This window comes from Myotis nattereri (genome assembly GCF_964212035.1).
Source record: "Myotis nattereri genome assembly, chromosome: 7".
Classification (NCBI taxonomy): Eukaryota; Metazoa; Chordata; class Mammalia; order Chiroptera; family Vespertilionidae; genus Myotis; species Myotis nattereri.
The window spans coordinates 28,623,188-28,684,135 of record NC_138082.1 but is presented as its reverse complement, the minus strand read 5'-3'; the positions used below and the strand labels follow the sequence as shown (position 1 = coordinate 28,684,135).

The window sequence follows — 60,948 nt, the reverse complement described above, 5'->3', positions numbered from 1 at the left end:
ATCCTTTTTTCGCCAAGACCTCAAAGGAAAAATAGCCACAGTGTAATTGGAGGAAGATAGATATATCCCTTAGATAGGTTTTGCTGACTCACTGTCAGGTTTTGAATAATTTAATGGTCTTTGATTAAATTTGTTAGGAACAGTAATATTCATGTAAATCAGCATTTCTCAACCTTGACACTATTGACATTTGGGGCTGCATGATTCTTTGTTGCAGAGCATTGTCCTGCACATTGTGGGAAGTTTAGCAGCACTCCAGGTTCCTACCCACTAGATGCCAGTTACCACTCCCCCAGTTATGACAACCAAACATGTCTCCCAGCATTGCCAAAGGTCCCCTGTGGAGCAAAATTGCCACTGGTTGAGGAACACTGGTGTAAGTGATGCATTGAAGGGGCAGAGCCTGAGACTCTAGGAGGCGTTAGGGTAGAGGAGGAAGAGCCTATAGCCCCTCATCTGGGGAGTCCAAGCAAGAACCTGAAAACCAGACATTGTCTCCCCCAGCCTCCCAAGGCCCATGGACTGTGACTTTGCAATACATCAGAGGGACAGAAGAGAAAGGCATAAGACAAACAAGGAATCTCCAGACCTGCTGATAAACCCACCTAGACTCAAAGTAAACAAGAGGTACTAGTAAACTCATCAGTCTTAGATGTAAATGGATCAATGCTCTGAATTCAGGAAATAAATTATTAGAATTTATGCCATAAGTCATTGAGTATCCTGAGCACTTTATTCAATACTCAGAAGGTATGAATATGCTTCCTTAAAGACAAATCTTTGTCAGTCAGAGAGTCATGTCATATAAAAGCAAACTCTGGCCCTGACTGGTTTGGCTCAGTGGATAGAGCATCAGCCTGCGGACGCAAGGGCCCCAGGTTCGATTCCAATCAAGGGCATATACCTTGGTTGCAGGCACATCCCCAGTAGGGGGTGTGCAGGAGGCAGCTGATCGATGTTTCTCTCTCATTGATGTTTCTAACTCTCTATCCCTCTCCCTTCCTCTCTGTAAAAAAATCAATAAAATATATTTTTTTAAAAAAAGCAAACTCTGGACAGTGGCAAGGAGAGACTATTTTAAAGGATTATTACAAAAGGGGAAAAGGGACTGTTGCGATGGTGGTTGGAGCTTATACAATGATGAGGATGCTCCACTGTGAGATATGCAAGTGTCTCAAAAGGGGTTATTTTATAGAGATGAGTAAAGACTAGGAAGAACCAGTGTGCAGAGTGGGATGGACAAGATGAGCCATGGGAGGTGGCACGATGGGACAGCGCAGGCTACTATCAGGAGGGGCTCCAGGAGAGGCCCTACGCTGCATCAGGCTGAGGATAAGTCACAGGTCAGGGGTCTGGAGAATGAAGCTGTAAGTATTACACTACCTGAACTATTTTGCAAGGCTATCATAATCAAAACAGCAGGTACTGCCATAAAAATACACATAGATCAATAGAACAGAATAGAGAGCCCAAAGATAAACCCATGCCTATATACAGTCAATTAATCTATAGCAAAGGAGGCAAAATATAGAATGGGATAAAGACAGTATATTCAACAAATTGTGCTGGGAAAACTGGACAGATACATGCAAAAAAAGAAAAGAAACTAGACCACCTTCTTACATTATATACAAGAATAAATTCAAAATAGATTAAAAACAAAAAATGTATGGTCCAAAACCATAAAACTTCTAGAAGAAAACAGTGGCAGTAACTCTGAAATTGCTCTTAGTAATATTTTTTCTGATATATCTTAAGCAAGGAAAACAAAAGAAAAAATAAACAGATGGGACTACATCAAACTAAAAAGTTTTTGCACAGCAAAGGAAACCACAGACAAAATGAAAAAACAGACTGTTAAATGGAAGAAGATATTCACCAATGATACACCTGATAAGGGGTAAATATCCAAAATTTATTAATAACTCAAACATTTTAACACCAAAAACAAACATTCCCATTAAAAAATGGACAGAGGATCTGAAAAAGCATCTCTCCAAAGAGGGCATAGAGATGGCCAATACATAGATGAAAAGATGCACAACGTCACTAATCGTCAGTAAATTGCAAATTAAAGCCACAATGGCAACATTGGCAAGCACCTAGTAGGCAATGGTGAGAACAGGAGTTGAAGAGTTAACTCTACTCCAAAGAACAGAAGTGACAAGGAGCCAATACATCTTTAATATCTGAGTGTTTCCTCTCATTCCCGCCCCCTGTCTCTCGGGCTATTTTACCATCCTTGGCTAAGATTCCAGTACATTCCCTCATAAGCTTTCCTGAACTTTCTCCAGCCCTTGCTGTCGCTGCAGGTTCATTTACTTGCCCTGCATGAGCACATGGTTTGGTAACACCAGACTCACTGTTGCCTGAGGCATGGAGTCTTGTCTTTTAGAATGACAAGGTCAAAGCTGCCATCATCAGAACTCTGACTAATGAATAAATAACATTTAACAATAAATAAACGTATTCCAGGATGAAAATGAATTTTTCTGACTAAGCAAGGAGGCTTTGGCAAGCCCTTAAGTTGGAAGTTATGACACCAGCTAATGAGCATCAGAAGTCCAAGCATGTCAGACTCTGAAGATTCTGGAAACAGAGGACAGCCTTGGCACGCTGCTGCCCAATGTTTGTTAGCCAACATTTTCCTAATGGTTCTCCCTCTGTGCTCCCTGTTCAGACCCATGGAATTCATTTGAGTATGGGAAAAACTTACGGTCCAGCATTTTTAGGAAATTGAAATTCAGAAGTGTGAGAGGACCTAATCAAGGTATCAGAGTGTAATAATAATAACCACACACATATATAATGCGCTATATATGTGCACAGACACTATTTTAAGGGCTTTATGTATATTAACGTATTTAATCTCCACAACAGCCCTGTGAAGTAGGCATTATCATTACCAGTTTGTTATTGAAGAACCTGGAGCTTGATGAAAATAAGTAACTTGCTTAAGGTCACAGAACTAGAAACAGGCAGAGCAGGATTCATCCCAGTCACATTAACTCCAGAGCCCGCACTCTAAATGTCTGCTGCAAGGTTTTAAATAGGCATAAATTGGAGGCATGAGAGGTGAGGGTTGTCAAAGGATAGACAATGCAGAGGGCGAAAGAAGCGGAGTCACGAACCACAAATCACCCCTTGTCAGTTCAATCACATATTTTTTTCAGCTACCATTCCTGTGCCCAAATAAGGAGAGAAAACAATGAACAAAACTCTGTGTTACTTACTTGACATTGACAGTGGAGTTGATGACTAGAAGGTTGGCTTCACTGTTTGAGAGTACCTCCATGCAAGGAGATTATACTCCTAGGTCAAGCCCCTAAACTGCCTTCAGGTAAATACTTACTTTTAAGGCAAAGTGTACAGATGTCCTCAATCAGATGACCTGAATGAACGCAGCTTATGTTTACTTAAGCTTTAAAATTTCAATCAAACTTTCTTCTTAAATTACAAATAAAAACTTGTTTGGCTTTTAAAATCACTTTTAAGATATTATATTAACTTTTTAAAGTCATATTATGTTAAACATTCTCAGCAACAAAGCTGTGCCATTTATGTGTTCAAAATAAAAGCTAAACAGTGAACTACAGAGCAGGATGGTTCAATGGATCACAGAGGGAGTGTGTGCCAGACACATCTCCAGCATAGAAAGAATGAACATCACAGACACGCTGGGAGATGAATTTTAAATTCTGTTTTTTACAGCTTGATTCCAGAAGTCAGTAAGAGGAAAATAAAAAAGATAAACAAGAGGGTGTTTTCAAAGTAACAAAGGCCAAGGTTGGCTCATGGTAGGAGTTAGAGGTATGCTCCCCTAAGGCAGTGGTTCTCAACCTTCCTAATGCCACGACCCTTTAATACAGTTCCTCATGTTGTGGTGACCCCCAATTTTATTGTTACAAATTGAACATAATTAAAGCATAGTGATTAATCACAAAAACAATATGTAATTATATATGTGTTTTCGGATGGTCTTAGGCGACCCCTGTGAAAGGGTCATTCCACCCCCAAAGGGTCGCAACCCACAGGTTGAGAACCACTGCCCTAAGGCAACCAAAGAGGGGAAGGGTAGGGAGGATGAAGTGACATAGCACAAGGGCCTGTTGGTCAGCAATTACATGCTGGAAGTGATACCCGTCCTTTCCCAAGTCTGGGCCTGGGGGACTTCCCCTAACTGTAAGTAGTGGGGAAGATCCTTGGCATAGAGCAGTCCAAAGGAAATTGGCCAGCTACATGGGTCACTGCTAAGATGCAAATAGATGATTATCACATATGGTGTCCCCCACCCCATGTAGTGGAGAGTTTTGGTGGTCTACTCAGCAGCATCCCTTCTCCCTCTCCTCCTTACCTGATTTTATGTGGGAATCATCCTCCTCCACATAACCTATGTGATGCAGGAGAAGCTGAATCCATCCCAGGGCCCAGGATGGATGCAAGCTGGACTAAGTTCATCAGAGCCCAGCCTTCCCTTATTGGAACACTTACTGGTTCAGGAATGGACATGGAATTTAAATGGCCCAAACTGAAGGGAAAGGATTTACATAGAGGTCTGGAGAACTAACTCTCTCTCCCCCTTTCCACTCCCTTTGCATCTGGCAGCCAATGTGCAAGTGTAAATGGTTTATTAAACAATCTGAATTACATGAGGCAAACAAAAACACAATGCACTTTTAACTTTCTTTACTTGGCCAACCGTGTTTTGTCAAATTTCTTTTTGCGACTCTATTGTGAATCTAGGACAGATCTCACAGTTTCTGATCACTTTTATTACTAAGTCTTAGATCTCTAGGCAATCTAATCCAATTTATAGCCTGGCTTTTATGTACAATATAAAGGTCTGTTTCCTTCCCGCAATCTCCAGCCAGACTTTGGTCTGAGAGCTCAAACTGGGAAGAGGCACCGTGTCTGCTCTTTTTCTTCCTCCTCTTCTAGCTTCTCTGCTTCTATCTCCATGAGTGTTAGGCTCTGGGGGAGGGAAAGGAAAAGGCAAATGTTTCTGTCTTTCTCTGGAAGTGCAGTAGCAATTCTTTGCACCAAACATCTGCTCTCCCGTGGTATACATGCATGAGTGTTCTGGAGAGCCTAAAGGGTCACTGTTAACATTCCCCTGAAGTGGGAGATGCAACTCCAACTTTACCTTTACTTCTTCTTGCAGCCAATGAGCCCCTCCCCCATTTTCTACCCAATCTCTTCCTCTCTTCCCCTCACCCCATCTAAGTCTCTTGCTCTTGGTTCAAAATATCTAATAGGCAACCCACTTAGGTCGATACCAACAATAGCTCAAACACAGTCACCTATCGCAGTGTCTGCAGTAAACTTGGACACTCTCATGCTGAACAGTGATAATCTTATTTGCACCGAAGCTTTCCTCTTTCCCCATCATCTCAGCTGGGTCTTCTCTCTGGAATTTTCCTCTCCGCTCAGATATGCTTAAGTGGCTAGTGGGAAAATAATGACTTTAAGGTTCTGTGTAGTAGACAGCACCTTAAAGTGGACATATAAAGCCGAGGTCATATTTGGAAAAGCAGAAATGGAAGAAGTATAAGGAAGATAATTCTAAGCAACAGGAAGAGTGTAGGTGAAGGGATGGGGTCTCATAGCCAAGATAATATAGGACACAAATGGGAGAAATTATTTTACAAAATGTGAAATACCTTGAATGTATAACTAAGATGTGGGATCCATCCAAGCAATGCAGTGTTTTACACACATTTTTTTTGAAAGTAGGTTACTTATACTTTCTATTATTCTAACATTCTGCATATAGGCAAACTATTGCTATATTTCCAGTTACACACAGTAGCTCAAAATATAATTTAGATTCTATGATTGAAACCATACTTTAACAAGTGAGAGCTTCTAATTATGTCTATTCATGACAGGAAAAGACAACAGCCAAAGTGGTGCTGGATTTGGGATAAGGGAATCTGGTCTTGAGTCTCCTTTGACACTGACTATCTGTGTATTTTTAGAAAAATCATTAACTTTTCTGACCCTCAGTTTATTGTCTATAAAATGAGCATCAATACACCTTCATTACAGGGTTGACAGTATTAATTTTGACAACAGTCATAAACATGCTTTGTAATCAGCAAGGTAGTAGCCAAGGTACAGTGTCAATGTGATTCCAGAATCCTTGACTCTGTTTTGGAAAGGTCATCCTAATTGATGCCAGCTTGATAAATGAGGTCTGAGTCTACAGAGGCAGGGTTAAAACAGGCTGAAGTATTTATAAATCTAGTTTTCAGTTGGGCAAAGCATACTTTTGGCAGGTGATTCTCAGGGGAAGCTTTCAAGTGTCAAGTTCATGAACCCATGAACAGAACCGATAATTGAGGATAGTCAACTTTAGCTTAAAGTAGAATTGCTAAAATCCAGGAGAACATAAAAAAAGATTTTCACAAAACTTTTATGTAATACCTCTGTATTCTCTATATTTTCCCAGTCTCACAGTTCCATTAGAATACAGGTTTCTGCTTTATTTTGAAAGAGCATCAATAGTAAAACGATTATGTAGTCACCTTTCAGTGCAACATAATTATAGTCTGCTTCCTGTGGTTCTGGTGGTCACAGGTTATAGATATTATTTACTCCAGCCATAACAGTTCCTGCCATTTCCCCACAAATGATCATGAAGAACCTTACACAATCTGTTTTCTCTGCCCCAAATATATATTTCTTATCATGGGCACTTGATAAAGCCTCTTCTAGTATCTACTTGTCCCGTCCCAATGACTCCCAATGTCCATCCTTGTATCTACTTATTTACAGGAAAACTTATACCTTTCCAGCCTCCAAGGATCAGCACACATCCTAGGTTCAACCAATCACCAGTTTATATTTCATTGGCAACAGTGGTGATTTGGGGGTGGGGGGAGGGTGGCATATGACTGAGCCTAGAGAATTAAGAAAGGATTGATTGACTATTGTATTCTCATTAAGGATGAAAGGGATTATTTGTTTATTTTTATTTTCCATTCTCTATCTTGTTCACTAAGTATTTGTGGTATCACACATAGTTCTATTGAATTGAGGTTTCCTGAATGTATTTCTTCCTAAATATTGGAAAAATCATTCTGACAATCTTTTTGAACATTTTAATTCATTTTGGAGCTAAGTAGTTGAGAAATTGATTAAACATCTCTCCAAAAATTATCTAGCTATCTTTCTGTAGAATAAAATGCACTTAAGCCTGGCATTTCTCCTCTAAAACCTGATAGCCCTATAAAGCACCATGAAAATACCAAACCAACTTAAGTCATCACAATAATTCATGCCTTTAAGAGCTGCCCTTAGCTTATATAGACAGCTTTATGGTTTTGATACGTAGATTTTTAAAGAATGGCCATAGGTTGTTTAACACTAATTCAACTGAGCAGTGTCTATGTCCCCTGCACTTGAATCTGAGTGGGCCTCGGACATTTTCACACAAAAGTGTTTGGCGGAAGTGATGCTAAATGACTTCTGAAGCTAATTAAATTCCATGCATCTTCATGGTGCTCTTGGGTACTCATTATGAGGGAATCCAGCTGCTTTATAAAAACTCAGATGAGACTGAAATCATCATGCTGGAGAGACCAAGTATAAGCATTCCTGTTGACAATCACAGTGAACCTGGCCTTCAAGTTATCCAGCCCAAGCACCACATATCATGGAGCAAAGATAAACCATCCAGCTGTGTCTTATCTAAATTCCTACCCTACAGAATTTTTTTATCATAATAAAATTGCTTTGTACCTCTAAGTTGTTTGTTATATAGCCTAGTAATAGAAAATTTTGCCTTTGTTCTTCTTTAAAAATAAAATTTATGTCCCAGCCCATGTGGCTCAGTGATTGAGCATCAATCCATGAACCAGGAGGTCATAATATGATTCCCCATCAGGATACATGCCCAGATTAAAGGCTCCATCCTCAGTAGGGGCTGTGCAAGAGGCTGCCAATCAGTGATTATTTCTCATCATTGATGTTTCTATCACTCTCTTCCTCTTCCTTCCTCTGTGAAATCAATAAAAATATTTTTTTAAAAAATAGATTTTAAGATTTTTCTTAAATATGTGTGTCTAAGTAGCCCAATTAAATAGGTTAGATCTTTACACTGCATCTCCTGTTTCTTATCCACTCTTTGGGTATCTCTCTATGCTGGGTAATTTCTTCTGCCCTATCTTCAAGTTTATAAATTCTCTCTTTAGCTAAGTTATGAAACCCATCCATTGTGCTTAAATTTCTATTTGGGTTTTATTTTGTAATCTGTATATCACTTTTTATAGTTTCCTATTCCCTACAGATATTTTCAAGTTTTCTTTTTTTAATATTTATTTACACATAACAATCACAGTTGTTTTATAGTCTCTGATAATTCCTAAATCTGCAGTCACAGTAGGGCTCTTCCTATTGTCTATTATTTTGCTGCCTCTCACTCATGTCTGAGTGCACACTTGTGCATTTGGTGTCTTTGAAAACCTGCTAGACATTCTATTTTAAAACTATGACAAGTACTTCTTTTAAGGAGGAGTTTTGCTTGCTTCTGACACACCAACATCTGAGATCTGAGAAGTTTTTCAGTCTAGACTGCCTCATTCTGTGTTTTATCCAGTTCTTTTTATTTATATCATTGGAGGTTTGGTTCAAGTGACTTAGCTCACCATTACCTAAAACATAAATTCAGGAGATGGTAGACTAATAAAGACCAAAGCTTCTCAAACTTCAAGATGCATACAAATCATGGACATCTTGTTAAGTGGTGGAATTGTCAACAGAAATGCAGATTCTGATTCAGCCGGTCTAGGGTGGGAGCAAAAATTCTGCACTTTTAACAAGCTGCAAGATGATGGCAATGCTAACTTTAAATATCATGTGTAAAGCTGAATAGGAATATTGAGTGGAAGTTAGGAAAATTAAAACTCATGATAGAACACATTCTAAATGTATTTTTAAAACAATATACTACCCCAAATCAAACATATTTGAACTTTTTCTTTAGAACATTTTGGATATACAGGCATGTCTGAGAGTACCTGATGCAGTGGTAAGGTCTCAGTAGAGATGATTTACAAAGAGTGAGAGGTTTATAAGTTAAACAGAGAAAGACAACAGAGAATAGTATGATACCTGCCCCCTATATTACCTCCACAAACAGGTATCTAAGCCCTGTGGAGGGTGGGTCTGCAAATAAAAACTGTTTTCATAGGAAACAAAGTGAGACATAAGGATGTAAGTAGAAAGTCACTCAGTATCATCAGGCCTTGCAGCTCTGGAAGTTCTGGAAAACCAGCCTTTAACTCATCCCCAGTAACTGGTACCAAGTAGGCATTCAAAAATACTTACTAAATGAATGATTTGCACAGTGGGTGGTCCTGACACAGAATAAGATGAGTAAATTTTGAGCTGACAAGAAATACTTCCCAAAAATAATTAAAATAAATAAAGGTGCTTCGGGACACAAATGAAGATAAAAATGTAGTGAAATTTGAGCAATTATTAATACATATAAATATAAATATACACATCTCAAGAAAGTATATCATATATATTCTTTTGATATATATGCATATATGTATATATGTATATGTACATATATGTATATATACCACACTTTTTATCATCTAGAGGCCATAATTTGCAAAATGAAGAGGAATTCATAACTAATAAAAATAGTAAAGTATATTGGAAAGTGTACAAGATTTTAAAGCAAATCTTTAAGGTTCAAATCCCTGCTCTGTCATCACTAACTGGTTTACTTAACTTCTTAAATTCCAGGGATTTTGTGAAGTTTAAGTATGACAAACTTTACAAATCATTTGCCATGTCTAGATATCTCATGATAAATGTAAATGTATTTACTTTTCCCTTTCATCAGTACCAACAACTTTAAAAATGCATCTAAATCCCAAGTGACTGTTTTATCCAATTAAGGTGGTTATGACAGAAGATCCGGAATATTTGGACAAAAGATGCTTTCAAAACCACTATCCCATAAAAACTCAAAGCAATAGAAATGTGAATCCTCTTTTCTTTGCTCCATTTTAAGAAAACAGGTGCACCAGGCAGTGAACAGTGATTTATCTGCTCACACTGTTTCACAGTTGAGGCAAACTATGGGATAATTGACTAATAAATTTTGTTTTTATTTAATAACTGAGAGAAAAGATAATCCTTTCACATCCTCAAAGTAGGTCATTCTCAGATTCTTTTTAATACAATGTGGCAAGCATAATTGATCAAAAATTTTATTATATAGAGAAGACATAAATTCCAGAATATGAATATAATTTTCCCCTATAGTCTCTTTCTGACCAGTTCAGGCATATTTATTAATAATCACTTGTGAAAACATAATTCACAAAGCAGATCTCCCTAGAACAATTGTGCATTAATTTACCTCAGTTGTACCACATGCTGGTGCTCATCCAGCATACCCGGAAATAATTATTTAGCATCAACATGGTAACTTTAAAATCAGAATCCACTTTAAATACTAAAAAATACACTTTCAAATTAGCCTCTCAAAATGCCCTCAATTGACGAAACTCTGCACTGAAAGAATATATATATGAAATTGTTAATGTGAGCTTGAGAAAAATATATTTTATAGCACATACTCAGTTGAGTATGCAAATATTTGATAGGGGCAGAAACAGAAAGTTGTGAATCAGCTGTAATTATAAGAAATATTAATCGTGCTCTGTTAACCCTGATTGTTTTATTCTGATTAAAGAAGGCACATTCTAACCTGGCTGGCAGTTACACACAGGACCTGGGAGCTCACCTGGAAGTGCAGCCCATCCTCCCCATCAGGGAGCAGCCCATTATCATGGGAAGATTAACAACCTTGTTGCAGAAACCAGAATCACCAGCCCTTTGAAGACCCCAGCCCTTTTGCATATCACTAACCCTTTGAAGATCCCTAGCCCTTGTATCCCAGCAGGCACTGCAAAACTCCAACCCCCATTTTCTGTAAACTGCCCATTTGGCATAGTCTTTTGCCTACTTTCCCATGTAATCTTTGTTCCTCTACCCAATATAAGCAACTGGCTCATGGTGGGGTGCAGAGCAGATTTTTGTGGATGACCTGCTGCTCTCCCGTACTGCAGGCAGTATTGGAATAAACTCTATGATTCAACCCTGTCTCTGCTTAATTGGCTCAAGTAGTGACAGGCAGCATGGAGCCATTGATTGGCCAGTTACATATCGACAGGTCCAGGATGTCCATAAGGGAGGGACAGTTTAGTAGAAAAAGGTGCTTATCTTGAAGTGCAAACACTGTATAGATCTCTTAGGCTGATGTGAAGGGGCTTTTGGCAGGGATGGAGGCACTTTAGTCCTCTAAGCCCCTTAGCATTCTGGTCTGCAAATATATTTTCTTTCTATTTATCTTCTTTTTTTCTCGTTTATCATGGTCAATGATATCTTTACTTCCCTTTTACCCTGTTCAATTTTATAATTACACTAGAGGCCTGATGCACGAAATTTGTACAAGAGTAGGCCTTCCTTCCCCCAGCTGCTGGCACTGGCTTCCTTCCCTCTGGCACCCAGGATCCGGGCTTCCCTCACAACCTGGCATCGTCTAAAAGGTCGTCTGGAAGGACGTCTGGTTTAATTAGCATATTATGCTTTTATTATTATAGATAAAGTATTTGTCTGCATGTGTGTGTTACTGTGTGCATATGAGTTTGACATTTCCTATGAAGAAATGCTAACTTTTGGTGCAAAATGGTCCATGCAGAATTATGGCGGAAATATAAACAAGGGTGAATCCGTTGCTCAAACTGGAGACTTTCATCAGAAACTCCAAGCACAGGAGAACAATTTTCCACCAGGGCTCTGTCACGGACCATTGGTCACACCAGGCTGTATCTAAAAATCGTACTATTTTTCATCTTCCTTATTTTAAAACTAAAGACATCAACCCATATAAAATTATCTTTCCTGCTGGTTTGATTTCTCAATAATATACACATGTGGCTAAAGGTTTATCAAAAGAGATTGCTAAAGTAATTTAGGGCAGCTTCCTTCAAGAAATACATTTCCACATGGTAACACATTTGTCATTGTGTTTTCAATAGAGTTAATATCAAAATTGTATTTAAAATTAAAGCTTTACACTTGTCAAGCTAATTTTGAAAAGAAAACAAGACACCTCAAACTGGAAATCCCTTTGAGTTTACCTATTAAACCTATTACCTCCTTTAACCTATTTCCAAAGCAATTCAGTCACCAATGGATTCATGTAACCCACTTACATCTTCTCCTTTGACTGTAATGTATAAAACAGGGTAAAAAACTGCCATTCTCTGGAGCACTATCTCCATATGTTGAGATTCTGCTTCCTGGCAATTGTCGACAGTTTGGCTCAAATAAACTCACAAAAATTCTTTACAGGTTTTAATGCTTTTTTTTTTTACATTAACATTACAGATGCAGCTATAGATAGAGATAGACATAGACATAGACATAGATATATAGGTATATTCATATTCTCCTATTTCTATTTTTCTCCTTCAAACCAAATCTAAAAATACCTTATACATGTTTAAAAGATAGCCTGAAACAAGGTGTGTACATATAGCCAATGCATAAAAAATTTTATTAATACTAAATTAGAATTGAGCATTAGCCCAAATACTTAAAAACAAACACACAAACAAAAAACAGCTGAGGCTATTTTAAACACGGGCCACCTGCTTTTCCCAAGGGAGTCCGTAAAACCTGAGCTTGTGGCTGAAAAGCACATCTGAGAAGGGAAGGGTCAGGGCTGCAGTGCGGGCACATGGCAGCCAGAAAGACAGAGGAGCTGCCCTTGCCCATGTCAAGAAGGGCAGTTCATGCAAGATCATCTCTTCCATCACACAAGACAGCCCTGATTCCAACCTTGAAATGGCACATTCTCAGTGGAGAAAGAGAAGGTCAAGAACACCTATTAGCTGCCAACTATACCACAGGCCTTGTAAGCTGGTTTTTCTTCTCATGTATAACCGATTTCATTGTTATTGTATTTCCATTTTATAGGTATAGGAATTGTATTTCCATTTTATAGGACTACAAGTTAAGCACTGTCTTAATCCAAAGTCCGAGCTCTTTATCACATACCCTGTGAAGTGGGTTTTCTCTCCCAGGATCATATACTGACTCCAAGCTCATCAGCCTTTGTGTGGATCTTGCCATCTGCCCTCAGCAGAAGGAAGACACCAGTCTGTAGTGGGGGGAATGGGCCACCATCAGGGATTTGTTTGAAGACAAGCCCAGACAAAAAATGTCTCACCTTGCACAGTTACAGCAATATTTTAGGTTGAACCACATAAAATTAGTTTTCTTAAGATTAAAATTTGTCAAATTTAACAATTTCATATAATTCAGCCTAATTATTTGCTCAGGGTAATCCAAGAGTTAGTAACTGCACCTGCTCCTCTAGTTTCTATTGGAGATGTTCTGGCCTAGGAAAAAAGCGCACATCTCCTTTTGCCTCAGGCATACATAGAAGACAAGTTTCCTCTTGCCTGGGGAAAATACCCAGCATCACCCTCCACTACAGGAAGTGCATTCCTTCAGGAAAATAGGGAAAAACCACATCTGCATTGAGCAAAAATGCAGGCATTCCCCCTTCAAACTGCCATCTCCATAATTAAAGACAAGAGAATGTGCCTGATATAGACCTACAAATAAAGTATCTATATGAAGAAAAATACTAAACCAGGAGTCACATCTCAAAGGATTCAAGAGGATCATCATACATTTGGCATAAACCCACGCCAAAAACGATACAGGTCAACGCACTGGAAGGGCCAAGGGGAAGTGTACCTATGATTGTGTCTACAGAGGACCACTGGCTTCTTTGATTGACACTATGAATAATTAAAATTCAAATCTGAGGACATTTGTCAACTCTTCCAATATGTAAGAATCACTGAAATTTTAATAGAACCATCAGAACACCCTAGGGAATATGTCTAGCTTTCAGATATTTTTTTAAGTATTTGACAAATTCCCTTTAATTTTTCTAATTATCTTCTCAAGTACTGAAAGGGGGTTCTAGGAAGAATTTTGAAATTCCACTTAGTGATATTTGAATCTTCTTGTCAACAATGATTTTGATGGCTGTGCAGGCTTGACAGGTTTTTACTCAGAACACAGATTTGCAAAGGAGGGGAACTACTGAAAATCTGGGAAGATTCAGAGCCAAGACCACTTGTTTATTAAACTGAACCAAATTTTTATTCACATGCCTGAATCCATAAGAATTCATGCAAGATAAGATGAAAATACTGACTGCATTTATTTTACTCCCTTTCAGTTTCCTGGGAGAAGGTGAATTGGAAGGTGTTTTTTTTTATGTCTACTGTAGAGATATCCGAAGCCATCGTCATTAATGAGAAAATGTGCATTGAATGTACAAATTCTTTTTCAATTCTTAAATTCTTTAATTTCAAATCATTAAGCAGTGTCCACAAATAATATTAGCTACCCATTAATTGTGTCTGATATATCGGGCTCTTTATGTATTTCTTGAACTATTTAAAGCTACCATACTGCCCTGCTGGTGTTGCTCAGTGATTGAGCATTGACCTGTGAACCAGGAGGTCATGGTGCAATTCCCAGTCAGGGCACATGCTCAGGTTGCTGGCTTAATCCTCAGTAGGAGTTAGCTGATCAATGATTCTCTCTCATTGTTGATCTTTCTCTCCCTCTCCCCTTCTCTCTGAAATCAATAAAAATATATTTTTTTAAAAATATAAATCCCATACTATTTTTAGTCCCATTTTATAGCTGAGTCAAGGGGTGTTTGAATTATCAAGATACCACAACCAAGAAGTGATTGAGGTATTAAAACAGGTATTCCAATTCCTGAGTCTATGTTTTTAAAGACAAATTTCTGTCACGCCTGAGTGGCTATCAGGACAGGCACTCCCCCCTCAAATAAAGATCATTATGACAACTTAATGGCAACGAAGCATCCACTGACACCCTCCCTCCAATTGTTCCAGGAAATGGCTACCACAGAAAACCTCCCGCCTACACCAGTGAACAATCCTTTTTTTTTTTTTAATGTCTCAAACTGCTTGCTGCCCTCTTGCTGCCAACCAAGGGCTGCCAAATGTACCTGCAGACCAAGTAGAAAGTCGCTCAATTTCCACCTGAATAGAACACTTGGCAAGTGGAGACTATCTCAATATTGCATCTTTTTACTCTATGAAATTGACTCCCTTTAACACTTTGAACACCTGCTGCAATGAGAGTGACAGCCGATGGTCTCCCTTGACACATTTATAGATAAGTAGTCTTTAGTAGTTTGGTTCCAGATTTACTTTTTGTCTTTAATAACCAAACACAAATCAGTTTGACCCTTTTGATTTACAGTTGTTAAAATAATAAAATTTAAAGTGTCCACAATTCTTAGATTCTTAATCCACTAGAATTACAATAAACTTTATTCAAACATCAAAACAAATCCATGTCACACTCTGATCAAATATTAATATTAAAAGACATCATTAAACGTTGGATTCCAGATGGATTGAGTCATTATAAAATGACTAAGTGTAAAATGGATTTCAGCAGAGAAATCCATAGAGAGAAATAGAGCTATTTCTTCCTTACTGGTCTGTGTCCTCAGAAATAGATGGAAAATGTCTCCACAGTGCTTCAGGTATAATGAGATATGTCATTTGCCCCAGATATGGCAAGATGGTCCTAAACTTTAAGCCATACCACTGAGCATTGTTATATATCCTCACATAACCCTGACTGAAGGACATGAAGTTTACTCTTTATACCTTTCATTTGTAGCTATTAAGAAGCAAGAAAGAATGTTTCTGCCAAAAGATAAATACTGCCACCTACTGAGATAAGAGAATAAATAAGCATAAAGCCTGTGAGCTTATTTGTTTTTAAAACACAGCAACATTTTCTAGTTTTCAATGCTACTGGTAAGAGCAGTAAAAAGTGTGTTCTACATTGCTCAGAAGGAAACACAGATATCTAATGTATTGCAGTAGTTATCTGATGAAGATCCCACAGACCCAAAAAAGTAGTAGCAGAGGCAACTTTGTTTAAAGAGGTGCATCCAACATTTCCCAAAAAGTAAAATCAGCATCTGTCCTTGTCTTCATTGCACTTACAATCTATAATAAAAAAAAAGCATAATATGCTAATTAGACTGGACAACCATCCTGATGTCCATCCAGACAACCTTCCAGATGAAGCCAGGGCTGCAAGGAAAGTCCGGGTCCTGGGTGCCAGAGGGAAGCAGGTGTCAGCATCTGGGGGAAGGAAGGCCTACTCTTGCAAGAATTTTGTGCAACAGGGCCTCTAGTTTCTATATAACTGCTCTAGGGTTCCCATCTCCTGCATGCCCACAAATCATCATAAACTCATTAAGATCTAGGTAATAGAACCTGAAAATTCAAACTTAAGAGAAAATGATGGTTTGGCCTTGATGTGCAGAATTCAAAAAGTACCCCCCACACACACACAACTTTATCAACTATCCTCCATATTTTAAGCCAGCGATTTTCAACTTGCCACAGGAAGTTTTAAAACATGCAATACCTGGGAGAACCAAGATGGCGGTGTAAGGTACAGACCTGTGCGTGCTGCCTCCCACAACAACATTGAAACTACCAACTATAAGACAAACAGCTATCATTCAGAACCATGGGAAAGCTGGCCCAGTGGAAGTTCTACAACTGGAAGGAAAGAAAGAAGAGCATTGAGACTGAGTAAGATGTGCAGAGGCGCCAAGAACAGAGGTACGGAGTCACGCACCAGGTGGGCTGCAACTGGATGCGGGGTTTTTTTCAATTGGAAGGGGTTACAAACTCTCGAATCCACTGAGCTTGTTTGGGGCGGGATTCTGAGGTCCCAGACCCCTACAGGGAGAGGCGGGATGGCCTCGTTCTCTCTCAGAGCTGCTCGCCGGCACTTGGGGACGCGGAGAGGTGAGGAGTCACGGAGACACCATTGTTGTTTGCTCTGCCCTGGTGATCCCCCGAAACCCCACCCTACTCAATTTACATCCCCACCCAAGCTGTGCCAGTGGCACAAAAGGAACCACTTGCGCTTTTGCAGCTTAACCCAACAAACTGAAGATTTCAACTCCTCGCATCCACAAGGGACACACTCAAGAAGCAGAATCAGGTTCGGAGGAAGCTGTAGCTGGACCCGGCTGGGCCAGTGACATGGAACTACTGAACCAGCAAACACACAAGCAGGTCCACCAGATCCAGTCTCACATGGGATGCCAGGAGACGGCAAACAAGTAGTGTTTGCACTTAGTAGAAAACGAAATCCAAGCAAGCACACCAGATATTCAGCCAGCAAGAATGCCTGGAGATTTTGTCCAGCAAGGAGCCGCCCAACAAAAGACAGAATGCCAAACTTTGTGTTGACCAGTTAAAGTATGATGTCCAGCACCTGTAGACTGCTCTCAGAAACTTCCAGCATCGGCGATACTCAAGGGAGCAGCAGGACAGACAGCAAGAGGAGCTTCTGTCTCACACCTTCACCCCCAACATGGGATGCAGCACCCCCCGCAAGGCTGCGATGGCCCCCGCAAGGCTGAAACGGCCCCCATGAGGCTGCACCGGCCCCCGCAAGGCTGCACCAGCCCCCGCGAGGCTGAGACGGTCCCCGTGAGGCTGCGATGGCCTCGGTGAGGCTGTGCTGGCCCCTGTGAGGCTGAGACAGCCCCTGTGATGCTGAGATGGCCCCTGCAAGGCTGAGATGGCACCTGTGAGGCTTCGACGGCCCCTGTGAGGCTGTGACGGCTCCAGGGAAGCCAGCGGAACCATGCGAGCTGCCCAGACGGCTTCGTCGACGGCCTGCGAACCAGTGCACAGTCCCACACACAAGTATCACCCGGAGGGCGAGAGGGGCGAGAGCAGCTGTAGTGTTGCTTTCTCCTCACTTTGGGTAGTGAAATCTTCATTTTAAACATAAGAGGACACACTATTTTAAAAAGCCTTTACGTGTCTCCATACCCTTTCTGAGTAGAGCGTGAACAAGTCGTGAGAGAACTTTCCGAACAAAGGGACACGTTGCAGATGGAAATAGCTACATTTTCCATATATATGACCTTTGACCCAGCAACAAAAAGTGTACACCTATCGATGAGGACAGTGAGGGGGTAAGGGCAGAAGGTGGGGTGGGAACTGGGTGGAGGGGAGCTATGGGGGGAAAAAAGGGGAACAACTTAATAATATGAACAATAAAGATTTATTTAAAAGGAAAAAAATCATGCAATACCTGATTATTTAGTCAGAGGCATTGACCTCTTTTCCCTTAGATTGTCAAATTAAAAAAAAATGACAAGAGTCAACACAACAATAGCTCCCTAGTATGAATGAATCAAATTATGCCTATTTTTTGGTCAGATCAGCAAAAAATATATATTTTTGGTATGGTGCAGAATTTTAGTAATTAGTTTGTGTGCCAGATGAAAAAGGCTGAAAATCACTGTTCTAAGCCAATATCCATCCTGGGATTTCTTATAAAAACCAGGATATTTCAGAGGATAGATGTAAGAGAGTAGCAAAAAGTGTTAGCAAAAGACTCCAAGTCATGCCAACTCAAAGGTGAAGTCTTCCAGATGTTATAATGATTGATCTCCATTGGGTTTACCCTAAAATGGCAGGGTAGCCGTCATGGTGACCTTCCTGAATAGAGGCTACCCTTGCACAACCAAAGTAACGCTGGAAAGCATCAAACCATGAATTCTTCAGAGAAAACTTTTTTGAGAACTTCTAGGTCTTATAATTTGAAAAGCATCAATTACCAACTGGATCTTCCCTTTCTGGGTCAGATTTTTTGCCAAAATAAGCGAGTGTTTTCCTATCAAGGTTCACTTTTTTCATTGTACAGGTTTTATTTTTCATTTCCAAGATGTCAATTGCATTGGTTATCATACCAAACATCAAAACCTAACTAGTGGTGTCAAAAATATACTCAGTACGAACAAAAGAAAAGAAACCCCTGTACTGGCCCATGCAGCTCAGTTGGTTGTGTGTCATCCCATGCACCAAGAGGTCACTGTTTCAATTCCTGGTCAGGGCACATAACCAGGTTTTGGCTTTGATCTCCAGTAGGGAGTATGCAGGAGGCAGCAGATCAATGTATCTCTCTCTCATGGATGTTTCATTCTCTCCCTCTTTTTTCCTCTCTCTCTAAAAAATCAATTAAAAACATATAAAAAAGAAAAACTTCCAGCCCTAACTGGTTTGGCTCAGTGGATAGAACATCAGCCTGCAGACTGAAGGGCCCCAGGTTCGATTCTGGTCAAGGGCATATACCTTGGTTGCAGGCACATCCCCAGTAGAGGGTGTGCAGAAGGCAGCTGAATCAATGTTTCTCTCTCATTGATGTTTCTAACTCTCTATTCCTCTCCCTTCCTCTCTGTAAAAAAAAAAAAATCAATAAAATATACTTTAAAAAAAACACAACTTCCATAGCTTGCTTGTCCACTAAAAAACTAATTACATTGCTTGTAAACATAGCTCTTGGCTTAGAGTCTCAGAAACAATAAATGATTGTTGAAAGATATAATCCAACTTCAAATATACCCAATGAGCTAACACCAATATCTTTATAGCTTCTGTCTTTTTCTCAATGAAAAAATATATGAGTATTTACATATGAGTATTAGCATGATAACTAATGCAATTGGTATCTTGGAAATGAAAAATAAAACCTGTACAATGTTGGGAAAATTGATCACTTGCCTTGGATTTAACAAACTGCATTTAAAAATGCAATCCTTTGTAATAAATAATGACCATTCAAGAAATATCTAGAGTCAGGAATACAGTTACATAAATCAAAGAGGAAAAAATCCCTCCCTATAGTGTTATTGTTTAAGTATATTCATCGAATAAAGCATCAATTTCATAAACAAAATTAGCTCAATTCACTGGCTCTGTGGTCTTTTTTCCTGTACATTTTCTAATGCTTTTGTTTCAGATTCTTCATTTTATATGTCTTTATATTCAGGTTAGGCCATTTTATTAAGCAATTACTAATACACATTTTAATATATGGGGGCCCTGTTTTATAAACTTATGTCTTTGTCTTTGTTCCCATTGTCTTAGAAGGAGTGTTCGTCTTTGAAAGAGTGGTTCCCAACACCTGCATTTGTGAAATGAATTCTGTGGTGATAATGGGTGGGGCCCCCTCTTACTGTGGCTCTTGTTACAGGGTAGAAAAACTTCCAGTTTCGAATGAACAGCTTGCTTTTATAACCTCACACAGGTCTTCCTAATACTGAATGCAGCTCCTAAATCATTATTGTATCTACCTTTTCACTATCTACGTTGTTATATGAACAATAAGAATCTGAGCATTTGTTTCTTTATAACTCCAAAAGCTATTCTTTTTTTGCTTTTTTATTTAGTGTCTGTGATGTTTACAAGAAATATTTCTAATTTGTTACAATATAATGGCTGGGATAAGAGTGAATTTGTAGTTATCAGGCCATTTGGAACTGGGACTGGATTACAAAATAATTATATGCACAACAAAGATACAAAAATTAAACTCTTATTAATTGGAATAAAGCACCATGCATCATGATGTTTATTTTTAAGATGTATTTATTCAAGGGATTCAAAAGGAATTCAGACCAAAGGAAAAACCAAACATGACAGTCCATAACCAAGTGGGAAAACTCATAGGCAGCACATCACCATTTAATAGCTTCATTGGGCTATTGGTAGGACACAGCCTTTCTAGGTTTGAGTTCATGTCCGGCCATCTATTGGCCAAATGATCTTGGGCAAACTGCCCTCCCTTTCCCAGGCATGTTTTATCGGCTCTAAATTAAGGCTATAGTAATTCCTACTTTATTTCTCTTACCAAATGAACTAATTTATGCAAGTCTTGTAAATGTTTGGATATATTTTTCTTTGTATTTTAGAAAGAAATTATCTGATAGGGCAAAGAAAGCCAAGGTAAATAACTAGAAGATTGGGCTTTTTGTTTGTTTTTTAAATATATTTTATTGATTTTTACAGAGAGGAAGGGAGAGGGATAGAGAGTTAGAAACATCGATCAGCTGCCTCCTGCACACCCCACACTGGGGATGTGCCGGCAACCAAGGTACATGCCCTTGACCGGAATCGAACCTGGGACCTTTCAGTCCTCAGGCCGATGCTCTATCCACTGAGCCAAACCAGTCAGGGCTAGAAGTTTGGGTTTTTTTGTGTGAAAAGGGAGTAATTAAATTATAGATGATATATTAAAATGGCAATAAAACTGGCTAGCTAAAATTTGTTTTTTAACTAAGGAAAATGTTTATGATTTGGTGGGCAGATAGAGAAAAATAAAGGGGGAAAGTGATAGATAATTCCATTGTTAGCAGGGCTAGAACTGCTAAAATGATGGGGCAAATGGAAATAGGAGGGGCAGCAAGCTCTCTCCTGGACTTGATGAGATAAAAAGAGATGGCAAGATACTAAAACTAAGAAAATGGTGTCAATCATCTGGCAACTGGGAAGGATACCCAGGACAGATGCCAACAAGGAGGGCAGAGGGAAAGCCCCCAAATCCCAGGTGCTTGAGCCATCTGGCCACTGAATAGAAAACTTTGGGACTAACCTTGTTCTAATTATGTTTTTTGTTACTTGTAGCCCAAACCATCCTCACCCAGATAACAGTGAAGCTGAATTAAACAAAACCAAAAAGTAATCTTGTAAGATAACTAAAAATGATTATAGATATTTTGTCAGGTTACAATTCCTTGTGCTTGAGGAGTATGTCTTTAAATATCTTAATTGCTTTTTTTTTTTTTTTTTTTACTTCAAATATCATCCCTTTGGAGATCCAAAAAGGTAAATTATTTTAAGAGTAACAGCAGCAGTGGGAAACACATAAAATAGTAAATTCTGTCAGAATGGCTATCATCAACAAATCAAGAAACAACAAGTGTTGGAGAGGATGTGGAGAAAAAGAAACCCTTCTGCACTGCTAGTGGGAATGCAGACTGGTGCAGCCACTGTGGAGAACAGTATGGAGCTACCTCAAAAAACTAAAAATGGAACTCCCATTTGACCCAGTGATCCCACTACTAGGAATATATCCCAAGAAACCAGAAACGCCAATTAGAAAGGATATATGCACCCCTATGTTCACAGCAGCACAATTCACCATAGCTAAGATTTGGAAACAGCCTAAGTGCCCGTCAGCTAATGAGTGGATTAGAAAACTGTGGTACATATACACAATGGAATACTATGCTGCGGTAAAAAAAAAAAAAAAAAAGGAACTCTTGCCTTTTGCAACAGCATGGATGGAACTGGAGAGCATTATGCTAAGTGAAATAAGACAGTCAGAGAAAGATAAATACCACAGGATCTCACTCATTTGTGGATTATAGAGAACAACATAGACTGATGAAAAGGGACAGACCCAGAGACTGAGAAACAGCGATCAGGCTATCAATCCCCAGAAGTAAAGTAGGGGAGGGCGGGGGTAAGGGGAAGAGATCAACCGAAGGACTTGTATACATGTATATAAGCCAAACCAATGGACATGGACAACGGGGGGATGGGAGCATGAGTGTGCGGGGCGGGGGGAAGGGGGGGAGGAGAGGTTGGGGGTTAATGGGGGGGATGAGGACACATTTGTAATACCTTAACTAATAATAATAAAAAACAATTTTTTTTAAAGAATCTAAAAAAAAAATAAATAAAATAAAATAGTAAATTCACTTATAATCTTAATTAAAAGATGATGGGTGTGTTTTTACATGACAATGTAAGATTTAAAGGTGTAAAAAAGCATTGTTCAGTTCTAAAAGCATGTATTTTATCTTTAAATCAGGCATTATGCTTAATCACAAGCTACTGCAGTTTTATATGAGTTGTTAGAAAAGATATTTCATTTTTATGATGATCTACTTTCATAAAATCCTATATGAAGTCTAAATATATGGAGATGGATTAGACCATAATCATCTATAGTGATCATCTCCTCACATCCCAGCTCCTCCATTCAACAGGGGACCTTTAAAAGAAAAATTTCCCCAGGGCGCTTAAATTTTAATTTCATTGATAAAAACTCAATTTACAATTCTCCCTAAGATACCTATAATACATGAAATTAGTTATATTTCAACCATAATTTATGAGTAAATAACACTGTGCTCCTTTCAAAAATGTGAAAATTTTGCCTATGTATGAAACACAATTTTTAAAAAGATGACTGCTAACTGTTGAGCATACAAATAATGGCAAACATTTACCACCATGCTTCCTAGGTGCTGGGTATTCCTACAATCAAGAACTAGTATTATCACCACTTTCCAGATAGGAGAACTGAGACAGAGTGGTGAGGTAACTTGCCAACAATTAAGAGTTTGAAAACAGAATATACATCCAGGCAATCTGACTCCAGACCCCATGCGTACTTCATGAAATCCTACAATACTCCAGAGGAAAATAAAGTGGGTATAGGCAGTGTAAGTGCCTGACAATAAGCGTTCTTATTGTAAGTGCATGACATTAAGCTTTGCATTGTCCAGGCATCCATTTCCAAGACATCCATCTGGAATGAACATCACCAGCTGCGTGACCCAGCTACTAGCCTAACAGCTAGGTAAGGAGCCAGGCCTCTCCCACCCATGAGGTTTCCCATTTGGGACAACCTGGATAACTGACTGGTTGAGTAACCCCATTTTTCCTTTCCATGCACTAATTCCATGCTTCTGCTTTAAATTCACCAATAGTGAACCCACAAACCCCAGGCACCCCACCCTTGCCCCTAACAAAGGGAGATGCCCTAGCCTGCACACCCTCCCTCCCCCTCCCTGATGGCTGCTGCTGAGGTGCATCTTGCAACCATAATAAGAGCCACAGGGTCAGACCAGCCACATTGGCTCCAGGTGAGGAAATGCCTTTGAGGTTGCCACTAGCAGAACATGCCCCATGAGTGCCTCCTAGCCAATAGCATCACTACCCATAGGCTGAGAACCAACAGGAAACTGTATATTATAGTTTTTCTTATAATCTTAAGTATTTAAACACTTATTTTTCAGTAGGTTAGGATATCTGGAAACCTTCATAAATATTGTATAAAGAAAAAAATTCTTCAGTACATAAAAATTAGAGGAACAAGCCATTATTCTGGCCAAGGGCTTCCTACACCTAAATTGTTCCATGAGACATAGGATGCTCTCCGTAACCACACTCTGGCGGACTCTTTGGAGTGATGAAACAAAACGGTACCACCACCTTCCCTGAGTCATCAAAGACACGGAGGACGACTCAGTGTCTGCCACTTCTTTAGAGTTTTAAAAGTAGCAAAATTTTCATCTATTTTCCTTTAACTCAAGCTCTCCTTGTCTTCACCATCTCTGAACCACCTCCTCCTAGCAACTGCATGGAAATTTTATTTACTTTATGTTGCTTTTATTTTTTCTTCTTGAGGGTTAAACATCCATAGACAATCTGAAAGGTAATTCTCACCCAAAACCTTCCTACTCATAGATTTGACACTCTTCTCCCATAACTAAGCCTTGTTCACCTGAGAACACAGTGTTCAATCTCTGAGTCCAGCTTCACTGCCTGATATCTGGACGTCCTTGACTCACCTTCCTCCTGCCAAAGTCAGGACTGTTATCTGCCAGGAGGATGAAATGAGATGATCCATATACTTGGTTGGGAATATCTGGCACACAGTAAGCCACAATGCCCGCTATTTTTATTACTCAGAAAATCATTCTATAAGATTCTCTTGCTCTGGATTCAGGCAGCACTGGTTTTATCCTCTGTTTTTTTCTTTTACCATTAATTTAAAATAGGTATTGAGATACTTTTACATAAAACACCCTTTATAAAACATTTTTAGTGTTTCAGCTGCAATCATGTTGGAGTTTGATTATTTTCCCTGGTACGGTGACTGTTTTCCATCCACACTTCATATTCAATAGTCTGAATATCTATTCATTTTACTGTTCCTTATAAGCAAACCTGCCTACATATTTTCATTCCACTATGAATCCAGATTATATCTGCTACTAAATGAGATCCATTTTAGTTACCCTGTATGCTGCCTTAATATTATTTGGTGTAGGCCTCAACTATTTTGGGGGGGAGGGGAATATATTCTTGAATGTGAAAGAAGAAAGAGCAACCTTCTACTCCAAGGCTACCTTTCTAATTCTTAGCTAAAAAAAGTAAAATAACTAACTAAATAATAAAACTTCTAATCACATTCTTAACATATACGTCCCCCTAAAAACACATCCTAAATATCTTTGTACAATTCACAAAAAATTTCTCTGAATATTTTATTCAACAGAAATTAAAGTAACAACCTTCACAGTAGAATCTAGGAGACACGCTGTGAAATTGCTCTGGTTTCATTTATCAGTCTCATGATGCTATTAAAAAATAAAACAAAAATTGAAATAACCAGCAACACTTTCCAAACAGTAGGCTGTTTCCTGTCATCTCCATTTAAAAATATCAAGAAATGATATCTCTTCATCAGTTTTAATAGTCATATCTGTGAAGCGGAGGACAGTGTATCAATAGTTGACTTGTGGGAAAAGAGAAAACATGAAATATCAAAGCAGCGTGCCAGCCACCTGCGATGCTCGGCTCCTGCTCCCATCGCTAGCGAGTGTGCTCATCGGCAGCTTCTGCAGTCAGTGCCATATCCTACAGGTATTATCCTTGCTGCCTATGAAGACACATTTCACAAGGTTATTTTTTCTTTATTTCACTCCCTTCACCCTCTTTTTTTACAAGTTGACATTTTCTGGGTCACTATCAATTATCAATGAGCTAAATGTACAAATATCTCAGGGCCCAGCTGCCAAGTCCCTGAGATGCTCAGCTCAGGTGTTTCTGGACTGGGAATTTTTTTCTTTTTCTTTCTTTTCTTTAATTTTGCATGATTCTGTCAGTCCTAAATCGTGCAAGTTCACGTCCTACCCCCAGCAGCAAATTCATAGTATGTTAAACTTGGAGGGGACCTGAGATGTCAGCCATCTCCTCTGCTCTTCCCGCTGCTCTTCCTCAAGCATCGCCACCAGGTAGAACTGCAGTGAACTTGAACATCCCCGGGTTTGGGTGTCAGCGTGTAAGACAGTACATTCCACTTTAGTGCAGATCAAAATGTCAACAGGTGTTTCTCACCATCAGTCAACGTGAACTTTGCATCCTTCCTACACTCCCCTCTATGACAACACTCTTCCGAAGTGGCCTTGAAGTCCCCCTCCCCAAGGGTTGCCTTTCACATTCCTCTATGGAAAGGACCATCTTGGCGTGGCTTCCTTCCAAGGCCAGGCATATAACATCAGCACAAGAAGTGTGGGGCTGCATGGACTGGGAAAGCCTGCGGACACTGCACGTTCCACCAAAAGCACCCTATGTCCTCAAAATGCAGTGATCACGCTGGCCAATTCCCTTCCAGTTTGTGCTTCTAAACCTACCAGGCATTCCATTAAAAACGCATGGTGGACACTGGAGTCAGCCATGAAAATAGGAGGGGGCAATTCAAAAAAAGTGGGCTGTGGGCAAGACAAGCGTGCCACCCCCGTTCTAACAAGCTCTGCTGTCCAATTGGCTTTGGGATGCACTAAATAAATCAAGAATATATTTAAAGAAGCTCAGGAATCTAAATGCTAGTGCTAAAAGAAGGCACAGACAATGAATATTCCTCCGCACGCTCTCCAGGGTCTTTGGGAAAACTGGTGAGGAATGAGGTATGCGGTGCTGGCCTCACATGAAGCACGCGGATTAGGAAAGGCGGGTCCTCTGCCAACCCAGCTGAGCCTCCTCCTTCCCTTCCTGCCAGCAGGTCCCTGCAGAGCACCCTGTGCCTGGCATCACAGCCCCCACCTCTGTCCTTGTCCTGGGGAAGGGCCTGACTTGCGGTTCACAATAAAATACATGGCTTCTCATGGCCCTGTCTTTGGAGTAGCTACCTGTTAGTTACACTTGAAAACCATAAAACCCACAGGAAGTAAGCAGTAATTTTAGGACTTATCCATAATTAAGTAGAAGGAGGAGGTTTTAGGCCAGAAGGGGAGATTATTTGCAGCATACCTGAAGTTACATGACTACGAAGCAGCCAACATACAAAGCCAACCTTGCGTATGTGACATTGAACTTATTAGACAGTTAAGCAAGTCTTAAATTTACTCAACATGGTGGGAATTACTGGGACTTAGGCCTATTGGGTCTTAGTGCCTGCTTAGGGCATCCCTGCCCCACACTGTTGTAGCACCCACCCCTGCCAACCCTTCTCCTGGGGTACCACACTGACATCGGACCAAATTCTTGTCATTTTCCTCTCCTTCCCGCAATCAAAATTAATTTATTCTCAAACCAATTCTTACAAAATGTTGCCAATATAAATAATTCACGATAAATTTGGTAATGGTTGAACAGTGCTCAATACCTGTTTTCTTCCCCCAAATACATCTATGTTAGCAGGGAACATAAAGGAAAAAACAACTTAGCTCAAAGAATAAATTTCTAATGAGCCAAAACCTGACTGTGGAGAACCCTGGTCCTGACTTATTTTAGTTACTAACACCTAACTGACATTGACTGGAAATTAACCATTCGGTGACCATGCCTGGGGAATGCAGAAACCAGCAAGGCAGGCTCGGAATTCTTACTCTGCCTAAAGCAACTAAAATTCAAAGTCACAGAGCCTTACAGTCAGTGACAGAGCTCATTCCTGTGGTTCCCTGATGCAACTAAAATTAAATAATGAATATAGAGCACCCCTTTCCCCCATGCTGAGCCAGGGACCCCAGAAGAGAGGTAGGGGATGAAGGTGAACTCCTTTTGGTATTCAACTTAGGATCTCTCCCAGCCCATTTTAAATGAAACACAAGTCTGTGGTGTTTGCTTCTCCCCACCTGTGATGATTATGTTGCCTTTATAGTTGAAAGCGCATGAGAAGATTTCATCCGTGTGCCCCCGGAGCACCTGGAGGCATTGGCCAGTCTGAGCATCCCAGATTCTCGCTGTTTTGTCAGAGCTTCCTGTTAGAAGACGGTTCCCTTGGGGGTTGAAAGAAATCTACAAAAGAGAAAGAAAAAACCATGACAGGTTTGTGTAAAGATCCCCAACAAATTTAATCAGCAAAAAGGGGACATCACTAAGCACCTGTCACCTTCCCAGCCTGGTACTTATTCTTACACAGAACAATTCCTTCACGATGGGAAAAATATTGCAGGGACAAATACATGCACATTAAAATCTAGACAGAAACATTAATTGCCTACCCCCTGCGTGCACGCGTGCACACACACACACACACACACACACACACACACACAATTCTAAGGACAAAGACCAAAGCACCTTTATAGTTTGAATATTCCCCACTCACTTCTTTCAAAAGACTGGTGATGCCTTCTCCATGCAAACAAAGACACAGGGCCCTGCTGTGGCTGAGAACCCGTCAGGCTCCTTTATACCCAAACCTCTAAGCTGTCTCTGCAACTCAACTTTCTGGGGTCAAAAGCACACAGTCTGTCACAGAATAAGCGAACATCAGGGCCTACAAGAGAGGATGTTCTGACTATTGCTACTCAAAGTGCAGCACTTTCCATAAACACGTTCTAAGTGTCTCCCATGTGTCAGGCATCATCTAATGGTACCAGAGCAGCAGTCAAAGAGAACTGTTGGTCTTCCATTCCTTTTGGTACCATGTTCATAACCTTCTCTAAATCATCAGAAGGCAATGATTGGTGCCACCTCCTCCATGACTGAAGGTGTGATAAAGGCAAAGCCATGTCTTGTTTTCATCACTGTGTCACCAATGCAGAGAGCAATGCCTAGCACAGCGGAAGCTCTCAAAAGCATTTGCTGAATGAATGAATGAATGAATGGATGAATGAATGAATATGAACCTTAGTTTGATACTCCATAGAAATGCTTTTACTGGGTGGCAATTCAAGAAGCAATATATCACTTAAGTATAAAATGCAATAATGTAGAATCTTAGAACTCTTTATAGTCAGACTCATGCAAAAATAGATGTGCAATTGTTGAGTGGGACATGCCAACCACGTCAATAACTATCAAGCCAGACATTCAGAAATATGACCTAGCTTTCTCTTCAGCCTATCTCTCATGTCCACACTTGCTCTATCTCTCTTCTTGCCAGCCCCTAAAGCTTCCCAGCCTGTGAAGAGAATGTGCTCTGCACTTCCTTGGAGACCAGGCCTGCTAGGCTCACAATGACCACCAGCAGAAGGTGAGGGTGCAGGAGAGGAGAGAGCATGGTAGGGGTGGTTCTGGTGTCCAGGTGGAGCCTTCAGAGACTAGAAACCATCAAGCTGATATTTTATAAGGAAGGAGCAAATCTGACCTGAGATCAAGGAATTGGGCTAGGAGGTGAGAGTCACCAAGTCCCAGCTTTCTCTAGAAATATTTGAGGACACATCTAAACCTCAGATCACAGACTGGATGGCGCCTGCTCTGTGAATAAGCCTTTGGGAGAAGTTAATAGAAAATTCTTAGCTACAACCTTGGAGTTTCAACATAGGTCATTTTAAACTTTGTTGAGTGTTAAATATTTCCATGAAATACTTCCTCAACTGCACCTAATTTACAGAATACTTGATACTTTCTTTGCACAATATAACCTTGTGTGTCTAGCAGAACCAGGAAAATCACTTCATAAGCTTCATAAATAACTTTAATAAGTATTTTCATCTAGCTAAATCTTTTGCTGATGGCTGAGGAAAACACTTTTAGAGTTTATGAAAAGTTTTAGAAATAATTTATTACACTGAGTTTGAGGACACACTTAAAAATAATGTCTTTAGGTGCCTAATTTCTAAAAAGAATGAGATCATTGGACAAACCTTAGTAGCTTAGTGCCAATACTTACACTAAACATGCTATTTTTTTTTTAAGTAAATAAATTGCTCCAAATGAGAAAGGAACTCACCTTTGAAATCTCACCTTCATGACCTTCCAATTTAGTAATGCATTTTCTGGTGGCTGCACTGAAAACTCTTGCTGTTCCTTTTTGAGAGGAGTGGGGATACATACATAAATTCGCCTGAAATACAGAACTTTGAACCACATGCCTTGAATTATCTAACCCTTTATCACTCTGACACACAGCTGACTGCTAGGTTTGTCTTCTGTGATGAGAGCCAGCCACTCAAATGCAAGCTGGTCCCACTGTGGGTAAGAGAGTGTGAGGAGTGCCTCGCTAGCCCTGAGCTTATCACAAGAGATAATGGGTTCCAAGGTAGAAAAGGAAAAGAGGCAACAATTCAGAATGAAAAATATATTTTAAAGGGAGAAAGAGGGAATGAAAACAAGTCTTGAGAGGCCAGGGATGAAATAAGCAGGAAGCCTACTATCATACACCAAATATGAGTCTAAGGTCACAGAAGGCACGAGCAGCCACTCTAAGAAGAAACAGTGCTGCCACTCAAATGAACAAAGAACAGGCACTAGAAACCCTTTTCAACAGAAAGAGCTAACAGAATGGTTTGCTCCCTGTTGTGTCCCCAGTGCCTAGAAGTGCCACTCAACAAATAGATGCAGTGTGGATGGATGGATGGATGGATGGATGGATGGATGGATGGATGGATGGATAAATAGAAGAAAAAGTATGTCTTTTTAGAATTAAAAAGTGGAGGAGTAAAATAAGCATAGAAGAGAAAAAAAATAGCAGTAATGCAATTGTTGTCAGAAAAAAAGCTAACATTTGTCAGGCCAGGAGAAGGATACTTTCTTGTTGCAAATTACAGCATTATAGAGTAAAATTAACAAGAATAGGGTGTTTTGGACACAATTTTCATTCAGAGAGCTCGCTTCGGCCCAATCCTCACAGGCCAGGCCAAGGGACCCCACTGGTGCATGAATCCGTGCATTGGGCCTCTAGTTAAAATATAAAACTTGCTCTTTAGTGGGACATTTCAAATACCTTAAAGGAAAGTGGCCAACTTGTTTTAAGAGTTTATTAATAATACAAAAAGGAATATACTACATAGTGCAATACTCTAAATTAGCACAAAAGCATTTTTTCTTTTTTTTTTATGTATAGGGCGTAATGTCACAGGAAGGCCAAAGTACTCTGCCACCCATGAGGAGTAGGCCCAAGTTGCTGTTGGATGTGTTGTACACAGAGGAGCCATTCTTCAGGCGCTCTGCTCTCTCCACACCCAAAGCACAAAAGCATTTTTAATCTTCAGAAAACACAGAAATAAGATAGTCTGGGAGAAGAGAAACTAAGATGGCGGCATAGATAAACACCGGGAAATAGTCGCCTCACACAACAATTGAAAAATATCCCAAAGGACGGAGCAAACATTGTCCAGAAAAACAGGAAGGCTGGCTGAGTGTAATTTCTACAACTAGAAGACAAGAAAAGCACGCTGAGAGCCAGAGGAGCTGCGGAGGCTGAGTGCAGAGGTACGGCGGCAGCTCGCGTGCGTGGAAAGGGGGTGGCACCTGAGGACGCGGCTGTCTTTTTGAATCACAAGCTCCCGACTGCTCTGAACTCCGGTTCCGGGAAGTCTCTGGGGACCCAGGACTCATACGGGGAGAGGCTGGTCTGTCAGGCGGCAGCGGGCGAACTTGAGGGCGAATTTCCCTCAGAGGTGCTTGCAGCCGTTACCGGGACACTGAGACGCGCGACTCCGGGCGCAGAGAATCATCCATAGCTTCTTTCTCCGCCCTTTTGACTCCCTGAGACCCCGCCCCACCCAGGCTGCGGCAGAGGCTTTTGCATGTGAATGTACCTAACTACAGCCCAGCCAGGCAGACCCGGAACTTCCAAGAGAAGGCCCAAGGCCCCGCAGCGGCTTGCATTGCTTCACAGCTGAGCCTCTTCGTGACTCCGGCTGTGTGGCCTCAGGCAGGGGCTGAATTAGCACCTCCTTAGATCCAGGAGCCACTGTACCCAGTGGTCAGAGGGGGACCATTCTCCCACTTCAGACACAGCTGCTTCCCACAGCCAATTGGCCTGGAGGTCCATTCCTCCCAGTGATCCTACAACAACCAAGGCACCAAGAGTGCACCAAGAGTGTCCACCCCAGGTAACTGGGGAGGCTGAGCCACTGGGCCCTATAGGACACCTGGCGCGCAGGGCCACTCTATCAACACAGGGAAGCAGCCAAAATGCGGAGACAAAGAAACAGGTCACAATTGGCAGAAACGGAGGAGGGCAGACGACTGGATATAGAATTCAAGGCCACATTTACAAGGTTTGTCAAGAATTTTATGGAAACCGCCGATAAATTTAATGAATCCCTCAAGGAGTATAGTGAGACCATGGAGGACATGAAAAAGGACCAACTAGAAATTAAGCATACACTGACTGAAATAAAGAATAATTTACAGAGATCCAACAGCAGACAAGAGGATCCCAAGAATCAAGTCAAAGATTTGAAATACAAAGAAACAAAAAATACCCAACCGAAAAAGAAAAAAGAAAAGAGATTCAAAAAATATGAAGATAGTGTAAGGAACCTCTGGGACAACTTCAAGCGTACCAACATCAGAATTATAGGGGTACCAGAAGGAGAGAGAGGGCAAGATATTGAAAACCTTTTTGAAGAAATAATGACAGAAAACTTCCCCCACCTGGTGAAAGAAATGGACTTACAAGTCCAGGAAGCGCAGAGAACCCCAAACAAAAGGAATCCAAAGAGGACCACACCAAGACACATCATAATTAAAATGCCAAGAGCAAAAGATAAAGAGAGAATCTTAAAAGCAGCAAGAGAAAGACAGTCAGTTACCTACAAGGGAGTACCCATCCGACTGTCAGCTGATTTCTCAACAGAAACCATGCAGGCCAGAAGAGAGTGGCAAGAAATATTCAAAGAGATGAATAGCAAGAACCTGCAACCAAGATTACTTTATCCAGCAAAGCTATCATTCAGAATGGAAGGTCAGATAAAGAGCTTCACGGATAAGAAAAAGCTAAAGGAGTTCATCACCACCAAACCAGCATTATATGAAATGCTGAAAGGTATTCTTTAAGAAGAGGAAGAAGAAAAAGGAACTCTTACCTTTTGCCACAGCATCGATGGAACTGGAGAGCGGATAAATACCACAAGATCTCACTTATTTGTGGAATATAATGAACAACATAAACTGATGAACAAGGACTGATCCAGAGACGGAGAGGCTTTGATTGGACTGTCGGGCCTTGGAGGGAAGGTAGGGGAGGGTGGGGGCAAGGGGGAAAGATCAACCAAAGGACTTATATGCAAGCATATAGGCCTAACCAATGGACACGGACAACGGGGGGGTGAGGGGATGAGCGGGGGGGGGGGGGGGTAGAGGGTACACATATGTAATATCTTAATCAATAAAAAATATTAAAAAAAAAGAAATAAGATAGTCTGAAACCTTAATTTAAAAAAAAAAGATAGAAATATGAATAAGATTAAAAAAAATTACGCCTTCAGCATAATTTCAAAGAGGAAGGAAAGGATAATATATAGGAACAGATGTAGCTGCCCAGGTAACTCATTGTGTTGACAGATTCAATTTTAAGAAGGAAATAAGGAGCAAAGACCAGAGATAAATAAAGAAATTGGTCTAAACATCAATACTTTTCAAGAAGCACAGATGAAAGAGGTTTACAAAACACACCAAAAGAAAAATAAATAAGTAAGTCTTATCAAACAAGAATGGAATCACTGCTAGGGAAAAGAGCAGATCATAGAAAAAAAAAAAAACTGGAAGAATAAAACTTGTATTTTATTCTCATCCATCCTGATCCCTTAGCCCTGCTTGTTTCCTGCCCCCCATAGCACTGACCAACTCCTAACATCCTGTACAATCTAACATCCTTTTAATCTAACATTTCACATAAAACGTATGTATGGCATTGGTAATTGTCTCCTCCTCCATGAGGGCAGGGATTTCTGTCTCTCTTTTTCACTGATGATACCCTTTTTTCCTAAAACATAGGTATTCCTGGCACAAAGTAGGCATTATATGTGTGTGTGTATACACACACACACACACACACACACACATTATATTGAAAAAATTTTTTGTATAAATGAGAATGATATTTAAAATGAAAAGGGCAGATTAATTACAGTTGAGAGATGATTTTTAAAAAGCCAAGATCTGTGAGAAAATGAAAAAATAGTTACTTTTAAAAATAAAATTGTCCAGATTCAGAGGGTTTACATTCTGGGATATAAAAACAACTTGTATGTATAGTCAAAGAATTACCTTTGAAAAGCCCCAGTAAGAGAACAAGTATGCAAATGTAATTTTAAAAGGGAGACAATGATGAAATAAAAACTGGGTAGTTAAAATGAATCACCAGCAAAATAATATAATGGAATGTGTGATCAACAGGGAAATGACATAGATGTTCTATAGAGTCATATGTGGACTTCGTGAAGTTGAGGCACATCGTGTAGCACCAGCCTATGTTTATCAATAAGAAACACAGACATAGTATAGAATCATAGTGGTTCTCATGAACATGATGTATAGCAGAGCATTATATATGTTTATCACGACGATTTGCTAGACATAGTGGAGCAACACATGTGGTCATAAAGGAAATAATGCAGATTTATTGTAGAACCATGGATGGTGATCAAGTTGCTGAGGTTGACATTGTGTAGCATAGTGCATGGACACCAGGGAGATGACCCAGAATGTACCATTATATATTATTATTAAGGAGATGATGAAGACCTAGTATAAAATCATAAGTGGTTGTCAAGGAGGTGATGCAGACATTGCATAGCATTACATGTGGTTATCAAGAATATATGATACAGGCATAGTGTAGTAATATACAATGACATCATAGGGATGAAGCAGAATACAGTTTCTATCATAGCTGGTCATTGGGGGGATGACCTACAGTGTAGAATCACTCTTATTTATCAAATAAAGCATAAGTCCCTCCACAAGTTAAATGTATGAACAGATGACCTACCATCAGCTGAAGCAGTTGCAATAAGCTTTCCAGTGTAATCAAAACAGCAGTCGAGTATTTCATCATCATGGCCTGTTAATGTTGCCATACATTTTCCACTTGTAGCATCCCACAACTGCAATTAGAAGGAGGAGGAGAAGGAGGAAGAAAAGGAGGAGGAGGAGGAGGAGGAGGAGGAGGAGGCGAAGAAGTCGTCAACAACTGTGACTTCTGGTCCAAAATTTAAAGATGGCCAGAAGTAGTCTTTATGTCATTCTTATGGTTGGTGAAATAACTGTGCCAAAATCTTGTGTATGATTTTTACATGTTCTGTTCATTTTACCTTGATTCTGACAAGCAACCACAGCCAACCAGCTAACAAGGCACACTTTGGACACAGAGGAGACCAAATGCAGACACTGAGATTGGGTTGTGCAAATCTGATACCACATTAGGAAAAAATCTCCAAGTGTGCACTTCACTGGTTAGAGTGGAAGCTTGTGTCCTCTTTTCATAAGAAAGGTGTCAATGTCAAGAAGTTTGATCTAAAACTACAATGCCAAGAAATGTAAAGTTCATTAAGATTATAATACATTTATAATAATCAAATAATAATTCCAAAGTATAAGCTCTTAGTAACAGAACCTTAAAGTCAGGGAGACACTAGTTGAAACTTCTTGAGCTTCACTCTAATCAATGTTTAATCAATGAATAGAGGGGCATTAAGCAAAAAGAATGTACCTTTTAAAAATAATACCTCTTAATACATTTGAATCCATTAATATTGTCTTACTAGATCATAATTCCTCTAAACTTGAAGGGTCAAAAACTTGAAATTAAAAACTTATCAATTATCTACACTAATAAAAGACAAACATGCAAATTGACCATACCTTCACTACACCTTAAGCCATGCCCACCAGCCAATCAGAGCAACTATATGCAAAACCCAACCAAGATGGCGGCTGGCAGCCACGGCACTGGAGCAAGCAGGAGGCTTGGTTGCCCCAATGATGGAGGAAGCCAAGCTTCCCTGCCTGCCCCTGCCAACTCTGAGCTCCACTCAAAGCAACAAAGTTTCAATTATAGAAGGTAAATAAACCCCAGATACCTGCTTTCAGCCGGCCGTGGCCACAGAGCTGGAGCGAGCAGGAGGCCCGTCCTGGCCGGCTCTGAGCCCCACTCCAGGCTACAAAGTTTCAATTATAGAAGGTAAATAAATCCCAGAATAGAAAAAAAGAAAAAAAGGAGAGGCTGGGAGCTTCTCCTGGTAGCCAGGGAGGCTTGGCCAGCCTGAAAACAGCCCTCAGCCCCTCACCCAGGCTGGCCAAACCTCCATGGGGTGAGGGTCCCCACTGGGGGGGGGGTCTTGACCAGCCTGCAAACACCCATCAGCCCCTCACCCAGACTGGCCAGGCACCCCAGTGGGACCCCCACCCTGATCCGGGACACCCTTCAGGGCAAACCAGCCGGCCCCCACCCATGCACCAGGCCTCTATCCTATATAATAAAAGGGTAATATGCAAACTGACCCTAGCAGCAGAACAACTGGGAATGACTGGTCACTATGACACACACTGACCACCAGGGGGCAGACGCTCAATGCAGGAGCTGACCCCTGGTGGTCAGTGTGCTCCCACAGGGGGAGCTCTGCTCAGCCACAAGCCAGGCTGGTGGCTGCCAGTACAGTGGTGGTGGTGGGAGCCTCTCCCACCTCCTCAGCAGCGCTAAGAATGTCTGACTGCAGCTTAGGCCTGCTCCCCACTGGCAAGTGGACATTCCCCGAGGCCTCCCGGGCTGCCAGAGGGATGTCTGACTGCCAGCTTAGACCCAATCCCCCAGGGAGCGGGCCTAAGCCAGCCAGTGGTCATCCCCCGAGGGGTCCCAGACTGCAAGAGGGTACAGGCTGGGCTGAGGGACCCCCCGCCAAGTGCACAAATTTTTGTGCACCGGGCCTCTAGTTATTTATAAATTAATATCTTAATTTTATAACACCTTCAAAATTTGTTAATGTTGCAATGAATAGCTGACACAGCAAAAAAGCAGACATGAGAATTATAAAACCAAGGTATTTCTTGAGCTCACCATGCATGTTTTGTCCATAGAGCCAGTCAATATCATAGAGCAATCCCAGTTGAATAAGGCACTGCTAATCTCGGCACAATGCCCAATTAGGTTGCACACCTTCCTGCAAAATGGAAATGATTCAAAGATGCCTGATGTCAGCATATGTGCACAATTAATGATGGCAAACCTATTGATGTAAGATATAAATTCCAGTTTTTACAAAATAAAGTCTTTGATGACAAAACAAAGATGGCGTTACTGAAGCTCAAAAAGTCAACTACTAATTTCATTTCAACAAAAAATATACTTAAATTTTAAACCACCAAAGATAGCAATATTACTTAAGATAAGACCAGAAAGGCATGGGTAAAAAATAAAGGTAGCCTGAAATTCTGGAAGTGTTCTTACACCAGATGAGTGAAGCCCTGAAAGCACCTGTCAGTGTCTGCAGGGCCCCTCCTGCTCTCTCTTGTAGACTCCACCCTGGGTACCCCTGATGATTAACCCTATGAAAACACAGACACGTCTCAAGAGTGGAGTTTTATAACACAAATAGGCTAATTTAGTTAACTTCTTAGCAACTAGAGCCAAAAATGATTAGGAAGGAAATTGAAGTTCCGGTACCAAATTAAATTTAGGAAATTAGATGTGCTTTTATTTACTCATGATATCCATGCCTACCATAATGACAAGCCATTGAAATTTGATTACTCGTACAAAGGATAAATAATAGCTATATAGCCAGGCTATTACTAACATTCCCCTTTTATGTTGCTAATTGACATTTTTTATCAGAATTCTGAGAAATCACATTATTTTGGATCAAAAATATGGTTAAAGAATGAAATACGTAAGTGTATCTTATTCTTATAGAGTCTGGCACACAGTTAATTCATTTAAGATTAAACTAATAAATAACAAAGATTTGTTTTCTTAATCCTCTGATCCAGATGAAGAAATTCTTAAAAATTAAGAACTGGTTCTGGCTGGGTAACTCTCTTCGTTAGAGTATTGTCCTGATGCGCCAAGGTTGTAGGTTTGCTTCCCCGTCAGGGCACATACAAGAATCAACAAATGAATGCATAAGTAACTGAAACAACAAAACATTCTCTCTCTCTCTCTCTCTCTCTCTCTCTCTCTCTCTCTCTCTCTCAGAAAAATTAAGCAATAATTTTTTAAAAATATATATATATAAATAGAATACCTTCCAGTCGCAGTGTCCCACACTACAGCTGTGTGATCAAAAGACCCTGTGATGATTCTGTCTCCTGAGGTGTTAAAGGACAAGGAGATGATTTCAGCTGAATGTCCCTAAGAGAGAGCAGATACTGTCATGCATACTTTTAGATAAAGCACGAACTAGAAATGCACAATATTAGCACCTAAAAGAAAAGGCCAGAAAAGACAAAGCTATACATATAGAGGGAGAAACAATTAGTGGTCCACTGAGGTAGGAATGGGACGTGAGTACAAATGGGCATGAGGTGGCTTTTGGGGGTGATGGAAATGTTCTAAAACTAGATTTGGGTGATGAGTACACACTTATTTAGGTTTACTTAGAATGGACAGACACTTAAAGCAACTCCATTTTCACTCAGTAAAGGTGTTTGCTTTCTTGCTTGTTTGGTTTTGAAAGGAAGAGGGCAGGTTTTGGGAAATCAGAGGGCTATATGCTTCATGGGCTAATAATAGGTGATGAGTATAAGAAAAAACTTTGTGAAGTTAATAACTTTTAAAAAAGAAATTTTTATGATAATTTAATATGAATTGATCAATAATTATGTGGCCTCTGGCCTGACTTTCACCTGGTGACAGTCTAGGTCCAATGATTCAAACTGAGACAATGAGAAAAGCCCCTCTCAGCAGTAGATTCTGCTGGGAGAAGATCCCTCATTTTCCTAATTATTTTAGTACATTCATGTAATTACTTTTTAAAATAGTACGAAAGTTCATTTACAAATTAAATTTCTGGTTCATTCCACATAACAAAAATCAAATGTAGCCAAACATTAAAATTCTGAACACGCAAAACAAGTGTGTTTTTCTCTGGCAGGAGCCGGGTGTGCAGAACAGGGCTCATCCCTTCAAATGTTTGGAAGGGAGAGGCAGAGACCCGCAGAAATGATAACGAAGACCAGAAAAATAATACTTATATTAATAAGGCCAGGCACTCTGAGTTGAGAAAGAAAAACTCTTAGTTAAAAACACTGTTGTTTTTTCTCTCTTATATAAGTCCATGTTGTTGTTGTTTTTTACATTTTTAAAGAAAAATCTCTCCAAGGAAAGGGACCCTATATTTTTAGCACATCTATAATTTGAAAGGATGAGAAAACTGGAGTTGCTTTTATTCAGTTGTTTCTACTAATTGCCGTAAATAGCCGCCTTATTTTTGTTGGGTAGTTTCGGGTCCATAGAAAGGAATGGAGGGTAGCAGGTGACACGACTGAGGTGATGACAAACAGGGGCCCCTGTGCAGACACACCACCAGCATTCACTCTGGGAAGAGCCCCTGGGCCTGCCTCCCCTCCTGCCGCTTGCCTCTTGTCATTTTGGACTTTGTGATACAGAAGGCTGGAGGGTCGCGAAGAAGGTGCTAACTAACAGTCATTCCTTTGAGAAACTTGCTGGAAAGTTTCCCAGTTCTGCCTTTTCCTAAAAGTGCCAGCCTCCACCTACTTTGCTTTTAGCCAAATAGATGGCAATAGTTTTAAGCTATAATAGGTGTGGCTTCTGGGCTGAAGTGAGTCAAAATAAATCTGGCTTCATCTGGCTTCCCCAGTAAGTCCAGCCAAGTCTCAGAGAACAGCCATCACCTTCTCTAGAAGATTAGCTACTGATACACCAATGAGAACACTCTCTCGCTCTGGTCTAAAACCCATTGTCTACTTAGAGCTAATTTTGTAATACAAATAAAAATAAAAACAAACACAAACGATGGACTTCTCCTAAAGAACGGTGATGAAAATGGAAAACTCTAAAAGGTATTATTAACACTGATAACATACGGTTAAAGTGAATACTTCCTCTCCATTCTGAATGTCCCACAGTTTGGCCATTGTGTCCATACTTCCCGTAGCCACCAATGTGCTTTGAGGATTAAATGATAAACACACCTGGATTACATGAAATGAAAAGGGTTTTACAAATATAGCATTTTACATTGTTAATTTTATAAAGAAAAGCTTCAGGATGAATTTTGATAAATATAAATACATCTTACACCTAAAATAAGTACCTTGTTTATTTTTACTTAAACTATCACTTGTTTCATAGGGTGCCAGTTATCTCACTAATTGCTTTAAGATGTATCAAAGAATTGGCCAAGGGCAAAGGCACACTAAAGTAAAAGCTGTTTAGAGTATCAGACTATTTATACAAATTTGAGTTCTAATGACATCTAGAAAACAATCAGTCTAAATATTTTACATGATATAGAAAATTATTTTGAAAACTATCATAAGCATTTCATAAAGAACTAATCAAGTCAGTTCTTTAAAGAAATATAAATGAAAAAAAAGGAAGGAAGGAAGGAAGGAAGGAAGGAAGGAAGGAAGGAAGGAAGGAAGGAGAGAAAATCAGTTTGATTACTGTACTCATGTACTTCTCATATTATGTGTCTACTTAGTCAATTCAGGAATCTATAAGATATTAAAATTAGAGTAGTTTGTAAATTATATCAATGCCACTACACAAAATTTATAGAGAATAAAAATACTGGTTAGAATTTTTTAATTAATTATAAAGATAGACCCACCAGTTTTATAATGGAATATTAAAAAGAAATAGTAATATGTGTCAGTGCAGTTTCATTATTTGTAAACAATGTACCACTCTTGTGCAAGATATTAATAATGGGACAAGCTATTTGCATGGGGGTGGGGGAAGGGAAGAGGACTGGGAGTATATGTGAAATCTCTCTACCTTCCTCTCTATTTTGCTATGAATCTAAACTGCTCTAAAAAAAATGAAATCTATCAAAAGAAAAGAAAGGAAACATAAAACAAAACAAAGAACAACAACATGAAAAATAATAAAATAAATGTACTCACTATTTCTGCTGTATGACCCCTAAAGGTATGGTAACATTTTCCCGTTTCTACACTCCACAGTTTACAAGTCTTATCAAAGGACCCAGTGGCAATTTTGTCACTAAGATAAAAAAAATAAATAAATATGTCAATTTTGAAATTTAATTCAACCACAGTATGTTAACCACTGAATTAAGATATTAATACACAACTCTTTACCTGCTCAGAAATTTACTTCAATTTTAAAACAAGAAGCAATCCTATATCTGCTTCATTGGTAACAGAATAAAGGTCTAATTTTTAATGGCATCAGTTTGTTTCACTTTAAATATTTTACATTAAAGATATATGTTTAGGATTAAAAATACTTTTCAAATTAGTACAATTCTAATAGTGGGGAATTGTAACTCACCCCACCATTCTTTTGACATTGTTTCTATAAATGCCGGGTCTGACTACTATATAGCTTGTAGATAAACAGCATCCTATATAATAAAAGCTTAATATGCTAAGTGTCCGGTCGACCGGTTGGCCGTTCAAACAAAGGGTAATATGCTAATGATATGCTAAGGCTGCTCAACCACTCACTAGACGTGCACTGACCACCAGGGGATAAATGCTCTGACTGGTAAGTTAGCTTGCTGCTGCGGTCCTGCCAATCGGACTGAGCATGATGGGCCAGACACGCCCTGGAGCCCTCCTGCAGTCCCTCCCTAGCTGGCCAGACTCTCGTGTCCCTCCCCCTCCCTGATTGTGCACTGGTGGGGTCCCTCAGCCTGGCCTGTGCCCTCTTGCAATTCTGGACCCCTCAGGGGATATCAGAAAGCCACTTTCAGCCCAACCCCGAAGGCCAGGCCGAGGGACCCCACTGGTGCCGGAATTCATGCACCAGGACGCTACTGTTTATAAAAGAATCTTAGGAACTAACTTCAGAAGATGCAGGCTCTGACTTTCATTCATTCAAGTTCCAGGATAATTGCTGACCTTCAACTGTAAGACCAGGATGGTGCAAAACCAGGATGACAAAGATCACGTGATGCACACCAGAGCTTCACTTGACCATTTTCGAGGTCCTTATTAGAACTGACTCAGTTGGCCTGCACATAGAGAACTTTTCAAAACACCCCCCACCTTGATTTCTCTGTTCTGCTTTCCCCCTCTCCCTCCTTATAAAAACATCTGCCTGCACTGAGATGTGGATATGTGCTTTGGACAAGAGTTCCCCATTTTCTCAGGTGAACAGCACTTGAATAAATCTCTCTCCTTTTTCACCTGCCCCTGTCTCACAAGTTTGGCTTTCATGGTGGCATGCAGCCAAACTTACTAGTAGGTTCCAGTTACACAATGAATATGATAAAAGACTTAATTTAGAAAATTGCTAACAAATGAAAATTAATAATCCTGTATAATAAAAGCATAATATGCTAAGTGTCCGACTGATCGGTCGACCACTCAGTCAACCGCTTGACCAGTCGCTATGATGTGCACTGACCACCAGGAGGCAGATTCTCCGATTGGTAGGTTAGCTTGCTGCTGGGGTCCAGACAATCAGGATTGGGCGAGAGGGCCAGACATGCCCTAGAGCCCTCCCTCGGTCCCTCCCCAGCCGGCCAACTTCCTGCAGTTCCTCTCTGGCCAGCAGGCCCCCATCGGCCCTGATCAGGACTGGGCTAGATGACCTTGATTGGCCCCGACTGTTGGCCAGGCTGAGGACCCCACCTGTGCACAAATTTGTGCACTGGGCCTCTAGTGTATAATAAGCTGTATAAACATAAAAAAAATTCTGTTGGTAGGTCTCCTTAAAAGGATAGCATTGAATTTAAAAGAGAAATGATAAAATATAAATCCAATTAACCATATGTCTAGATAAGGTTTTAAGAAGTTAGACAATGGGCATCTCTTAGGGAAAATAAAACCTGTATTATTCCAGTTGTAAGGACTTTGAATCAAAAAGAAGGTTTAGAGAAGGGTGTGATCAAGAGTTCAGTTCCTTTCAAACATGAGGATCCCCATCTTTACTGTGCAGCAGGGCTACTATCAACACTCAACAGGTCAGAATAGATTAGCCTATTTTTTACTCTTGATTGTGGAACTAAAACCTTCTCTTTTACCCTTCACCCTATCTGTCCTGTATAGGAAATCATCAAAATATTCACCCAATTGGGTTGTCATTTATAATGTAAGCTCATTGTTAAAAAGTGTGAGAGCTCTTAAAATCCAAAATACATATCCCAAGCAAATCTAAGTGCTCAACACAGCTGCAGAATTTCTACTTGCTCATTCTAACACAGGGCCTTGCTTCTCTGCTTTGTTCTCCGGCCACCTACATAGCATCTCTGTGGTCTCTGATGCTAACGGAAAGCAAGGCCCTCCCTGTGATGCTGCAGGGACAGCTTATCCTGGGGAATACACACCACCTCCCCCACACAAGCCCTAACACACAGACTGTTTCTGCACCCCAGTCCCTGCACTGGCTCTCTCCTGTGACATCCACTCTCAGATCTTTTCCAACAGCAGCTGTCTTTCAAATTCTGCTCAAGATACCTTGAACACCCTGTGAGTCCTTTATTAGTACCCCCCTCATCCATTGTCCGTGCTCCCTGCACTTCAAACATAATCTTGAGTTTGATCAACTTCTGTTCTATCATATACTATTCTCTACATACACATGACGCCATGTTATAAAAGATATTACTAATGTCAATGATTTTTAGAATTATTTTATTGAATCAAAGCTTACTCCTGACCTAATATATAAAACAGATGAACACTAAGCTAGTTCACCTCTCTCTCTCTCTCTCTCTCTCTCTCTCTCTCTCTCTCTCTCCCCTCCCCTTTCCCCCCTCTTTCCTCACACACAAACATACACACACACACACACACACACACTTCCTTTTATTCTTTGGCAACTGTCTTGAGCTCATTTGCTGAAACCCCAATGCACCAAAGTGTAGAGAAAAGCTCTGCTCCAGCCCATACAGTTATCCTGACCAGACTAGGATAACTAGGAGTTGGAAAAAAGGGTTTTTACCAGGGACTCTTTTTAAAAAAAATATATCTTATTCTTTACAGAGAGGAAGGGAGAGGGATAGAGTTAGAAACATCGATGAGAGAGAAACATCGATCAGCTGCCTCCTGCACACCTCCCACTGGGGATGTGCCCACAACCAAGGTACATGCCCTTGACCGGAATCGAACCTGGGACCTTTCAGTCCGCAGGCTGATGCTCTATCCACTGAGCCAAACCAGTGAGGGCTCACCAGGGACTCTTGATAGAATCCAATAAAAGGGCTAAAAATGAGGAGTGTTTCTCACTTCTTCATCCTCAAACACTTTGTTCCCAGATAGACATTCCAAAATATCACTTCTGTTAAATATACTATGAAAGGATATGGTATTACAGAAAATATACTTTCAAAAGCCTTTAAATACCATTGCAATTAAAAGTAGAAATCATACTAGTAGAACAGTATCATTTATAATTTCATAAAAACCCTTCCCTCCCACAAGCTGGTGTAATAAGGTATTAGAAAAATTATCATTCTCTACCATTTAAAAATACATACATCAAAGTTAAATTTTCTGTAGTTTAGTTGGAATATGTAATCATATTAATGTACCAATGAAGTTTAATTGTGCCACCACAATTACCACATCTAGAAATTGTATTATGGCATTAGCCAAGTAGATATCAAGTTTTTAATATTCATGGTGTAAAAGTATCACTCTAGTGCAGCAAATTTTTGTAAAATACCTGTTATTGCCTCTGCCACTATCCTAGACTAAGTTTCCATCATCTCACGAATGTGTTCTTTTACCTGCTTCCTAAATAATCTCCTTGCCTCCTGGTTTCTTCCCCAGTTATTCCCGCCCCAAACCCTCTGCTCCTTTCTCTCTGCCAGAGCAATCCTTCTGAAGTAGCTCTTTCATTGTGCCCTTCCTTTGCTCACAAACCTTTCATAGCAGCTCGGTCCTCCAGAATAGGGTCAAGCTGCACAGCAAGCTCTGACCTCACCCACTTGCTTCTCAACATAAAATGTTAACTAGAGAGACAGGCCACTGAGGGTGCCTGACAAAGTCCTGCCTAAAATACTGAGCGGCCAAAGTCCCTTCGCCAGGGTGCCCTCACCATTCCTTCTAGCTTCCACCTTTCATGCATCTGTGTCAACCTCATATCATCCTCAAAGATTCTACCTGGGAGGAACCACAATGATCTTCTCTCAGCTCTTAAGAATTGACTGTTTTGTTCTAGTCGTCATAATACTATAATGAAGAACCATAGCTTGATTAATGAAAAAAGTCAGTTAAAGCAGCCAATGGTGAAAATAAGATACACGTTTAAATTTTTACTCAAATATGTACAAGTTTACATTCATTTGCCAATCTTTGACAAGAGGCCAAGGCCTTTTCTTTGCTTATGGGTGAGCTAATTATGCAGCTCATTATCTGCCTTGGATAAACCATATCCAACCTCTGCAATTTCCCATCTTTTCCTTTAAAATGGAATGAGAACTTAAACTTAAAAATACTTGCCAAACAATCCGACTACAAAATTTGTTCATTTTTTTACAATGTGTTTTCCAATTTTTACATTGATCTCATCTACAACTTCATTTAGTAAGTTTTTTCAAATATTTACCTTTTCTATGCTTTCATGGAAAAACAACAGCTTCATTTTCATATTCACATTCCATTAGTTATATGCAAATTTTAATTACATAACATAATTACAACTGAAAGCACAACCACCATAAGCAGATTACCTACCAAGAGTTGGTCATATTTGTTACCTACAGAGACAGGCCACTGAGGGACAAATATGACCAACTCTTGGTAAGCTTAGAACCTAACCAGTGAGCACAGAAGTTAAGCATGCCAGTGGTTAGCCCAGCTGCTACAAGCATGCAGGGAGTCATGGGTATCAGCGTATGTCGTGCAGAAAGATAGAGAATGTTGGTAGTCTATTGACTCCATGAACTACTGATTGGTTTTTAAATTCTTCTATTGCATTTGGTACTGTTACTTAGCATGTTACTATACACAATTTTTTTCTCCCTGCAAATGAACTTCTAAACAAAGTAAACAAGTTTATCAACATATATGGCACATTCGCCAGAAGCATCAGCCGGTGCTACAAACACCAGTGGAGCTGCCTGTCAGAGAGCTGCAAGGGTAAGCCAGCCCTCCTTGAGCTCGAACTCTTGCTCTCTCTCTTCTTTACTACTGTGTGATCCTGGGAAGGGGACTTGAACTTCATATTTTTTATTGAGGACAGTAATGCCAATCCCCAAACTCCCTTAAGCACTGGAAGTGGTACTTAAAAGCATGTATGAGGCACTCAATAAATTTTCATTCTCTGCCTTCCTCCTTCCCTCCCTCACACAGATGGAGGAGGGGCTGAGTAAGTGAGTCAGTGGATGAACAGGGAAGAAGTGAGTGAGCGAATGTGCTTTACCCATAAGGGTTGTTGAATGCGATGGCGTACACCACGTTCCTGTGGCCGTCCAGGGTGAAAAGTTCCCCTCCAGATGCGGTGTCCCAGACTTTGCAGGTGCGGTCATAGCTTCCTGTGATGAAGCTAAGACAGGAATATCAGTTAATCACAAGGGGAGAAAACTGTGTGTTAATAAGACCTTATTTCTTACCTGCAAGATTATAGCCCCATTTCTCATACTTTTTCCATGAAAATCGTGTATGCAGAACAAACAGTTAAAATGGGAGCAATAAGTCCTTTGTCTTAATAAGTTCTTTGCCTTAGAAACTTTCCAATTTTATCCCCAAACCAAAAAGAAGTCACTAAATAAAATAAAGAGTAATCCTTGCCAATAACTAGCCTTATAATAAAAATAAGTATATTAAATAATGACAATCACTAACATTTTTGGAAATTCTAATATATCTTAATAAATGGCATCATTCTTCCAGTTGGTCAGCCCCTAAAATCTTATCATCATCTTTGACTCCTCAGTTTCTCTCACATTCCACAATCTATTAGTAAATTCTTTTATCCCGGGCCTCAAATACATCCCTGCTAGGGCTATTCTCACCAGCTCCATTGTCTCCATCTCTTACCTAAACAAATAAAACCATATTCGAATGGGTCTTGCCTCACAAATGGTCCTTACAAATTAGTTTTCCTCGCCAGAACTGGAGGTATTTTGCTAACCTTCTTCTAATGGCATTCTAGCAACCTGGAGGAAAATTCAACTTCTGCTCGTGTCCACGAGACCAGCAGCCCTGGCTCTCTCTGGGACTTTAATCACCCTCACCAGCCACATTCTCTGAAGAACTGCATTGTTTATTTTATACATGCTAGTCCTTGTACCCATCTGGTTCACCACCATCATCGCCAGGACCCAGAACATGACTGGCACATGAATAAGGGTTCAATAAATATTTGCTTCATATTTAGCACTTTTTAACATGACTATTCTACTACATGAATAGGTAATATATTGACCTCTAATATTTTTAAGTAAATATTAAAGTAAATATCTTACATATTCTATTAGGGACACTATTTCTCTAACACAGAAAGTAATGCACAATATTGAAAGGTGAGTAGAAATGTCAAGTGGTAATTATACAAGGTAAAGATAGTTTCTAATACCTAAACTCAACCAAATAGGAAGGTAGACAAGGCAGTGTGTCTTTGATTCTCCTCTAGGCATTCTCTTCCTAGCTTCTCCAAGAATGTTTTGGTGCGGTCATTATGGAAGACAGGATGGTGGTTTCCCCCCAAGATTAAAATTAGAACTGCAATGTGACCCAGCAGTCCTACCTGGGGGTGGGTGTATGTACCCAAAGGAACTGCAGGAAGGATGTCACAGAGATAGATATTTGGACTCCCATGTCCATTGCAGCTTATTCACCATAGCTCAGACATGGGAGCAATGTAAGTGTTGGTCAAGGGATGAATGGATAAAGAAAATGTGATGTATACAATGAAATATAATTCAACCATGAGAGAGCAGAAATCGTCCAATTGTGACAACAAAGGTCAACATGGATGACATCACGCTAAGTGAAATAAGCCAGGTAGGGAAGGACAAATTCTGTATGATCTCATTCTATGTGGAATCTTAAAAAGAAGTTAAACTCATAGAAGCAGAGTAGAACAGGAATTACCAGGGGCTGGAGAGTTGGGTGAAATGAGAAGGTGTTGGTCCTAGATTACAAAGTTGCAATTATGTAGGATGAATAAGTCTAGATATCTAATCTACAGGCATGTGACTACAGTTAATACCGTATTGATTGTGGGAAACATGTAAAAGAATAAGTTTCAGGTGCTTTCTTCACACACAAAGAAGGTAACTGTGAGATGATATCTTAATTAGTTTGACTAGCAATTATTTCACTGTGTATAATCAAATCATCATATTGTACACCTCAAATATATACAATTTTTAGTTTAAAAAGTTTACCCCTCAAATGTTATCAATTATAAAAAATAGAAATATATAGATATAGACAAAATAAAAATAAGAGGAGTTTTAGGTCAGTGAAAGTGCTCTGTGTGGTACCATAGTGGTGGGTATATGTCATTATACATTTGTCAACCCAGAGAATGTACGAAGTCAAGAGTGAACCCTAATGAAAACTGTGAACTTTGAGTGATAATGATGTGCCCCTGTAGGTTCATCGATTGTAACAAATGTTCGCCTCTAGGGTTGTTGACAGTGGGGGAGGCTGAGGGGGGAGAGGGGGAGAGGTGAACATGAGATATATGAGAAATCCCTTTACCTTCTGCTCAGTTTTGCTGTGAACCTAAAACTACTCTAAAAAATGAAGTCTAATACAATTATTATTTTTTAAATAAATAGAGAACCTTACCAAGAGCCCGATTTATTCAGTGCAACGTTAGTCAATGGTAGTATATGTGCTCTGAGAACCTTCAATGAAAGAAAATACCATTTTTAAACTCAAATAAAATTAAGTTTAATTCATTAATTTTACATTTCAAACCAATAAAAATATGCAAGCTTATCTTAATTATATGTAATAAAAGGACAATATTTGATATCTGAACAAATGAGAAAAAATATATTGTGCCATCTGTTATTATTATCAATAATACATTTGGTAGTTATGAATAATTACAAAACCAAAATCTGTGTTTTCCACCAATTTTCCTTTAATATAAATTATTGCTATTAAATAAGATATCAAATAGCACTAATTTATAACATTTTCTTTAACATAGTACTCATGGTTTTGTGGATATGTATGAACAGTGTAAAGAGGAAATACACTAAATGTTTACACTGTATTATTATTACTTTTTTAATCATAAAGATCTTTTAGAGTCAGGATATATCTTATTGTATTTATCTTTCAATCCCTACATTATTTGCACACAGTGAATGCGTAATATTTATTGGATAAATATAGGCAAATTGGATATTCTGTTTACAGACAGAGTGATAGATTAGGCTGGGACAGTCTAAGTTATGTCTATTACCAGAGTGTAACTACTATTAATAGTGTTTTCTTTCACTATCAAAATTGTTCCCTTCGAAGGATAAATTACAAGGTCATGCTAGTTATAGAGCTCCTATTTGAAGTCTAATAGTGCCACCTGCTGGACAAAGAAATATTACAAGAATAACCATCCTCTTAGTAAATTGAAAGGATGAGTACAAAAGATTGCTTTAATATTTTGAATCAGAATATGATGACTATATAAATAATAATTATATTTTATTATAATTATACTTAAATCATACGAAATTAAATCATTTTAATATGAAGCAATTCTAGAAGAAGCTATAAAATGTTGTTAATAAAAAAGCTGTTCCTGAAGTAATAAATGACCACATTTGTTATATTTTTAATTTAATAATCAAAAAGTATGGAAAATAAGCATATTTTCATTGCATTAAAATTGTTATATAAATCATATCAATAAATAATTTACTGAAATATTTATATACCATGAAACACAACTTCTTATTACTTTAACTGGGAAAAAAACACTTTAATTATTCAATAACTTAAAACTTCCTTAATGGTTATCCTTTAAATTAATCATTATAAAGAACAGCTATCTTTATGTAGTTTAATAAAGAACTACAAATCTTTATTCAACTTCAAAAAATAAAAGTTTGAATTTCATTCATTCAACAGTCATTGAGACTTAGCCTTAGCAAATAAATGTGAGGCACTGAGGGGAAGAAAAAACACGCTTTGCATTTCACCTCAAATTAGTAGGATATCAGTGAATTTACTGAAGTTACACCTTGTATTTTGAAAACACACATTACCTTGAAAAGTTCGAATTGGTGGTCGCTGTGCTCTCTGAGTTTATCCTGTAGTCTCTGAATTAAAAGTTTCACCTGGTGTGATCGTGAAGCTGTGATTAGCGGTTCTGCTCTCTGTATCTCTTCTACTAGGGCACTGACATCAGTACTAAGATTCACAGAAAGAAAGTTACTTCTCCTATGCCACAGTCGCACATGCATTCCTTACCTGAAGAGTTACGTTGTTTTACAAAGCAGAGTATTTATAAAATGTCAAGAACACCATCATCTTTATCAAGAGATCTCGGGGGATGGGGGGATTGTGGGGGGAAGAAATCACGCAAATCAATGAAGAGCGTTGTGGCAGGGGTGGCAGCAGCTGGATTCTGTTTTCACATCCTGAGACTTCTCCCCTGGGAGGAGCGGGTGCAAAGATCCTGGCTTGCTCACCTGAAGAAGGCCAAGGGCATCCTGGGTCTCAGCATGAGCTTCTTCTATATGTTTTTCCTTCTTTCTCTTTGAAATGAAGTTATATTGAATGCTCCTGGTACTGCTATTCTTTCCACTTTACATATGTTCTCTCATTTAATTCTGTAACAACCTTTTAATTTAATGCTTTTATAGTTACTACTAGAGGCCCGGTGCATGAAAATTCATGCACTGAAGGGGAGGGCGACTCAGCCCGGCTTGCCCCCTCTCACAGTCCAGGAGCCCTCAGGGGCGGGAGGGGACCCGGTGATCAGGGGAAGGTGACGCCCGAATCACACCTCTGCTGCTGCCACTGCCGACAGCACAAGCCTCGGCCGGCCCCGGTTACCTGAGCTTCGGGCAGCCCTGGGTGGCTGGGCAGCCGCCATCTGAGGCTTGCCTGTGCCTCGGGCCGGCCCTGGGCAGCTGGGGGGCTGAGGGGACTGGGGACTCCTTGCCACATGCCTGCCACCCTAGCGGGGTTGAGGGGACTGGTGTGCCATCTTGTGGCTGTGGGCACCACCATCTTTGAGGGCAGGCCAGTCAATTAGCATATTCCCTCCTTATTGGCTGTGGGCGCCACTATCTTTGCGATGGTGTGAGAGTCAATTAGCATACCCCCTCTTTATTGGATAGGATATTTGCACTAAAAGAAAAACCAAAAAAATGAGGTCCAGAAAGTTTCTTTAAAAATATATATTTTTATATGTCCCCTTTTCTCCCCTCATTGACCCCTTCTAGCCTGCCCCCACCCCCTGCCCCAGACCTTCATCACCCTATTGTCTGTGTCCATGGCTTATGCCTATATGCACACAGTGCTTTGGTTGATCTCTTCCAACCCACCCACCCAAAGTGTCGGCTCTAAATATTTTCAGGGGAAGAGAAAGTACCTGACCAAAAATAAACATTCAAAGCATAACGGTGATTTTTATTACTATTTCTTATTGGCTACAACATGATTTCCCTGAAAGAGAACTGGTCTGAAAAGGGCAGATTCATGGTTTTCCTCAGTATTCAAGTAATCTATACCAATTTTGGTCAATTTTGCTAGTCCAGAATAATATTAAATCAATGCAAATATTAATGATTATGAACTGCAAAGCATCCAAATGGGGTAATTTTGCAAAACATGAGTCAAAGATGCGCACTACCCAGCACACATCCTTAAGGCCCTGTGGCCCAGCTGCGAGGGGTGAGGAGTTAATGGACAGCCTCCAGCTGAGCTGCTCCAGGATCCGTCTCAGCATTTGAGCTCAGGGCCTGGTCTTCATGGTGGCCCTCAGCGCAGGGCTGAGCAAAGGGGCAGTGCAAGAGCCTGGCCGTTTTGGAGCATGAGGAACCCCCCTAACCAACAAGCTCCACTCCGGAGCTCCCCTTTGGGCTGTCAGAGGCCATTGTCAAATCTGCATCATCATGATGTGTGCCTCCTCCTGCCCGACCCCCTTCACCCTCTGGTCTGTCACAGGTGTCACTGCCCAGTAACCTTTTACCCACCTACCTCTGTCTCAGCATACCCTTCCCAGAAACTCGAACTCTGATGAGCATCCTAAATACACAATTCCTGAGCTCCAGTTCTGTGCAAGGCACTGAGCTATGAGACTACTGGTCCCATTAGCTTTTACTGAGCACCTACTGTGGGTTACGCGCTGCAAGAGCAAAAGACACGGTCCCAGCTCTCAAGAAATACAGCCTATCAGAATTAGAGTGAGTATTTGGAACGGAAATAAACCAGAGACCGTTTATAATGATGCCTTTCATAAATTCTGAGACAGTTTGTCATCAAAAAAAATTATACTTTCATAAGCATTAAAAACATCATAATGCCTTTTGGGAGTTTCCAACAAATGGGTGAATCAATACAAATTTCCTAGTAAGATCTAAAGGAACCAGGTGGTTAACCAATATATACAACTGCGGTCCTATTCTAGTTGTTATCTTCTAATATAGTAACTGCACTAGGTCATATATAATGCAAGTGTTTTTATGTGCAGAATACCTCCAGATTCTAGGGCAGAACTAGAAATAAGGCCCATACGTTTTTAAAACAAACTTTGAGACACTGATTAACTCCATTGGATGACTACAGCATCCTAAAGATCTACATTTTTATACATAAGTCTGCACTGCCCTGAATCTCTACCTGGAAGTTATTCTCTCACCTACAAGTTTATCTGTATCACTCACATGATGTTCATCTGTTTCATACAAGCTGTTCCTAAACTAGACAATAAGCCCACTGAGGTAGGCATTATGACTCGCATCTTTATAGCCTCTCATAGACTAACCTAGAGCTTTACATGTAGAAGGTGCAAATACGTCATTTATTGATTGAAAAAACGAATGTCTAACAACAGAGCTTTCTGCCTGCTGCCATAACCACATGTATCAGTAATATGTTCCCTTTACAAAACTAGCAAAAAAAGGCTTGATTTGATCTGAGGTCTTGTCTTCCCTGAAAATAGATTAAACAGAGATTGGTGTAGATGAAATTAAATAACATTATCTTTGCCACCATTTACCTTTTTATTTAAAAAAAAAACACAAAACAAACAAACCTTCTGAGTCCTCTGTGCCAGGCACCTGGAATCAGACTTGGACTTCACTGTAACTATTATCATCCGAGCCACACCTGTTCCCACGCTGAGACAGACTCCAGACCCAGCGACAGCTCTCACCAGCCAGGAGCTGTTTGGGTTTATTCTAAAACTAGAGAGCAGCTCCTCTGCTATGTGAGAAGTCAGTCCCTTTGCTGACAGACTCTGTTCCCCTCCCCACTAATCAGGACAAAGCAAAAGGACAGTCACAGTGGGAAATTACCCATTGCCACCCCGGGGATACTAGATAAAACACATACTGCAGTATTTTTATACTAGTTCTTTTTATTTTCTCCCATTCAGAATATCTTCTCCTTATCTGCATGTGGGCTCCCACAGGTATAATCTCTATTCTGATTCTATCTCTCCAAGTGCAGTTTTGCATAAGCCGTCCTAATGGGAATGAATTCTTGGCAATAAGATCTCGCAGGGGGATTTCCTCTGAGCACACAAGTTTCAGAGACAAAACTTAATTCCTCCCAACTCTGCCCCATGGCAATTATTGAGGAAGATTGTATGCAGTCAGCCCTAAGAGATGTTTATCTACTAAGAAAATAACAGGCTTGGTAATATTCTTAAAATGTCATGACCAGTGCCCCTCAGTAATGTTAAGGTCATCAAAAAGAAGGCAAGTCTGAGGCTCTCTCACAGCCCTGAGGCGGCCAAGGAGACATGACGACTAAATGCCATGTGGTCTCCTGGAGGGGATCTTGGAAGAGAAAAAGAGGTTTAGGCAAAAACCAAGGAAAATTGGGTAAAATACAGTCTTTAGTTAATAATAATGTATCAATGCTGGTTCATTAATTATGAGAAATGTACCATACTAGTCTAAGATGATAATAATCGGGGATATCGAGTACACAGTACATGGAAACTTCCTCTTCACAACTTTTCTAAAACTATTCTAAACTAATAGTTTATTTTTATTTAAAAGAGTCTATTTAGGGGGTAAGAGAGAAGGGCAAACTAATGATCCATTTTCTACCTCCTCCCTCAACAGGACACTCAAGTAGAACTCACTGAAATGAACAGGAAGTCACACACCACACAACATTTTTAAAGCAGTGTATTGTCTGAGGTTATGCAGCTCCTCCATACGTCACCCTATGTCAGGGGTTTCCAGTAAAAAAACTGGGTATGAAATGTGTGTCACATTGTATAGCTAGCTTACCTGGGACTGAGATCAAGTAAATCTATGGATTTGGTCTTCAATTCTCCACTTTTCTCATATTCCAACATAATTCCTATAAAAGTAAACAAACATGTTTAAAACATTTATGATGACAACTGATGTCCAAAGTTAATCTACTTTGACAACTTGATCGTTTTTATTTCTCAACAGCTTGAATTTTTCAAAACATATGCACTGATGTCTAATTCTAAAACAAGATCATGTAAATTCACTTTTCCCTGGTCTTTCCTCTAAATACAATTAAATACCCTTGAAATTATTCAACAGGCAAGGAAAAAATAATTGAGAGTTGTATAGAAGAAGGTGGACTGGCCAAAGGCCTCAAGACTCAAGGAATGACAATAGGGTAAATTCCCTAGATTTTCTTTTTGTCACCTTATATCCCCAAACTGGGGACCAACAGGACGTGTAGCCTGGAACCACCAAAAGGCAGAGACAACAAAAACCAAACATCACCAAAAACCATACCACAGCCACAGCAACTTGCTTGCTATGGCCAAACGTCCACAAGAAGGGAAGTCATACAAAGAACTAACAGGGAGCCCTGAGCCCTGCTCCACAGCTGGGGCCCCTGAGGGAGTCCATCCACTAGGGAAAGCCTGGGCTGATCCGGTTTCCACTGCAAAGCTGGGCCAGCAGCTGTCTAGTCTGCCTGCAGCAGACACAGCAACAAAGTCCCAGGTTTTCTCAACACGTGCTCCTCTGCTGGGCCCAGGGAGCCATCCTGTCTGTCCAGATCAGCGGTTCTCAACCTGTGGGTCGAGACCCCTTTGGGGATCGAACAGCCCCTTCACAGGGGTCGCCTAAGACCATCGGAAAACACATATATAATTACATATTGTTTTTGTGATTAATCACTATGCTTTAATTATGTTCAATTTGTAACAATGAAATTGGGGGTCACCACAACATGAGGAACTGTATTAAAGGGTCGCGGCATTAGGAAGGTTGAGAACCACTGGTCTAGAGGAATGCTAGGGAAGTCCCAAGGTCTTCCATACCCTACTTCACAACCAGCCATTGGTAGGCAGTCTCATCCACCTCCAAAAGGAGCAGCAATGAAGTCCTAGGGCTTCCCAGATGTCACTCGACCACCAAGTGCCAAAGCAATGTCTCTCTGTATTTGAGCAGTGGCATAACCAGGCCTGGGGCTTGTCCCCCATCCTCAGAAGGTCACCCAGTGAGAGCAGGCGTATTGGGATATAGCTCTGTCCCTGCAGGTGGCACCAGCAGGAATGGAGCAGGAAGCAGCTCTAGCAGCACCAGGAACACAAAACAGACGGGAATCGCATTGCAAGGCCTCAGAAAACTGACCTGCCACTGGAACTAACGCAAGCGCGCATCCGTGAGCACACGCCCACTGTCAGAGTCTGCGGCCACTGCCTTGATTTGTTCTAAGGTACCAGCTGTTCGACCTTTCACTGTTTCTGCACGCTTAGTGCAAATGTCAATACAGGGGGGAAAGCAAATGATATCTTATTGTTATTATGGAAAATGATTTGGCCTGGAGGCCCCCTTTTAAAGAGGTTCAAGGGCCCCTATAATTTGCGAATCACAGTTATAGACCATAATTCAATATAACAGATGTCAAATTAATCTATGGAGTTAAAGTAATTATCATGACTTATATTTGGGATTTGAAAATTTACCCCATATTATAACAAACTATATCACAATAAACTATGGTTCTGATGCAAAATTAGATCTGTGTTTTAGAATCACCTTTATTAGAGAAGTCACTTTATTTTAAAGATAAAGTGAAGGTACTATTTCAAATTAATTGGAAAAGAATGGTTTGTTCCATAAATAATGATTTCATAATCAGCTGAATTTTGAAAAAGTAATAAAACTATAATTCTACCACGCAGTGTACAAAAATGTATTCTAGGCTGATTAGAAATTTTTAAAATTAAGAATGAATTATAAAATGGTCTAAATAATAGAGTATATTTTTATCTTAGTGTTTGTAGTTGACTTTTTAAGCATGACGTGAAACTCAACAGCTAAAAAGGGGAAAAAAGGAATCTCAAAAACAAAGAATAAAATATAAAACATGTTCATTGACTTTTCCACTGTGACAAACATCAGGCAATACAGTCCCTCTTCCATGATCACTGAGCTCCAAAGTGAGTGAGAGTCTGCGAAGAATATGATTTTCAAAAAAATAGACAAAGATGCTTCTGAATACATGTAGTTCTTCAGTAATTGTTTCTCACAATATAAATATTCCTGACCTCCCTCTGTTTGCGAATCATTATTCAATTGATATAATTCCCAAAACAGGTAAGGAGCCACTGCCCCCTAAATTCTTCAATGTACTAAAAGGCTAAGCTTCATAAGATGTCAGTGGTCCTTATCCAGGTCATCTTCAGTCAACAGAAACCTTTAAAGTGGTCAGAACATTGATCAGTTTAATTAATGTTTATAACTCCTTCTCCTGACCATAAAACTAAGGACTTGTGCCTAATCAATAAAAGACAAAAGCTGTCACAACTGAGTCAGTTGACAAGCACTTATTCAACACCTACTAATTAATGAGTTAATTAGTGTGACCAAGATAAAAAGGAAATGCCTCATGTTTGATTAGTCATGTTACTGTTCTGTGTCTTTAGTCATCAGGAATTTAAGTAGGGAGAGGGATCATTCAATGGATGCCAACAAGACAATGCTCCTGATTTATAGATTATTCAAAAGAATGTGGGAGGACTGAAATGAGAGGAATAGGAGGTGAAGAAAAATTGCTCTATAGACCAAAGGGATAAAGGTGGCATGGGGATGACTCAGTGGGGAGCAATTTTTCCCAGGTAGATAATGTTATTGCACCACCCACCTACTACTTAGCAGTAGCTTGGAAATCTGCATATAATACATGGCTCACCAAAGATTGGAATTCAGAAATTGTGTCTAGATGCTAAGTGTTATGCCCTCATTAGAAGATAATCATTAAGGCAATAGTTGCAATCATGGCTCTAAAGCAGCAGTTCTCAACCTGCGGGTCGTAACCCCTTTGGCAGTCGAACGACCCTTTCACAGGGGTTGCCTAGGACCATCCTGCATATCAGATATTTACATTACGATTCATAACAGTAGCAACATTACAGTTATGAAGTAGCAACAAAAATAATTTTATGGTTGGGTCACAACATGAGGAACTGGGCAAGATGGCCCTTATCGGCTCCGATCACTGCCCAGGCCGAGGGACCCCACCTGTGCACAAATTCGTGCACCGGGCCTCTAGTAAGATTATAATGGAGCTGGAAAATTCCTATTACCTAATAACGTCATAGCCCTTGTAATGTTGTAGCACAATGCATTCCTCACATCTTTGCGGTGATACTGGTGCAAACACACGTACTGGCTGCCAGTTGTATAAAAGTGTAGCACATACAAGTATGTACTGTACATAACACTTGATAATGATAATAAATGGCTCTGATACTGCCTTGGCTTATGTCTTGACTACACTTTTATCGTTATTTTAGAATGTACTCTTTCTACTTATATAAAAAAAAGTGTTTTCTGTAAAACAGTACACTGTGTTGTGCCAGCAGCAGTTTCATACATCTGTGTTTACCGTGTTTCTTGATTGCATCATTTTCTCTTGTGCCTGATTTGAACTTGTGTTTTTTGCACAGTAAGATGCTATGAAGACTGTGGCATAGGAGCAATAGACTATACCATATCGCCTAGGTGTGTAGGAGGCGAGACCACCCAGGTTTGTGCAGATGCACTCTGTGATGTTCACACAACACCAAAATCACCTAAGCCTTAGGTCCCAAGGACACACTTCTCAGAACATAGCCCGTTGTGAAGCAGTGAATGACTGTATTTTGAAGGCAAGCTGGCAGGGTTTGCTACTGGACCATATGTGGAGTGTGCAAGAGAGGAGAAGAGGGTGAATCCAGGATTTTGGCATGAGCCGTAGTGGAGAAATGGAGCTACCATTGACTTAGTTGGGACACAGAGGCCCAGGTACAATGCACACTGGACATCTGAAATAAAGAACCAGGTGGACAGTTAGTTATTTAGGATGACTCAGGCGGTTTGTAAGCCTTGAGAAGAGATGAGGTCACCTAGCACATGAGTATAGAGAGGGAAAGCCAAGGACGGAGCTCTGGGACACTCCATCATTAAGATTAGAGAAAAAGAGGAACAGCCAACGAGATGGACCAAGGAGTGACCGTGAGGCAGGAGATAAAACAGTGTGTCCTGGAAGCCTAAGGAGGTCAGAGTGAGCAAATGGGTCCAATGCTCCCGTCAGGTCCAAAAAGGAAAGGACTGAGATGCAGCCAGGGGTTCAGCCACGTTGGAGATCATTGGGGATCTTGAAAAGGGCAGTTGCAGTGGAGCAATGAAGATGAACACAGGATAGAAGTACATTCAAGACAGAGGGAGAAGAGAAATTGAAAACAACATTCTCTCAAGGAGGTTTACTCTGCAGAAAGGGAGATAAATGGAAGAGTAGCTGGAAAGGGTCAGCAGACCTGGGTGCTATTATCACCATCTGACAGCTCAACAGATCAAAACAAATTGTCCCAGTTGCTGAATTTTTACAGGGTGAGAGTAGTTATGATCCCAGAGCTCACATTCTTGACCTACACGCCACAGCAAAGGAATGAAAGCAAGACATTCATTTATCATTCTATTTGTGGGAACCGGCCCCAGACTCTGTGCAAGCACAGCCAACGTGAGATTGTGGAATGCTTAAAGAGAACAAGCCATTCATCTTAATTTAAAATTTCCCAGATACTACCTCTCCTATCTAGAGCCTTGTCATGGTATTTTAATTGGAATTCTGAGAGGGAAAAAGTGAATGTCTTTCCTACAAATGTTGACTTCCCACTGGAGAAAGTTGCTGTCTAGGCCCACTCTTGCCAGAGACCTGAACTATACATTGGGCAAGTATATATTGTCATCCACAGCCTTGGGGAAGTTTTTCATACTTTTTACTTTATCTTTTTCTTAAAGTGAGTTCTGAACTAAAAGCCAAGAGTTCTGCTCCTGGTTCTGTCCCTAGCAAGCTGGGTGACCACTGGACTTCAAATATTCCGTAAAGGCGACCATGTCCTCGCCTGAGAGAGAGAGAGAGAGAGAGAGAGAGAGAGAGAGAGAGAGAGAACTAGGCAAGTTTATCACACTGGAACTATAGCATTCTGGGCTTATTTCATCATTTCCTAAACCCATTGGAAGCCAGGCCTGAGACCTTCTTTAAGGCCCCAGAGCAGGGAGCGCAAAGCACCTGGGCGGCAGGCCCTCAGTAAACATGCCCATCGATTGGCACGTGCAGTCTGGAAAACAGCCACTAAAGTGATGGATATTCATACTCAACACACCTTGCCTGGACCGTAAAACCCAATGTGGCCCTTGTCGGTGTCCCAGGACATCACCCATCGCCACCTCCCCCTCTGCATCCGCCACCCTCCTAACTAACCAGAAAGCATAACTCAGCGACTTACAAGTTCAAAGACTTCCTACGAGACTCGTTATAAAAGTTTTGAGGAACAGAGTCCAGTATCTGAAAGAGTGAGGATGTTGGGAAACGCTCTGCTTCCTGTCCCCCAGGGATCGCCCAGTCCGGGCCCGCGCCGCCCTCTGGGTCCCCGCACCCTCTTCACCGCACACACACCCCCCCCCCAACCCTACCCACCCCACACCCCCGCCCCCCGGCGCCGGAGTCCAGGTCCCACGCGAGGGCGGAGGGCATCCGCCTGTACCTGGCGGGTAATAACGGAGCAGGAGGCTCTTGAGTTTCATTTTCTTGCTCCCGGACCCTTCACAGATCGGATTCGTAGCCATGGAAACGGCCAAACAGCAGGGGGACAGCGGGACGCATGCGCAGGCACCTGGCGCGCTCCGGGGGCGGGGAGCCTGGGGCGGGGGTTCGCGGAGCGCTACCTGAGCCCAGGCCCTGGAAGACCCCAGCATCTACCTCTGGGCTCCCAGGACGAACGGGGGCGCCAGGGTGCGGGGCCGGGCCAGCGCTCCCGCCCGCGTTCCCGCCGCCTGAATCTGCATCCCTGTTTGCCTGGGACATCTCCCCTCCTGGCCTTAGGAAGGGTGACCTCATAATGGCAGGTACGCGACCACCGCCGGGGCTGCGCCCATTGGGTTCCAAAAAGCAGGGATGGGAGAAAAAAGCCCTGTGTCGTTTTCCATTCCTGGCTCCTCCCCATGCCCTGCCCCTGTCCCCACAAAGGAAAAATGACTCAATGTAATGGCCTACATTTGCTGATGCAGTACCGTACGCTGCGCTAAGTGTGTTATACGCCTGTACTCCTAGTCTTAAGAAAGGTATGACTTAGGCACCACTTACTGCCACCCCATCTCAAGAAGGAGCAGCTGAGACTTCGAGGTGAAGCCCTACCCCAGGTCTAGGTCTAGTGAGTGTGGGAGGTGGGATGGTGGTGTATCGAAAGCCTATACTGGGAAGCCTAACTCCAGGTTTAAGAATTCCCAGGCCTCCTTTTGGCCTGTTCTGT

General features: G+C 40.6%; 1 protein-coding gene across 3 annotated transcripts; it reads right to left on the bottom strand.

Annotated features, from left to right (window-relative positions):
• Positions 1-24,410: 24,410 nt before the first annotated feature.
• Positions 24,411-60,265, bottom strand: DAW1 (dynein assembly factor with WD repeats 1). Of its 3 annotated transcripts, none has more exons than XM_081095464.1 (13): positions 60,184-60,244; positions 54,449-54,521; positions 50,240-50,384; positions 48,810-48,868; positions 46,432-46,554; positions 40,998-41,097; positions 39,954-40,061; positions 38,153-38,259; positions 36,967-37,069; positions 34,903-35,017; positions 29,911-29,987; positions 27,866-28,028; positions 24,411-25,671 (listed from the first exon to the last, which is right to left on the bottom strand). In XM_081095464.1, the coding sequence occupies exons 1-13, from the start codon at positions 60,221-60,223 to the stop codon at positions 25,637-25,639; spliced, it is 1,248 nt and encodes a 415-aa protein (XP_080951590.1). In that variant the 5' UTR covers positions 60,224-60,244; the 3' UTR covers positions 24,411-25,636. The 3 variants fall into 3 exon arrangements, 2 of the variants coding, with proteins under 2 accessions (XP_080951590.1, XP_080951591.1); XM_081095465.1 differs by having other exon boundaries at positions 50,240-50,414; positions 60,184-60,243; XR_013996219.1 differs by lacking the exon at positions 29,911-29,987 and having other exon boundaries at positions 25,248-25,671; positions 60,184-60,265.
• Positions 60,266-60,948: the final 683 nt, after the last annotated feature.

What these genes read in the sequence shown, in the direction of transcription:
- DAW1 (XM_081095465.1), bottom strand. Translation starts at nt 60,223, where the DNA reads ATGAAACTCAAGAGCCTCCTGCTCCGTTATTACCCGCCAG. An exon ending in AGGAAGTATTCACTTTAACC is followed by an intron (nt 38,260 to 39,953) that starts GTATGTTATCAG and finishes GCTCTCTCTTAG; the next exon opens with GGACATTCAGCTGAAATCAT. An exon ending in AGGCAACATAATCATCACAG is followed by an intron (nt 25,672 to 27,865) that starts GTGGGGAGAAGC and finishes GTGTCTTCATAG; the next exon opens with GCAGCAAGGATAATACCTGT.